Source organism: Coregonus lavaretus (genome assembly GCF_964263955.1).
Source record: "Coregonus lavaretus genome assembly, chromosome: 13".
NCBI lineage: Eukaryota > Metazoa > Chordata > Actinopteri > Salmoniformes > Salmonidae > Coregonus > Coregonus lavaretus.
Window position 1 is genome coordinate 5,122,680 of NC_140000.1, and position 61,897 is coordinate 5,184,576.

Here is a 61,897-nt window from a genome sequence, read left to right on the forward strand (position 1 = left end):
CCAGACTATGAAATGTCGCCATGTCTCTTTTCACCCTATTTCCAAACCTAGATTCAGATTTATCTGTGTCCGGTGCCACCCCTCTTTTAATGGTAAAAGCCTCATATGGAAGCTTCAACGTTGACATGTAACAACATCCTGTCCATCCATAGGGTAAGAATATATACGCTTTATCACCACAAACCCTCCAAATATCTCTAAAATTCCCAATAGTCACATTGTCAGGCAAAATCTGATCTTCCACCATCAAAGTCTTGCTGTTCTTACTACTGTTGTTATAATAGACTGAAGTGTTGATGTCATTGTCGTTGTTTCATCTAGTTTCCCCAAAGCTTTGAACTCTTTACTTGTGCTTCCATCTATCACCACTAGTGTCACTACATCAACTCTCAGTCCTAACTGTAATCCCTCAATTTCAAACTTTTGATTATTAAAAAGAATACACCTCCAATTACCTTGATCTTCCTGCTGGGAACTATAAATATAGATACTCAATCACCCTCAATCTTCTCTTATCATTCAGCAACGCATACTTTCTCAATGCATCTGCTCCAACAGATCTAAACTCCTACCATATCTATCTTCCCACTAAACTCTAAAATGTCCTTCACCACTGTTCTCTCTCTTACTACTAACTTTGAAACTTAGCTTACTGTCTTAGAGTTCCTTCAACCCTAGTTCTCCTAACTTTTTTATTAATCTAATCTTCTCTCCTAACTTTTAAAAACCTTTTCCACTGATTTATTCACAAAAGCCTTTACCACCAATTTTTAGAATATGTGATTGGGAAGTCCCCACCTGCTTCTGACTTCTTCACACACAGACTTGGCAAACGACTAAACATATTTTAGCCTAGTCTGAAATCTCTTGGTGTAGGAATGTAACCAAGAATAACAGTCACCCCTTTTAACTTTATTTTTCAGACATATTGTCTAATAGGCAGTCTAATAGATTCCCAAAAACCCTACTCATTTAAAATCTTCTACCAGACAGCCGTCTAGTGTACATCTTATTGTACAGTTCAATTTACACAATGCATCTCTTCCCAACAATGCAATAGGTATATGTTCTAATATTAGTATGTCTATTTTAATTTCTCTTTGATTTTTATAGCAGAGCTCAATTGGTTCCTTAAGAGTAATCAGCGGTTTTACTCCCTCAAATCCTATCCCAATTAGTTAATTTTACATAGTGAGATGTTTAACCTCTTTAGGCTGAACACAGATAAAAGCTTTTCCACTATTCACCTCTCCTAGTCCTTTGTTTTTACTTCAATTGTTAGATATTTTCTCTTCTTCTCTAATCGGTGCTATCAGCTGACACCCCCCTTCGTATCTTCTAGGCACTCTAGAATCATTGCTCCTTTAAGGGTTCACCTAGAGAACAGGTGATCTTCACTTGCTCCTTTATCTTCCTCAGAAATTTCCTCTGTTGTTTCCTCCTGGCGCATTGCACTCACAGGTAAAGTGACCAACCTGTCCACAATTATAACACTCTTCTGAAAGTTGCTGGAAGTGTGGCTGAAATCTTCCTCCTCCTTCTAAGCCTTCTCGTCCTCTTCCTCTCCAATTCTGTGTCTGTCCAGAAACTGGCTGTGGATATGAAACAACTGGTACCGCCCTTGGTGGCTGGTACAATTGCATTTGACCTTGTTCAGTTGAAGCTGTAGCAGTGATTGTTGATTTGGTTCACTCTGATTCTTCATAACCAAAGCTTGTTTCTTCTCCTTCTTCTTCTCCACCAGTTGTATTTGATTGAGTTTTCTGAGAGTTTCTTGGTCCTGTTCTTTCTTGTTGTTGACATATCAGTATTCTTCAACAGCTTATATTCTAAGTTTTGTCCTCGAAATATCATCTTCCATCATCTTCTTACTAGTGGCCTTTTTCCTTGGCCTCAATGTATTCTTCTCCTCCAATTCTTGGGATTCTTTTCTCAGCAGTTTTTCTTCTCTTCTGTATCTTCATCTTTATCTTCATCTTTCCGAACCTCATTCTTCTCTTAGTTTCCAGACATCTCGGTTTTTTCTTACTTCTGGAGGTTTGGATTCATTTTTATTGTCGTTTCTGCTTGTCCTCTATCTATTATTCAATCACTTTCATCATGTTGATGACGTCAGGGTTAAGATTCCCTCTACTAGCTATGGTTTGTTCAATGTCAGGCCAACTTTTGTTTTATTTGCCGGATAACCTAGCAATACTTTAGTTAAAGGATTACTATTTTGTACTATATCAACAGGTGTACTTACCTTCATAGTCCTGATATCTTTTTCCCCATTGTAACAACTCTTTTATATTCCTTTATTGTGAATTATTTTATTTTAGACTATATAGCCTATGGCTTCCCCCCTTTAATTATTAATATAAACTAAACAACAACAAACAACTCATCCAGAATGCCGCAGCCCGTCTGGTGTTCAACCTTCCCAAGTTCTCTCACGTCACCCCCCTCCTCCACACACTCCACTGGCTTCCAGTTGAAGCTCGCATCCGCTACAAGACCATGGTGCTTGCCTATGGAGCAGTGAGGGGAACGGCACCTCTGTACCTTCGGGCTCTGATCAGTCCCTACACCCAAACGAGGGCATTGCGTTCATCCACCTCTGGCCTGCTGGCTCCCCTTCCTCTGCGGAAGCATAGTTCCCGCTCAGCCCAGTCAAAACTGTTCGCTGCTCTGGCACCCCAATGGTGGAACAAGCTCCCTCACGACGCCAGGACAGCGGAGTCACTCACCACCTTCCGGAGGCATTTGAAACCCCACCTCTAAGGAATACCTGGGATAGGATAAAGTAATCCTTCTACCCCCCCCCCCCCCCCCCCAAAATTGTAAAGTGGTCATCCCACTGGCTATAGGGTGTACGCACCAATTGGTGAGTCGCTCTGGATAAGAGCGTCTGCTAAATGACGTAAATGTGCCCTTGAGCAAGGCACTTAACCCTAATTGCTCCTGTAAGTCGCTCTGGATAAGAGCGTCTGCTAAATGACTAAAATGTAATGTAAATGTAAAAAAACATTTTTTTTTTTAATCAATCAACAAAAATATGAATATCAAAAAAATCTATAAAAAAATTTATTCAATTTATTTTTATTTTATTAAAATAAATCAATTAAAAAATCAATTAAAAAATTATGAATAATCAAAAACAATTTTTTATTTCTATATCCTATTTTACCAATTTATCAATTAGTGGCTATCTTTCCACAACCCATCCGGAAAGTAAATGCAAGTAGTCAACCTCAGAGCAATCCAAAAATAAAGACTTCCAATATTACAACACTACAATACCCATAAACCCCCTTGCTTTATAAGCACCCAATTATCTTAATTTTACAGAATAATGTCAGTACTCGATTTCCCAACACAACTGTAATCAAACCCAAGTGATGCACAGAAACTCCAAAATGCAAATTTTATTAAATCAGTGTTTTGCCAAGCCTCTGTGAAATTGTCATAACATCAAATATCCTGTAGGGGAAGATTTTGTAAACAGAACAGCACCAAAACCTTTTCACGTGATGTAAACGTCAGCACCTCTCTTTCTTTCTCTCTCTCTCCTCTCGTCCCATCGTTCCTATTTCCTCTCATATGACAAAAGAGCATAGAAACAGAAAAAGAATTTAGCAGTTTATGCAATCACTGAGTCACTTCAACCATTCAATATTCCTCCGTTCACATTCGCTCTAAGAATTAACTCAGGAATAATTATAGATAGCTCAAAAACATTTTGATTTTATTTATTTATTTAATTATTTTTATTTTTAATCCGTCAACATCTCTCTCTCATTTATCAATTCAATAGGTCACAAAAACAGTTTCATCTTTAACCAACAGCCGATGTAACAACTAGAAGATTCCATTCGTGTTCAAATCTCTCCTCTTTGTTCCTTCGTCTGTGTCAGAAGCATATGCTCCCTACGTCACTCTAGTGTCGTAAAATCACACGCGCTGTAGTTTAGTAAAATCCAACGTGTTGTAGTCTAGTGCCGTAAAATCAAACGCATGCGCAGTACATTCATCACCACGATTTCACCGTGGACGGCAGCTTCTCAGCTGTCTCCCCAACCCAAACAGCCAGTTAACAGTCCTGCTGTAACTCCGTTTTCTCCACATTTAACAGAGCTCACAGAGCATAGAACCGAAATTCTACACACACAAACATAATTTAAGAGGCTTTATTCCATCGCAGTGGACCTCTAAGGTCACATGTTAGCATGCAGCAGATAGCATTTAGCATTAGCATTTAGCATTAGCCTGTATGCACCATGTGGCATGAAAACAATGTACCCGACATTGCGCCTTAAATTATTTTTTCCTTGTTCCTAACTTTAGGCTGCCGTGAGTTATGGATATTCTATGAGAGGTTACATCAGACAAATGCTTCGTCAACCACCAGCTCAGCGGTAACATGCAATAAAATGTATATTCCAAACCCCAGTCCCAGACTGACCTAATCACACCGAATGCGTTATCAGGATTTATGGCCCACCCTAGGGGTCGCCTCGCTGAGGGCTTATCAAATCCACAATGTCCTAACTTGTATACATATCTTGGCCTTATTCACTTCCATCAATTGTTCTTGACTTCCTATTCAAGCAACACATCTCTATAGCCAATCTATAGACTCTCCCCCCTTTTGCGCTGTTTACCAGTGCAAACATTTTTTATAATGATTAGCCAGACCCCCAGTTCTCAGCAATAACGCAACACGAGCCACACATTGGTCCTAACGGTACATCTCTCCAGTGCACACCCAAATAGCATCCAAACTAACAAAACTCCCAAAGCGGTGAGAAAAAACTCACCCTTATCTGGTCATGACTTCAGAACGAGTCAGCTTGGCACTTGAATGGAACAAAGAAGAGATGCAGACCCTCCCTTTTCGTGACGCCATTTGTAGTATCGGGTCAATGCTGGCAATTATTGCTGATAAACAAAGGAGTCCGCTCATACTGAACCTTTGATCATAAGTTTTATTCATATCACAAGATTTCAGCATGAGGTTACAGGTGTCAAGATCACCCGGAGAACGGCGTCCCAGATTGCAATGGCCGCTCTAACCTCTTCGTCGTTTTTACCCAGTATATATAATCTTCCCAAGATATGGGTGGCTCCCTCTACTGTCCAATCCCCTGTCTACAACACACAGACTTCTCTGTCCTATCCGGGGTGTCAGACTAAAACCATTCCCTCTGACACTAAAATAAACATCCTCTCCGGTTCCACTTAAAAACATTAACAACATTAACATTAACTTAAATACACTACACTGACTTTAGCGGGCAAATGCACACCTTCGATGGCCACTGGCACGCTGGAGAAGTGTGCTCTTCACGGATGAATCTCAGTTTCAACTGTACTGGGCAGATGGCAGACAGCGAGATGGCAGACAGTGTGTATGGCGTCGTGTCGGCGAGCGGTTTGTTGATGTCAACGTTTTGAACAGAGTGGCTGCATATTCACCAGACATGTCACCCATTGAGCATGTTTGGGATGATCTGGGCCGACGTGTACGACAGCGTGTTCCAGTTCCCGCCAATATCCAGCAACTTCACACAGCCATTGAAGAGGAGTGGGACAACATTCCACAGGCCACAATCAACTCTATGCGAAGGAGATGTGATGCACTGCATGAGGCAAATGGTGGTCACACCAGATACTGACTGCTTTTCTGATCCACACCCGTACCTTTCTTTTGCATATCTGCATGTCTGTATTCTCAGTCATGTGAAATCCATAGATTAGGCCCTAATTAATTTATTTCAATTTACTGATTTCCTTATATGAACTGTAACTCAGTAAAATCTTTGAAATTGTTGCATGTTGCATTTATATTTTTATTTTTGTTCAGTGTCGCTGACTCCTATTAGTAAAAGATATTACTCGTATATGATTCTTTTTTTGAATAATCAAAAAGATAATTAACTGTAATGTCCTTCATAAGCCCTGTTTCTCAGCCTTGTATCTTAGCACCATCTAGTGTGGTACAACATTACTGTCCAATCCATTTTAATATTGGAGTTAAAGCTTTGATCTCCAGCTTCAGAACAATAGAATAGCCACTTTATTAGCTTCAGTCATTTTCATCCAAATGTTTAAAAAAACATTTGAGTTCATAAGAAGTACAAACATCCCTGGGGTTCAGGCTCTGTCATTCCAACAGATGAAACACACCACAATTCCAAAAGAACAGAAATAGAACAGAAATTAAATCAAAGAGAAATGTATTCCAAAGGGAAGGAGTGGTTGTTGCACTTAACCATCTGTACTTTTCAAGATCCTGTACCATAACGGATATACTTTAGATGTTCTTTGTGATTGGTTATTGTTCCTCATCCCTCGATCGCCACAATTGAAAACTTATATACGTACTTCCTGCATAGCAGAGCGTGACCAGGAAGGCAAAGAACTGAAAAACAGACAGATGAAAACATTGAAATTCAGTACAATAGTAGGTGTGAGTAGAGCAGGCTTAAATGGACCAAATAGATATCATTGGGATGGTACACAGTGGCATCATACCTCTCTTATCTGACTTGTAGGCATATATTTGCATTTTAGTATTGTATATTTTAATATCGCTTTGATCATAAACACTCAGTCATATTTGTGGTATATTTTCACAGTTGGCGTGATTTAAATGTATGTCTGGGTGGTCTGAGGTGGTTTTCTTACCGTGGATGCTACCCAGCAGTTGTAGTTATGGCGCCCTTTAACAGCATGGCTGATTGAGGCTGCATCCACTGCTGCTGCCACCACATACATCACTGTAGCACTACTGTTGAAGAACAGGCCCTGTAGAACACCACATACATCACTGTAGCAATACTGTTGAAGAACAGGCCCTGTAGAACACCACATACATCACTGTAGCACTACTGTTGAAGAACAGGCCCTGTAGAACACCACATACATCACTGTAGCACTACTGTTGAAGAACAGGCCCTGTAGAACACCACATACATCACTGTAGCACTACTGTTGAAGAACAGGCCCTGTAGAACACCACATACATCACTGTAGCACTCCTGTTGAAGAACAGGTCCTGTAGAACACCACATACATCACTGTAGCACTACTGTTGAAGAACAGGCCCTGTAGAACACCACATACATCACTGTAGCACTACTGTTGAAGAACAGGCCCTGTAGAACACCACATACATCACTGTAGCACTACTGTTGAAGAACAGGCCCTGTAGAACACCACATACATCACTGTAGCACTACTGTTGAAGAACAGGCCCTGTGGAACACCACATACATCACTGTAGCACTACTGTTGAAGAACAGGCCCTGTATAACACCACATACATCACTATAGCACTACTGTTGAAGAACAGGCCCTGTAGAACACCACATACATCACTGTAGCACTACTGTTGAAGAACAGGTCCTGTAGAACACCACATACATCACTGTAGCACTACTGTTGAAGAACAGGCCCTGTGGAACACCACATACATCACTGTAGCACTACTGTTGAAGAACAGGTCCTGTAGAATGACAACAACAGGATTCCTGGCTGGCTGGCTCAGATACTGTAGGCTAGTACACATTATAGAATGGCTTCATTTGATCACATTCATAAAGACATGGTCAGGAGCACACAAAAATCCTCTCTTCCCCAAAACCATCCAGGCAGTTCACTCCATTGCTTTTGAGTTACGTAAATATTCCACAATTATTTACTAGCTATATAATAAACAACCCCAATCACTCAAGTTTCAAGTTGGTCAGATAATGTGCTGTTGTATTATGTGTCGTAGTATGTGTCGTACCACAGCTGTCCAGGGGACCTGAGGGATCCTGTTGTAAGCCATGGTCAGGTAGATGATGAGGAAGATGACTGTCAGGACCCAGTACAAGATGGCCACAAACATGACCCACCCAAAGGCAGACACACGGAAGTAGTTTGTCCCCGCTATCAGCGTCCATACCAGCAGACCAAACACCTGAGGGGACAGGGAAGCACATAGCCAGCATTCCAAATGGCACCCTATTCCCTTTATAGTGCACTACTTTTGAACAGGGCTCATATAGCTCTGGTAAAAAGTAGTGCACTACATAGGGAATAGGGTGCCTGTCACGGTTTCGGCCGAGGCTGCTCCTCCTCCTGGTTCGGGCAGGCTTTGGCGGTCGTCATCCCCGGAGTACTAGCTGCCACCGATCGATGTTTCATGTTCGTTTGGTTTTGTCTTTATGTTGTACACCTGTGTCTTGTTAGTCCTCGTTAGTGTCCTATTTAGTTCTCGTTGGTGGTGTTTGTCTTTGTGTGTGATTGCTCATCTGTTTTCGTGTTGGAGCTACGTACTTCCCTCCAGTGTTTTGGAGAGGGTTTTCACACATGTTAGTGCGCCGTTTGTTTGACGCCTGTGTGCGGCGTGATTTCGCCTTCGGGCTTATTGTGCTTATTTTCTACGTGATTATTGCACTAAAGTATTTTGGACTGAGCTTCTGCGTCCTGCGCTTGATTCATGCACCACACCCACCTTCAGCACCCCTTGACAGAATCACACACCAGAATGGAATCAGCAGGATCTGCAGTTACGCCTGAGTCGCTCGAGGAGCATGTCCGCGGCCAAGATGACCAGATACGACAACTGGGGACCGCTCTACAGGACGTCATCAACACCTTGCACCGATGGGAGGCCAGCGGGGTACCCAAGCCTCCACCTACTCTGCCAACCCCATCGGCCGGTCCACCAGTCCCAGGTCCGGAACCCAGGGGGATTCGGCTCTCGCTCCCGAGGGCGTATGACGGAACAGCTGCCGGGTGTCAGGGGTTTCTCCTGCAGGTGGAGCTCTACCTGACCACTGTACACCCGGTGCCCTCGGGACACGAGAGCGTTTCCGCCCTCATCTCCTGTCTCACGGGCAAGGCGTTAGAGTGGGCTAACGCAGAGTGGAGGAAGATGGACGCCAACACCATCTCCTACGCCGAGTTCTCCCGTCGCTTTAAGGCCGTGTTCGACCATCCACCTGAGGGCAAAGCGGCGGGGGAGCGTCTAGTCCACTTGAGACAGGGGAGGAGGAGCGCACAGGCGTTTGCTCTAGAGTTCCGGACTCTAGCGGCGGACGCAGGGTGGAATGAACGGGCCCTCATTGACCATTTTCGATGTAGCCTACGGGAGGACGTTCAACGTGAGTTGGCCTGCAGGGATACCCATCTTACCTTCGACCAGTTGGTCGATATGTCCATCCGTCTGGACACCCTGCTGGCCACCCGTGGACGTCCCGAGGAGGGTCCGTCCATTCCGCCCTCCGGCACCTCCGAGCCGAGCCCTATGGAGCTCGGGGGTGCCGGCGCTAGAGAAAGGAGGAGGAGGAGCCCGAGGGGGCCTGTCTCCTGCACCAAGTGCGGTCGTGGAGGGCACACTGCGGCCAGGTGCTGGGGAGGGTTCTCCGGGGGAGAAGGCAACAGGCCACGCACTGGGGGGGCCTCCCAGGTGAGTAGACGTCCCACTTACCCAGAGCTTTCTGTTGCGCACTTTTGTATACCTGTTTGTTTTCCACAGGTTGGTCATTCCCAGCATAAGGCGCTAGTAGATTCAGGCGCAGCTGGGAATTTTGTTGATCGGAAGTTTTGTGTAGATTTAGGGATCCCTCTCCTACCTGTTTACAAACCTTTTCCCGTTAATGCCTTAGATAGCCGCCCGTTGGGGTCGGGGTTGATTAGGGAGATCACAGCGCCACTTAGGATGTGTGCGCAGGGGGGTCATGAAGAGACTATACAGCTGTATCTGATCGACTCTCCTGCGTACCCAGTGGTGCTGGGAATTCCCTGGTTAAGCACCCATAACCCTGCTATTTCGTGGCAACAGAGGGCTCTCGATGGGTGGTCTGCTCAGTGCGAGGGGCGATGTCTGGGTGTTTCCGTGGGGGCGACTTCGGTGGAAAGTCCAAACCAAGTGCCCGCACTGCACATTCTGCCTGAATATGGGGATTTAGCTCTCGTGTTTAGCAAGACTAGGGCGACGCAGTTGCCTCCTCATAGACAGGGGGATTGTGCAATTGATCTCCAGGCAGGAGCAGCGCTCCCACGGAGCCATGTGTATCCTTTGTCTCAAGAGGAGAGAAAAGCTATGGAGACTTACATAGCCGAATCTTTGAGACAGGGATACATTCGGCCCTCCACTTCTCCCGCCTCCTCGAGCTTCTTTTTTGTGAAAAAGAAAGATGGAGGGTTGCGCCCGTGCATTGATTACCGTGGTCTCAATCAGATTACTGTGAAATACAGTTATCCACTCATTTGGGGGGTGCCACATAGTCAGTGATAGCTGTGCTCTGGTGGTGTCTACTTTATCGTGTATTTAAATGCATTTGCTGTGCTTATCTTGATGGCATACTGTAGAAAGAGATTACAATGAAAGGAAATAATACAGCCTAAGGCAAATCAAATAACAGTTTATTGGCATATGCACAGGATCCAGTGAAGGGTAGAGTGATCTGTTTACCTGCAAGCTCTCATCTAAAACAGTACAACAGCTATATAAAACATAATTGCCAAGTGGTTTTTCATAGTTTGTATTTCTGGAACAGAAACTAACCCCACAGCTGACTGACACCTATCTGATCTGACAGCATTCTGAAAGAATGTCGTAACACATTGATTATGATAAATCTATAGATGCAGTTTGTTATAATGCGTGCTACTGTAAATAATGGGAAGTTTTGTCCTCTGTTGCACTCCAAACCTCCCTTCCTGTTATTAAAATAATAAAGTTTCATTGGTTGCTTTGTGTCACAGGAAAAAAGACTGTCTAGCCTACGTGGAAGAGGAGACTTTTGGTCACATTCTCCCCTGATGCTGGAAGGAAAAGGGACAATGAAACTGACCTTGTTTTTAAACAACTTCCCTTTCCAGAGAAAATAAAACACTGTACTGAGACCATTGTCTGTCTACACAGAAAGTAGCCTATGTTACAGAAAGTAGTCTAAATTACAGACAGTAGTCTTATTACAGAAAGTCACCTATATTACTAGCATATATTAGAAGAAGTAGCTTATTTTATAGGAAGTAGCCTATATTACAGGAAGTAGCCTATTTTACAGGAAGTAGGTTGACATTATGTTCATTTTCTCCAGTTATATTCCTTGAACATTTTGAAATAATTGAACCTTCAGTTCAGTGCAGTGTTCAATACGATGTCATGTCACCGTCTGTGAAAAACAGTCATACAGGTCACACAGCATATCTAAAATGTATATAAAATGCATATAAAATATACAGGTTGAATAATTTGCAAATCTGTAAAAAAGTACTGGAAATCAGCAAATGGCAAACTCTTCCCTTTATCAGAACTAATTGTGCCCCTATCATAAGGGTACAATTAGCCATGTGATACAAGGTATGAACAATACAAACTGTCTGATCATCATAATGTGTTTAATTTGTTTAATCAACAAAGCAGTACTGATTCCCTCCATTAATTCTGATGGCAGCTATTGTGTGAAAGATGGTGAAAGCCACTGACATACTGATTTCAATAAATTATTGTATCAAACGTGGACACCAATATGTTTGTGTCGCAATTAGGACATCACCCTCTGCAACTGGATCCTGGACTTCCTGAGGGGCAGACAACAGGCTGTGAGGATTGGCAACAACGCCTCCTCCACACTGACTCTTAACTCAGGGGCCCCCCAGGGGTGAGTCCTCCGTCCTCTGCTGTACTCCCTGTTCACCCACAACTGCGTGGCTTTGCACGACACCAACTCCCTCATCAACTTTGCTGACGACAACACGGTTGTAGGCCTGATTACCAACAACAACGAGTCAGCCTATAGGGAGGAGGTAAGTAAACTGGCATTGTGTTTTCATGACAACAACCTCTCCCTCAAAGTCAGCAAAACAAAGGAGTTGATTTTTAACTTCAGGAAGCAGAGGTGGGAACATGCCCCGATCCACATCAACCGGACTGCAGCAGAGAGAGTCACTAGTTTTAAGTTCCTCAGCATCCACATCACCGAGGACGTGTCATGAACCAACAACACCACCACTCTTGTCAAGAGGACACAACAGCATGCCGCCCCAGGTCCTCTCCAAATACTAGCCCTGCACCATCAAGAACGTCCTGACCGGTTGCATCACGGCCTGGTACGGGAATTGCTCCGTCTACGACCGCAAGGCCCTCCAGCAGGTGGTGAAGACAGCACCCACCCCGCCCGGCCATCTAGATGTATGAAAGTTAGTATATAAGAAAATGATCCATCATGTATGGATTGTGGAGTGTGTAAACTTACATTTTGTATTACCATATCATTTTTGTATGTTCTGTATAGTTATGTACTTGAAAATGTGTCAATTGACCAATTCGGCACATTTGGGCAGACTTCATACAAAATAGTCCAGTATTGCAATGCTTCACTGGATAAATCTGAAACTTTGCACACACACTGCTACCATCAAGTGGCCAAAATCTAAATTGCGCCTAAACTGCAATATTATATTGTGGCCTTTCTCTTGCATTTCAAAGATGATGGAACTGTTTGTATTATCTTTTACCAGATCGAATGTGTTATATTCTCCTACATTAATTGCACATTTCCACAAACTTCAAAGTGTTTCCTTTCAAATAGAATCAAGAATATGCATATCCTTGCTTCAGGTCCTGAACTACAGGCAGTTAGATTTGGGCCATCAGACTGCTGAACAATTGAACTGGACTGACCACCTGCTCTGATTCTCCTCACCTTAGCACACATGCACTCTCTCATGCACACACCCACACAGACACACACACAAACATACACACACACACATTTACATTCATGCTACACACACATCACAACTGCTGCTACCAGACTCTTATAATACTGCTCAGTTTATACACTGACCCCCATTCCCCCCTTCTCCAATACACGTGTAAATATTGGACAATAAAATGTGCCTTCTTGAATAATACTTATGCTACTATAAAATGTTTATTCAGTTCTACTGAGCCATTTAATTTATGTTCGTATTCTTATATTTTATTATGTGTCATTGTTATTGCATTGTCGAGAAGGAACCTGCAAGTAAGCATTTCTTTGGACGACATATACCATGCGTATCCCGTAGCCTAGAGCTTGAAACTTGAAACTTGACTACTTACTATTTCTGCGAAAACGAGGAGCCCCGAAGCAGTACGAAAAAAGTGCCTGTCGTAAGCCAGAGTAGAGGTGTAAAAGTTTTCCGCGATGCTGCTGGTAGACGTTATCACAGTGGGCGTCGCTGCGCCTTCCATCTTCAATATCGATCTACCGCTTTTGGATCCTGCCCCTCTGAATTAAGGAAGGTTGGAAAGAGGGCCATGACGCGTCTTTCCTGAGTAGGCGACAAGACTTCTGCGGAACTCTGTACATTTGTTGTGAAACAACTCGTTTTTGTTTATTTTAGATAATAATATCTGTGACCTGTATGAATGTTATTCTGTCGTCGTATAACAAAGCCTACTGTATGTTCAACAGAATTTGGTCAGTTAGCCCAATACCATTCCCAAAATGTCACTGTTGAGAGTGGTTGCATAAAGAGGAACTTATTTATGATGATAGGCAAATCGGTGTGCCAGAAACGATTGCCTTTTCATGCTCGTATGGTTGGTTATGTTTTGCATAGGTGCTGTTTTTCCGATGACACGAGCAGGAGCAATCTACAGCCAAAGACTGAAGAGAGACCTAGCCAGTAGACTGCAGATTGCAGATTTGAAACTGCAGTAAAAGTGCAGTAACTGCTGTCGGCTGTGTTATTTTAGACGCAGTAATTGCTGCATTCTGCAGTTATACTGCACTCGAACTGCTGCACTCTGACTGCAATCTTTTTTTCGTAAGGGTTATGACAGCAGGTGGGATCTCACTTCAAAAGGAGTGCATAATGCAGACTAGCTGTGGATTATTAATTTACTAAACTGTAGGGCGGCAGGTAGCTTAGTGGGTAAGAGCGTTGTGCCATTAACCGAAAGGTTGCTGGTTCTAATCTGGATTGCGCAGTCAGATCTGTCGATGTGCCCTTAAGCAAGGCACTTAACCCTAATTGCTCATGTAAGTCGCTCTGGATAAGAGCGTCTGCTAAATGACTGAAATGTAATGTAAATGTAGTCGCACCCTTTTCTCAAACAGATACAATACATTGTGCCTTTTGGTCAAACAGCACAGTGTGTGTTCAGTTAACCACTGTCTGGACCTGCTGGGGCATGTCCAATAAGAACCGTAGTCCTACCACTGTCTGGACCTGCTGGTAAATGTCCAATAAGGACCGTAGTCCTACCACTGTCTGGACCTGCTGGGGCATGTCCAATAAGGACCGTAGTCCTACCACTGTCTGGACCTGCTGGTAAATGTCCAATAAGGACCATAATTCTGGCCTAATGTACCTTTGCTAAATCAGACAGTTGTTGATGTCGTTTTCAATCATTGATTAGTTACTACTCTCTCCAGTTGGAAACTCGATATCCATCATCATGTCCTCAGTGTGACAGCAATAAATGTGTTCTGTGGTGGTGTCTAAACTATACCAGCAGATGGCAGCATATAGACAGACAAAGATCATGGGGAAAGGCAAAGGAAAATGTGAAAACAGCTTGAAACTTAACTACAACTTTTGTATAGTCTTAACAACCAACTTAACAATACTCAAAATAGGCTATGTAATTACATCAAAACAAAAGTACATATTATACATGTGTTAATATTGCTAAGAAATGTAAGTATTCACACTTAAGTTCACCCTGTAACAAACTGAAGGCCAGGGACAGGGATAGAGAGCAGTGGGGAGAGGCATTGTGTGTGAATACTAGGCTCCTATCTAAGAACCCTCCTCATCACGAATAAATAAATGCAAAACAGGACTTCATCAATTAATTCATAAGTGGCTTGTGTTTGACTGTGCTGCATTTTGTGACGTTATTTTTTTGTTTTAAGTCCGCTATACACCCACAGGGTATGGAGGCCACAATATCACCGTGACACTCCATAGTAACCTTCATCAAACTCACATCCACTTTCTTGTTTGCATTGTTTATTTATGATTATACAACGGGTGGGTGTAATCCTGAATGCTGATTGGTCAAAACTGCATTGTAGCCGATGTCTATTCCACAAGTTACCACCGGCTAAATCTGTGACGTTAAAATGCCTATTTACTCTGTTCCATCTGACTGCGCAATCCACTGTCTCATCAGCCCAGCCAGGCAATTTATGAACTTGATCTCCACTATAAAAGGCATCTAGACATTATCTGACATTTCTTTTAGACTAACATTTAGTTTTCAACAGTGGAGATTTGTATAAACCTTGCGGTCTGTCTCTCCGACATTTGCAACGTTGTTTCAATATTCAAATTCGATCTCCACATGTCCCATAGTAATAAACATGTTGGGAGGAGATAGGCAGCGTTTTTCAGCCAGTCTAAATCATGAATCAGCCGGCATTATTTTTATGGATATATACAAAGAAATGTCAATAGAAAGCAGGTAAAACGAAACGAAGTGCAGATAGTTTGAAGTCTTTCCAGCTTCAGTTTGAAGTGATTGTGTTAGCTGTGTTGTTGGCTAGCTCCTCTGAACAACAGTGTCCTGACGAGAGAGCACATTTCCTATGCCAGCTGAAATCATGGCTTATTAGCTCATTGTTATGGATGTATCCAAATAAATGTCACTAGAAAACAGCGTAAACAAATGCAAATGCAGCTACTTTGTTGTTTTCTGGCTGCATTGTTTGATGTGACTGTAAGTTAGCCATAGTTGGCTAGCTAGCACGCAAGGGATCCAGCCAGTATGGCAATACAACATTTAGAACGAACGACGTCAATAGATACAGAACAAAAAGACTGAACGACTGGGTCGCGTATCTGGCAAAGGAACCGATAGAACGAAAGACCAGCCGGCTTGGGTAGCAACCCTAGATTTGTGTCGGGACTATATCTTGTGGAAGGATGAAATAGTATGAATAAAGTAATAGAAAATAACTTTTTTTAATGAAAATATGTCAATCATTATTTGAATATGTTGGTAACCTGTTGTATAAAAGTGATAATGCCCTTGAAGCCGGTGTTTGGAGGATATATTGACACGGTTTGCCGGCCCTCGACTTCGACTCGGGCCTAACAACACCCTTGACAATATATCCTCCAAACACTGGCTTCTCAGACATTGTCACTTAACTAAATAAAGGTGCAAACGTTAATAAAGCATTTTATTGTTGGCAGCCATTCTGTTGCCATTAGTAGGCCTATCTTTTCCAGACAGGTGGGAAAGGAACACACAGTCCATCTATCTCTCCTCAGATATACAGCAACATGAGATTCCCTGATTCATTTGAGGAGTAAACATTGATTTTCTCTTTTAACATTTTTTATGGTGGTTTCTAGACAATTAGCAGGAAGAGTAATGTTATCATTCAGTGTGGTAGTGAATAAAAATAATGGACCATTAATTATTTATTTGTCTGCAATCCATTGCTTCATCAAGTGATATTACCCCCTTTCTCTTAAATTACTGATATTACCCCCTTTCCCTTAATTTACTGATATTACCACCTATTCCTTAAATGACATACTTACTTTTTATTTTATTTTTTTATTTCACCTTTATTTAACCAGGTAAGCCAGTTGAGAACAAGTTCTCATTTACAACTGCGACCTGGCCAAGATGAAGCAAAGCAGTGCGATAAAAACAACAACAACACAGAGTTACATATGGAATAAACTAAATGTACAGTCAAAAGCACAATAGAAAATCTATATACAGTGTGTGCAAATGTAGTAAGTTATGGAGGTAAGGCAATAAATAGGCCATAGTGCAAAATAATTGCAATATAGTATTAACACTGGAGTGATAGATGTGCAGAAGATGATGTGCAAATAGAGATACTGGGGTGCAAATGAGCAAAATAAATAACAATGTAAATAACAGTATGGGGATGAGGTAGTTGGGTGGGCTAATTACAGATGGGCTGTGTATAATAGAATTGGAGGTATATATTTAAGTTAAAACAAGCAGTTACAATATCCTAAGTAATGCACCTTTTAAGAGGTATTATGATTTATAGATGTACAGTAAAGTGATGCGTCAGGGATGCAGCCTGATAAATAAACTCATAGTAATTTTGTGAATTCAACAGAGACACATTGATCTCATAGTAATTACCTGCAGTAAACAGGCTTTGCATTAGTCAATACTTAATCCTGCCTGAGAATCCATTCTAGATTTAACACAATAATTATTAGGTATTTCGTCCATTGTCTGGCTGTTGTTATAAGTCTCTATTTTTCAGATGAATACTATAAAGCCTTGGTAGAATCACAGAGGTCCAGAGGAACTTAAAGGTTTTAAAAGCATTTTTTAAGCATTCTCCTGATTTCCTATTTGCCCAGCAAGAGACATATTGATGATGCCTGGATTAGTTGCTACAACTGCATTATAATGGTGCATTGTAGAAGAGGTTTTAGTTATAATATGTAATGTACAGTGTTTTATGTAATTATACTAAAACAATAGCAATAGCAACGCTATAGTACAGACAACACCTCTGTTTCCCTAGAACTTCAGTTTGGATTATTATTGGTTATTAATTATTCACAATATAATTGTTTAGCTATTCAGTACATCCATCACTCACTATATAACTATATGTAAAATATGAATTACCCTTCTCCACAATTAAACAATGATATGTTACATGATGCGTGCATTGCTTTACATTAGATATTACTTTACATGTGTTGGTGTAAGGCTATACTTGTATGTAAGGCAATGAACTTGATTTCTAGTGACGTGTGATTTGCGTCAACGGAAAGAAGGGGCTGGCACAGAGTACATGTACGTGCTCCTCTTGCACTTCTCAACCATGTAATTTATAATAATAGAACAATAAAGTATTTGGAGAGGAACAATAACGTTTTTGGAGTATAATTGAAAAATAAAATAAAATTAGCAGAATTATATTTTGTATCACGAGCAGAAGGTATTTTATGGTCTCTGGAGCGGCTGATTTAGAAGAGAGGATGGAGAGAAAGGATGGGTCTGGAATCGCTTTTATTTCCGCTTTCTTGCTCCGCGTCCGGTTCTCGATCAGAACAAGTAAGCCGTTAGGAAGAAGCATTGAAGGGCTGAAAAAGCAGCCAACACCAAGGGAATTAATTATTATGGAACAGACGAATATAGGATGAAAGACTCTAGAAGTCTATGGACGAATATAGCTACCTTGACCTGAACTCAAGAAACTCAATTACCACACAAGAAACGACACACAAAAACATCTACATGGTTTCATAGTTCTAAAAAATTCTGCGTCGGAAACAACTAAAGATGTGGAGACTGACTGATTCTAAAATATAATAATTTAAATTCTAATAACATTTTTCCTGTGTACCTACATTCTCCAGGAGACAAATGAAAACTATTGCATACAATCACATGACTGTATCTTGCTCTTTGTGCCTAATGCCTGTACAGAGCTGGGTAAAACAGTGTCCAGTTGTCTGGCCCTTCCACTTGGAATTAGCTACAATAGGACTTTAAATTACAGGACCTCGACTCTTTGAATTACTTTAAAACTAGGGTAAAAACTATGGTGAACAATGAAGTGGGGGGGGGGGGGGGGGGCTGTCAATGTGTTGAATTTCGAATTACTCTGATTTTGGTATATTCATGAAAGTTGTTTAGTGTATATCTTTTTTTAATTCCTATCAGTGGCGTATATTCATGAATGGCAAGGGAAGCCAGGCTTCCCCAAAAAATTCACCAATAAAAAGATAAATAAATATATAACATAATGTATCTTTCGTCTCTCTGTGTTTCATAGTTGTGATAGTTTCTCTGATAGTGTATCATCATCAAGCCTAAACCAATTTTCTTTGTAGGGAAGACTTGGTGCTTTTGAAATACTTTAATTAGTCTCTTTTCATTTCTCTCTTTTCATTTGTCTCTGCTGTGCATTGTTCTTGTATGGGTATGGTATTCCTGTTAACATGTTGTGAATCAGTGTACTGCTCTCTTAGTCTGCACTGTGGGCAGAGAAGCCTGATAGCCTAGACTGGAGACACTTCAGAACACTTGCGGTTCTTTTCTTCTTGGACAACTTTGAAACCCTGTGTAGATAATGTTACGCATATTATTTGCCTCTATAGTGGATTGCTGTTCATTGTTTTGTGTGGCAGAGTTTTTAGCATATCCTCATTCCTTTGTGTGTGTGTGGAGTGTACTGTATTTTAAATCATTATGTTTAAGGCAAGGTTTCTAAGTGTGTCTCACCACACTTTAATATTTAATAGAGATAAAGAATGTATGTCTTATACCCCTCCTAGATTAGGATTAATTTGCAGCATCTATTGGGGCCTTTGTTGAACTTTGTGTCAATGACAAAAGTACTGTAGCTTTTTTGTGCTGATCAAAATATTCCCCCTAAAAGCAATGCCAAGCATTTTTTCTGCTCCATAAAGCAGTCCAACAGGCTGGAGACTGCGGTGACTTCATGAACTTAGGCAACACTTTCTGCCTCTGGGGTGGACTTTCCTATTGTTATGATGTTGAAGTTCAGTGACAGACAGATATATCCACATTCCATTCTATTCCGCAGGCAAGCAGGCTGTGGGAAACCATTCTGATCATCAGTTTCTGTTTCTCTTGCCAGACAGGATATATTTATATTGCCGCACACAGGTGTGTTTTAGAGTTATGAAACATTCACATTAAATGTTAGAGAATAGCAGAAACCTGCTGTCATCTGTCAATTATTCAACCGGTATTGTGACCCAGTCAATTGTGGACCTATGGTCATTTATAACAGTGTTTGACTGTTTCTGTCTGCCTCTTGTACACCTGTCTTTAGAAGAAAACATGTGAGACATCATTTGCTCATCAGGAAAGGATTGAGGAAGTAATGGCAGTGCCTCAGGTGAAATTCCATTATCTGTCTTCTTGATTGATGACTAGATAATGTGTTGTCAGACACTGAAATGTTTTTCTTTGCACTAGTTGGCCAACAAGTTTAACTGAGGATGGCTAAAATAATCCTGGCAAAAGAGGTCAAACCAGTACATGGTTTAAGTAAGACAGTTAAAAATATTGTTTTGGGAATCTTGTAGGCACTATACATCTACAGATAGGAGAGCTTACGAGGCAGGCTACAATAGTACGCAGGATTCCTTTAAGAATATACATAAGTGGAGTATAATCATAACTCACTATCATCTCAAATGGAAGAGCGGCTACAGACTTACCATCAGAGTCGACTCACAAGACTTAAGGTGACTATTTTATTTTTCATATTCTAACATTACACACATACACTCACCCGTTCATGAAAATGGATCGCTCCTACAGACAGCAAGTCACGTGGCCATGGCTTGCTATATCAAGCAGGCAGACAGGCATCGAGGCATTCAGTTACTGTTCGATTGAACATTAGAATGGGCGAAACAAGTGACCTAAGCGACTTTGAGCTTGGTATGATCGTCGGTGCCAGGCACGCCGGATCCAGGGCTTTTCATGCACGACAGTGTCTAGGGTTTACCAAGAATGGTGCAACAAACAAAAAACATCCAGTCAGCGGCTGTCCTGTGGGCGAAAACAGCTTGTTGATGAGAGAGGTCGAAGGAGAATGGCAAGAATCTTGCAAGCTAACAGGCGGGCTACAAACAGACAAATAATGGCGCAGTACAACAGGGTGAGCAGAAGGGATCTCGGAACACGCAACTCGTTGATTCTTGTCATGTATGGGCTATTGCATCAGACGACCACATTGGGTTCCACTCCTATCAGCTAAAAACAAGAAGAAACTGCTCCAGTGGGCACACAATCACCATCACTGGACAATTGAGGAGTGGAAAATTATTGGCAGCTCCGAAAAATCCAGATTCCTGTTGTGTCATGCTGATGGCAGAGTCAGGGTATGGCGTAAGCAGCATGAGTCCATGGACCCATCCTGCATTTTGTCAATGGTACAGGCTGGTAGTGGTGGTGTACCGCCATCCAATCTGCAGAAACTGTGTGACGCCATCGCGTCATCATGGACCAACATCCCTCACAAACATTTACAACTTGTAGAATCCATGCCCCAAATAATTCAGTCTGTTGTGGAGGCAAATGGGGGTCCAACCTGGGAGGAGATGGGGGTACCTAATAAACTGTCCGAGGAGTTTATAATTAGTTAATAATATGCATAATGGTATGCATTGATGCTGTTTTCTTGTTATGACAACATATCTGTCCTATATTGGAATGCAGAATTGTATCCGAACACATTAACTCTTTTCCAGAACAAAGCATTCAGCGACAGAAAGATCTCGCTTGTGATTCTCTGCATGCAGTTGGCCACATTATGGGCTCAATTGTCCTGCTAGCAGAGCTGATTCATCAAACCTATCAACACACAACTAAATGTCTATATTCTCCATAAAATAATGCACCATACATAGTCTTATTAGAAGAGGGCTCTCCAACCCTGTTCCTGGAGAGCTACCATCCTATAGGTTTTTATTCTAACCCTAATCTAGCACACCGGATTCTAACAGTTCACTGGTTTATAAGATAGATCAGGTTAGTTACAACTGGGACGCGGAGCAGGGCGAGTCAGATGACGACGATGGAAATCCCTTGACAAGGAGGGGTCGAGGATGTCCCTCCTGGGAACCCAGCTTCGTTCCGTACCCCTCCCACTCCACGAGATACTGCAGGCCTCCCACCCGACGCCTCAAATCCAGAATGGAATGGACCGAGTACGCCGGTGCCCCCTCGATGTCCAAAGGGGGCGGAGGAACCTCCCACACCTCAGACTCCTGGAGCGGACCAGCTACCACCGGCCTGAGGAGAGACACATGGAACGAGGGGTTAATACGGTAATCAGGGGGGAGTTGTAACCTATAACAAACCTTGTTCAACCTCCTCAGGACTTTAAAGGGCCCCACAAACCGCTGACCCAGCTTCCGGCAGGGCAGGCGAAGGGGCAGGTTTCGGGTCGTGAGCCAGACCCGGTCACCCGGTGCAAACACCTGAGCCTCACTGTGGTGGCGGTCTGCACTCGCCTTCTGTCTCCTGATAGCCCTTTGCAGGCGTACATGGGCAGCGTTCCATGTCTCCTCCGAGTGCCAAAACCATTCATCCACCGCAGGTGCCTCGATCTGGCTCTGATGCCATGGTGCCAGGACCGGCTTGTAACCTAGTACACACTGAAAGGGAGACAGGTCAGTGGAGGAGTGGCAGAGGGAATTTTGTGCCATCTCTGCCCAGGGGATGTAAACTGACCAATCCCCCTGCCGGTCCTGGCAATATGACCTCAGAAACCTACCCACATCCTAGTTTACTCTTTCCACCTGCCCATTACTTTCGGGGTGAAACCCTGAGGTCAGGCTGACCGAGACCCCCAGATGGTCCATGAATGCCTTCCAGACCCTTGATGTAAACTGGGGACCCCGATCAGACACTATATCCTCAGGTACCCCGTAGTGCCGGAAGACGTGTGTAAACAGGGCCTCCACGGTCTGTAGGGCAGTAGGGAGACCGGTCAAAGGAATGAGACAGGACTTAGAAAACCGATCCACAACGACCAGGATCGTGGCGTTACCTTGTGACGGAGGAAGATCCGTAACAAAGTCCACCGATAGGTGTGACCACGGCCGTTGCGGAACGGGGAGAGGTTGTAATTTCCCTCTGGGCAGGTGTTTAGGTGCCTTGCACTGGGCGCACACCGAACAGGAAGAAACATAAACCCTCACGTCCTGAGCTAAGGTAGGCCACCAGTACTTCCCACTAAGACAGCACACTGTCCGACCGATGCCAGGATGGCCAGAAGAGGGTGACGTGTGAGCCCAATTGATCAAACAATCGCGAACCTCAGACGGAACGTACACACGACCCACTGGACACTGGGGGGGAGTGGGCTCCGTGCATAACGCCCGCTCGATGTCCGCGTCAACCTCCCATACCACCGGTGCCACCAGACAAGAAGCCGGAAGTATGGGAGTGGGCTCCCTGGTCCGCTCCTCTGAGTCATACAGCCGGGACAGAGCGTCTGCCTTAGCATTCTGGGAACCTGGTCTGTACGATAGGGTGAACACAAAATGCGTGAAAAACATGGCCCACCTTGCCTGACGAGGGTTCAGTCTCATCGCTGCCCGTATGTACTCCAGATTGCGGTGGTCAGTCAAAATGAGAAAAGGGTGTTTTGCCCCCTCAAGCCAATGTCTCCACACCTTAAGAGCTTTCACAACAGCTAACAGCTCCCGGTCCCCCACATCATAGTTTTGCTCCGCCGGGCTGAGCTTCTTCGAAAAGAAAGCACAGGGGCGGAGTTTGGGAGGCGTACCCGAGCGCTGAGACAGTACAGCTCCTATCCCAGCCTCGGACGCGTCCACCTCGACTGTGAATTGCAAGGAAGGCTCCGGATGAGCCAGCACGGGAGGTGAACTGCGCCTTCAGCTGACTAAAAGCCCTGTCCGCCTCAGCTGACCACTGCAGGCGCACCGGTCCGCCCTTCAGCAAAGAGGTTATGGGAGCTGCTACCTGACCAAAGCCCCGGATAAATCTCCGGTAGTAGTTGGCAAACCCCAAAAATCGCTGAACCTCCTTTACCGTGGTAGGAGTCGGCCAATTACGCACGGCTGAAATGCGGTCACACTCCATCTCGACCCCTGACTCTGACAGGCGGTATCCTAAGAAGGAGACGGACTGTTTGAAGAACAGACATTTCTCAGCCTTAACGTACAGGTCATGCTCCAACAGTCTACCAAGCACCTTGCGCACCAGGGACACATGCTCATCGTGTGTAGGGGAGTAGATGAGAATATCATCTATAAACACCACTACATCCTGTCCGTGCAGATCCCTGAAAATCTCAATGACAAAGGATTGAAAGACTGAGGGAGCATTCATCAACCCGTACGGCATGACGAGGTACTCATAGTGACCAGAGGTGGTACTAAATGCCGTCTTCCACTCGTCCCCTTCCCGGATACGAACCAGATTGTACACGCTCCTGAGGTCCAATTTTGTGAAGAAGCGTGCCCCGTGCAATGACTCCGTCATACTAGCTATGAGAGGTAGAGCATAGCTGTATTTTACGGTTATCTGATTTAGACCTCGATAGTCAATGCACGGGCGTAAACCTCCATCCTTCTTCACAAAAAAGAAACTTGAGGAGGCAGGGGAAGTGGAGGGCCGAACATGGTTTGGACTCTCCACCGTAGTTGCCCCTACGGAAACACCTACACACCTTCCCGAGCACTGAGTTGACCATCCCTTAAGAGCCCTCTGTTGCCACGAAATCCTGGGGTCATGGTTGGCTAGCCAGGGAAGCCCCAGCACCACGGGAAACGCAGGAGAATCGATAAGGAAGAGACTCATTCTCTCCTCATGACCCCCCTGCGTCTCCATCCGGAGTGGAACTGTGACCTCCCTAACCATACCCTACCCTAAAGGGCGACTATCTAGGGCACGTATGGGGAAGGGCACATCTACAGGCAATATAGGAATCCCTAATTTATGCGCAACCAGCCTATCCATAAAATTCCCAGCTGCGCCGGAATCTACGAGTGCCTTATGCTGGGAATGTGGGGAAAACCCAGGGAAATGTACATTGACCGTCATGTGAGCAACAGGGAGCTCTGGGTGAGGTGAGTGCCTACTCACCTGGGATGGTCCACCAGGGCCCTGCCTGCTGCCTCGATTCCATGAGGGTCCTCTCCTGCACCGGCCCGCAGTGTGTCCTCTGCGGCCACAGTTGGTGCAGGAGACCACCCCCTTGCCGGGTCTCTCCACATCAGCACCTCCAAGCTCCATAGGAGTGGAGTCGGAAGTGCTGGGGGATGGACTGGACGGACCCTGATCCGGACGTCCGCGGGTGGCCAACAGGTTATCCAGCCAGATCGATAAATCTACCAGCTGGTCCAGGTTTAGATTTGTGTCCCTGCTGGCCAGCTCCCTACGAACGTCCTCCCGTAGACTGCATCGGTAGTGGTCAATCAGGGCCCTCTCATTCCATCCCGCGCTGGCTGCCAGTGTCCTGAAATCCAGGGCGAAGTCCTGTGCGCTCCTCCTCCCCTGTCTGAGGTGAAACAGATGCTCCCCCGCCGCTCTCCCCTCCGGCGGATGATCAAAAACTGGTAAAATCCTCGTAACGTACGGACTCAGCATCTATTCCACCCCACTCCGTGTTGGCCCATTCCAGCGCTCTGCCCGACAGACAGGAGATGAGGGCGGACACGCGCTCGTATCCCGAGGGAGCCGGGTGGATGGTTGCCAGGTAGAGCTCCACCTGGAGCAGGAAACCCTTAAACCCGACAGCTGTCCCATAATATTCCCTCGGGAGCGAGAGCCGAATTCCACTGGATCCAGGGTTTGATGGTCTTGATGGAAATCGGAGGAGGAGGAAGTGTAGGAAACCCACTTCTCTCCCGTCGATCCATGGTGTTCACCACTCGATCCATAGCCGAACCTAAAGCCTGCAGCATGGTCGAGTGCAGCTGGATGCGTTCCTCCACCGAGGCGCTGGGATCGGACGTGCCTGCTGACTCCATAAGTGATGCGTGATTCTGTCAACGTCTGGGTGAAGTGGTGAAACGGAATCAGGCGCAGGACACAGAACTGAGAAAATTAATGGATTTACTAAACAAAAGTCAACCATAACAAACCCTCCACGCAGGGAAGAACAACAGCTCACCAAACGACGTAAAGCAACGGTAGCTCTGGTTAACAAGGTAATTATAGGGACACAAATAAGCATAATGGGTAACAGATGTGAATAATAAATTCAAGACTAGTGTAACACAGAAACATCGATCGGTGGAGCTAGTACTCCGGTGACGACGAACGCCGAAGCCTGCCCGAGCAAGGAGGAGGGGCAGCCTCGGCTGTATTCGTGACACTTGTGGAATAGACACCAGCTACAATGCAGTTTTAACCAATCAGCATTCAAGATTACACCCACCCGTTGTATAATCATAAATAAACAATGCAAACAACAAAGTAGATGTGCGTTTGATTAAGGTTACTATGGAGTGTCCCAGTGATATTTTGGCCTCCATACCATGTGGGTGTATAGCGGAATTAAAACAACAACAAAAAACGTCACAAGATGTAGCACAGTCAAACACAATTCACTTGTGAATTAATTGATGAAGTCCTGTTTCGCATTTATTTATTCGTGATGAGGAGGGTTCTCAGATAGGAGCCTAGAATTAACACACAATGCCTCTCTCCTCTGCTCTCTCACCCTGTCCCTGGCCTTCAGTTTGTTACAGGGTGAACTTAAGTGTCAATACTTACTTTTCTTAGCAATATTAACACATGTATAATATGTATAATATTGTTTTGATGTAATTACATAGCCTATTTCGAGTATTGTTAAGTTGGTTGTTAAGACTATACAAAAGTTGTAGTTAAGTTTCAAGCTGTTTTCACATTTTCCTTTGCCTTTCCCCATGATCTTTGACTGTTTATATGCTGCCATCTGCTGGTATAGTTTAGACACCACCACAGAACACATTTATTGCTGTCACACTGAGGACATGATGATGGATATCGAGTTTCCAACTGGAGAGAGTGGTAACTAATCAATGATTGAAAACGACATCAACAACTGTCTGATTTAGCAAAGGTACATTAGGCCAGAATTATGGTCCTTATTGGACATTTACCAGCAGGTCCAGACAGTGGTAGGACTACGGTCCTTATTTACATTTACATTTACGTCATTTAGCAGACGCTCTTATCCAGAGCGACTTACAAATTGGTGCATTCACCTTATAGCCAGTGGGATAACCACTTTACAATGTTATTTTTTTTTTTTTTTTTTTTTTTTTTTTAAATTGGGGGGGTGTGGGTTGGGGTAAGGGGGGGGTAGAAGGATTACTTTATCCTATCCCAGGTATTCCTTAAAAAGGTGGGGTTTCAAATGTCTCCGGAAGGTGGTGAGTGACTCTGCTGTCCTGGCGTCGTGAGGGAGCTTGTTCCACCATTGGGGTGCCAGAGCAGCGAACAGTTTTGACTGGGCTGAGCGGGAAATATGCTTCCGCAGAGGTAGGGAAGCCAGCAAGCCAGAGGTGGATGAACGCAATGCCCTCGTTTGGGTGTAGGGACTGATCAGAGCCTGAAGGTACGGAGGTGCCGTTCCCCTCACAGCTCCGTAGGCAAGCACCATGGTCTTGTAGCAAATGTGAACTTCAACTGGAAGCCAGTGGAGTGTGCGGAGGAGCGGGGTGACGTGAGAGAACTTGGGAAGGTTGAACACCAGACGGGCTGCAGCATTCTAGATGAGTTGTAGGGGTTTCATGGCACAGGCAGGGAGCCCAGCCAACAGCGAGTTGCAGTAATCCAGACGGGAGATGACATGTGCCTGGATTAGGACCTGTGCCGCTTCCTGTGTAAGGCAGGGTCGTACTCTCCGAATGTTGTAGAGCATGAACCTACAGGATCGGGTCACCACCTTGATGTTAGCGGAGAACGACAGGGTGTTGTCCAGGGTCACGCCAAGGCTCTTCGCACTCTGGGAGGAGGACACAACGGAGTTGTCTACCGTGATGGCGAGATCATGGAACAGGCAGTCCTTCCCCGGGAGGAAGAGCAGCTCCGTCTTGCCAAGGTTCAGCTTGAGGTGGGGATCCGTCATCCATACTGATATGTCTGCCAGACATGCAGAGATGCGATTCGCCACCTGGTTATCAGAAGGGGTAAAGGAGAAGATTAGTTGTGTGTCGTCTGCGTAGCAATGATAGGAGAGGCCATGTGAGGATATGACAGAGCCAAGTGACTTGGTGTATAGCGAGAATAGGAGAGGGCCTAGAACTGAGCCCTGGGGGACACCAGTGGTGAGAGCACGTGGTGCGGAGACAGCTTCTCGCCACGCCAGTTGGTAGGAGCGTCCGGTCAGGTAGGACGTAATCCAAGAGTGAGCCGCGCCGGAGATGCCCAGCTCGGAGAGGGTGGAGAGGAGGATCTGATGGTTCACAGTATCAAAGGCAGCAGACAGGTCTAGAAGGACAAGAGCAGAGGAGAGAGAGTTAGCTTTAGCAATGCGGAGAGCCTCCGTGACACAGAGAAGAGCAGTCTCAGTTGAATGACCAGTCTTGAAACCTGACTGGTTTGGATCAAGAAGGTCATTCTGAGAGAGATAGCTAGAGAGTTGGCTAAAGACGGCACACTCAATAGTTTTGGAGAGAAAAGAAAGAAGGGATACTGGTCTGTAGTTGTTGACATCAGAGGGGTCGAGTGTTATTTTTTTGAGAAGGGGTGCAACTCTCGCTCTCTTGAAGACGGAAGGGACATAGCCAGCGGTCAAGGATGAGTTGATCAGCGAGGTGAGGTAAGGGAGAAGGTCACCGGAGATGGTCTGGAGAAGAGAGGAGGGGATAGGGTCAAGCGGGCAGGTTGTTGGGCGGCCTGCCGTCACAAGTCGCAAGATTTTATCTGGAGAGAGAGGGGAGAAAGAAGTCAAAGCATAGGGTAGGGCAGTGTGAGCAGGACCAGCAGTGTCATTTGACTTAACAAACGAGGATCGGATGTCGTCAACCTTCTTTTCAAAATGGTTGACGAAGTCATCCACAGAGAGGGAGGAGGAGGGGGGGGGGATTCAGCAGGGAGGAGAATGTGGCAAAGAGCTTCCTAGGGTTAGAGGCAGATGCTTGGAATTTAGAGTGGTAGAAAGTGGCCTTAGCAGCAGAAACAGATGAAGAAAATGTAGAGAGGAGGGAGTGTAAAGATGCCAGGTCCGCAGGGAGTCTAGTTGTCTTCCATTTCCGCTCAGCTGCCCGGAGCTCTGTTCTTATTGGACATGCTCCAGCAGGTCCAGACAGTGGTTAACTGAACACACACTGTGCTGTTTGACCAAATGGCACAATGTATTGTATCTGTTTGAGAAAAGAGTGTGACTACAGTTTAGTAAATTAATAATTCACAGCTAGTCTGCATTGTGCACTCCTTTTGAAGTGAGATCCCACCTGCTGTCATAGCCCTTACGAAAAAAATATTGCAGTCAGAGTGCAGCAGTTCGAGTGCAGTATAACTGCAGAATGCAGCAATTACTGCATCTAAAATAACACAGCCGACAGCAGTTACTGCACTTTTACTGCAGTTTCAAAACTGCAATCTGCAGTCTACTGGCTAGGTCTCTCTTCAGTCTTTGGCTGTAGATTGCTCCTGCTCGGGTCATCGGAAAAACAGCACATATGCAAAACATAACCATCTATTCGAGCATGAAATGGCAATAGTTTCTGGCACACCGATTTGACTATCATTATAAATAAGTTCCTATTTATGCAACCACTCTCAACAGTGACATTTTGGGAATGGTATAGGGCTAACTGACCAAATTCTGTTGAACATACAGTAGGCTTTGTTATATGACGACAGAATAACATTCATACAGGTCACAGATATTATTATCTACAATAAACAAAAACAAGTTGTTTCACAACAAATGTACAGAGTTCCGCAGAAGTCTTGTTGCCTACACAGGAAAGACGCGTCATGGCCCTCTTTCCAACCTTCCTTAATTCAGAGGGGCAGGATCCAAAAGCGGTAGATCGATATTGAAGATGGAAGGCGCAGCGACGCCCACTGTGATAACGTCTACCAGCAGCATCGCGGAAAACTTTTACACCTCTACTCTGGCTTACGACAGGCACTTTTTTCGCACTGCTTCGGGACTCCTCGTTTTCGCAGAAATAGTAAGTAGTCAAGTTTCAAGTTTCAAGCTGTAGGCTACGGGATACGCATGGTATACGTCGTCCAAAGAAATGCTTACTTGCAGGTTTCTTCTCGACAATGCAACATCAATAAGACATAATAAAATATAAGAAAACGCACATAAATTAAATGGCTCAGTAGAACAGAATAAACATTTTATAGTAGCATAAGTATTATTTAAGAAGGCATCATTTATAGTCCAATATTTACACGTGTATTGGAGAAGGAGGGGATGGGGGTCAGTGTATAAACTGAACAGTATAATAAGAGTCTGGTAGCAGCAGTTGTGATGTGTGTGTAGCATGAATGTAAATGTGTGTGTGTGTGTGTGTGTGTGTATGAGAGAGTGCGTGTGTGCTAAAGTGAGGAGAATCAGAGCAGGTGGTCAGTCCAGTTCAATTGTTCAGCAGTCTGATGGCCCAAATCTAACTGCCTGTAGCTCAGGACATGAAGCAAGGATATGCATATTCTTGATACCATTTGAAAGGAAACACTTTGAAGTTTGTGGAAATGTGAAATTAATGTAGGAGAATATAACACATTAGATGTGGTAAAATAAAATACAAACATAAAAACATGCGTTTTCTATTTTCTTTTTGTTCCATCATCTTTGAAATGCAAGAGAAAGGCCACAATATAATATTGCAGTTTAGGCGCAATTTAGATTTTGGCCACTTGATGGTAGCAGTGTGTGTGCAAAGTTTCAGATTTATCCAGTGAAGCATTGCAATACTGGACTATTTTGTATGAAGTCTGCCCAAATGGTCAATTGACACATTTTCAAGTACATAACTATAGAGAACATACAAAAATGATATGGTAATACAACATTTAAGTTTACACACTCCACAATCCATACATGATGGATCATTATCTTATATACTAACTTTCATACATCTAGATGGCCGGGCGGGGTGGGTGCTGTCTTCACCACCCGCTGGAGGGCCTTGCGTTCGTAGACGGAGCAATTCCCGTACCAGGCCGTGATGCAACCGGTCAGGACGTTCTTGATGGTGCAGGGCTAGTATTTGGAGAGGACCTGGGGCGGCATGCTGTTGTGTCCTCTTGACAAGAGTGGTGGTGTTGTTGGTCCATGACACGTCCTCGGTGATGTGGATGCTGAGGAACTTAAAACTAGTGACTCTCTCTGCTGCAATCCGGTTGATGTGGATCGGGGCATGTTCCCACCTCTGCTTCCTGAAGTTAAAAATCAACTCCTTTGTTTTGCTGACTTTGAGGGAGAGGTTGTTGTCATGACACCACAATGCCAGTTTACTTACCTCCTCCCAATAGGCTGACTCGTTGTTGTTGGTAATCAGGCCTACAACCTTGGGGTCGTCAGCAAAGTTGATGAGGGAGTTGGTGTCGTGCAAAGCCACGCAGTTGTGGGTGAACAGGTAGTACAGCAGAGGACGGAGGACTCACCCCTGGGGGGCCCCTGAGTTAAGAGTCAGTGTGGAGGAGGCGTTGTTGCCAATCCTCACAGCCTGTGGTCTGCCCCTCAGGAAGTCCAGGATCCAGTTGCAGAGGGTGATGTCCTAACTGCGACACAAACATATTTGTGTCCAAGTTTGATATAATAATTGATTGAAATCACAATGTCAGTGGCTTTTACCATCTTTCTCACAATAGCTGCCATCAGAATTCATGGAGTGAATCAATCTGCTTTGTTGATTAAACAAATTAAACACATTATAATGATCAGACATTTTGTATTGTTCATACCTTGTATCACATGGCTAATTGTACCCTTATCATAGGGGCACATTAGTTCTGATAAAGGGAAGAATTTGCCATTTGCTGAATCCAAGTACTTTTAAACAGATTTGCATACTGTTCAACCTGTATATTTTATGTGCATTTTATACACATTTTAGATATGCTGTGTGACCTGTATGACCGTTTTTCACAGACGGTGACATGACATCGTATTGAACACTGCACTGAACTGAAGGTTCAATTATTTCAAAATGTTCAAGGAAATATAACTGGAGAAAATGAACATAATGTCAACCTACTTCCTGTAATATAGGCTACTTCCTGTAAAATAGGCTACTTCCTGTAATATAGAAAACTTCCTGTAATACAGGCTACTTTCTGTAATATAGGCTACTTCCTGTAATATAGGCTGATTCCTGTAATACAGGCTACTTTCTGTAATATAGGCTACTTCCTGTAATATAGGCTGATTCCTGTAATATAGGCTACTTCCTGTAATATAGGCTACTTCCTGTAAAATAGGCTACTTCCTGTAATATAGAAAACTTCCTTTAATACAGGCTACTTTCTGTAATATAGGCTACTTCCTGTAATATAGGCTGATTCCTGTAATATAGGCTGATTCCTGTAATATAGGCTACTTCCTGTAATATAGGCGACTTTCTGTAACATAGGCTTCTTTCTGTAATTTAGACTACTTTCTGTAACATAGGCTACTTTCTGTGTAGACAGACAATGGTCTCATTACAGTGTTTTGTTTTCTCTGGAAAGGGAAGTTGTTTAAAAACAAGGTCAGTTTCATTGTCCCTTTTCCTTCCAGCATCAGGGGAGAATGTGACCAAAATTATCCTCTTCCACTTAGGCTAGACAGTCTTTTTTCCTGTGATACGAAGCAACCAATGAAACATTATTTTATTTTAATGACAGGAAGGGAGGTTTGGAGTGCAACAGTGGACAAACCTTCCCATTATTTACAGTAGCACGCAGTATAACAAACTGCATCTATGAGGTCTCCTGAGTGGCGCAGTGGTCTAAGGCACTGCGATAGCTGTGCCACTAGAGATCCTGGTTCGAATCCAGGCTCTGTCGTAGCCGGCCGCGACTGGGAGACCCATGGGGCGGCGCACAATTGGTCCAGAGTAGGGGAGGGAATGGCTGGCAGGGATGTAGCTCAGTTGGTAGAGCATGGCGTTTGCAACGCCAGGGTTATGGGTTCGATTCCCACGGGGGGCCAATATAAAAAATGATGTATGCACTCACTAACTGTAAGACTCTCTCCAGATAAAATCTTGCGACTTGTGACGGCCGGCCGGCCGCCCAACAACCTGCCCGCTTGACCCTATCCCCTCCTCTCATCTCCGGTGACCTTCTCCCTTACCTCACCTCGCTGATCAACTCATCCTTGACCGCTGGTTATGTCCCTTCCATCTTCAAGCGAGAGTTGCACCCCTTCTCAAAAAACCAACACTCGATCCCTCTGATGTCAACAACTACAGACCAGTATCCCTTCTCTGTGTCACGGAGGCTCCCCGCACTGCTAAAGCTAACTCTCTCTCCTCTGCTCTTGTCCTTCTAGACCTGTCTGCTGCCTTTGATACTGTGAACCATCAGATCCTCCTCTCCACCCTCTCCGAGCTGGGCATCTCCGGCACGGCTCACTCTTGGATTGCGTCCTACCTGACCGGTCGCTCCTACCAAGTGGCGTGGCGAGAAGCTGTCTCCGCACCACGTGCTCTCACCACTAGTGTCCCCCAGGGCTCAGTTCTAGGCCCTCTCCTATTCTCGCTATACACCAAGTCACTTGGCTCTGTCATATCCTCACATGGCCTCTCCTATCATCGTTACGCAGACACACAACTAATCTTCTCCTTTCCCCCTTCTGATAACCAGGTGGCGAATCGCATCTCTGCATGTCTGGCAGACATATCAGTATTGGGATGACGGATCACCACCTCAAGCTGAACCTTGGCAAGACGGAGCTGCTCTTCCTCCCGGGGAAGGACTTCCCGTTCCATGATCTCGCCATCACGGTTGACAACTCCGTTGTGTCCTCCTCCCAGAGTGTGAAGAGCCTTGGCGTGACCCTGGACAACACCCTGTCGTTCTCCGCTAACATCAAGGCGGTGACCCGATCCTGTAGGTTCATGCTCTACAACATTCGGAGAGTACGACCCTGCCTTACACAGGAAGCGGCACAGGTCCTAATCCAGGCACTTGTCATCTCCCGTTTGGATTACTGCAACTCGCTGTTGGCTGGGCTCCCTGCCTGTGCCATGAAACCCCTACAACTCATCCAGAATGCCGCAGCCCGTCTGGTATTCAACCTTCCCAAGTTCTCTCACGTCACCCTGCTCCTCCGCACACTCCACTGGCTTCCAGTTGAAGCTCGCATCTTCTGCTTTGTTGATTAAACAAATTAAACACATTATGATGATCAGACATTTTGTATTGTTCATACCTTGTATCACATGGCTAATTGTACCCTTATCATAGGGGCACATTAGTTCTGATAAAGGGAAGAATTTGGCATTTGCTGAATCCAAGTACTTTTAAACAGATTTGCATACTGTTCAACCTGTATATTTTATGTGCATTTTATACACATTTTAGATATGCTGTGTGACCTGTATGACCGTTTTTCACAGACGGTGACGTGACATCGTATTGAACACTGCACTGAACTGAAGGTTCAATTATTTCAAAATGTTCATGGAAATATAACTGGAGAAAATGAACATAATGTCAACCTACTTCCTGTAATATATGCTAGTAATATAGGTGACTTTCTGTAATAAGACTACTTTCTGTAATTTAGACTACTTTCTGTAACATAGGCTACTTTCTGTGTAGACAGACAATGGTCTCAGTACAGTGTTTTGTTTTCTCTGGAAAGGGAAGTTGTTTAAAAACAAGGTCAGTTTCATTGTCCCTTTTCCTTCCAGCATCAGGGGAGAATGTGACCAAAAGTCTCCTCTTCCACGTAGGCTAGACAGTCTTTTTTCCTGTGACACGAAGCAACCAATGAAACATTATTTTATTTTAATAACAGGAAGGGAGGTTTGGAGTGCAACAGAGGACAAAACTTCCCATTATTTACAGTAGCACGCATTATAACAAACTGCATCTATAGATTTATCATAATCAATGTGTTACGACATTCTTTCAGAATGCTGTCAGATCAGATAGGTGTCAGTCAGCTGTGGGGTTAGTTTCTGTTCCAGAAATACAAACTATGAAAAACCACTTGGCAATTATGTTTTATATAGCTGTTGTACTGTTTTAGATGAGAGCTTGCAGGTAAACAGATCACTCTACCCTTCACTGGATCCTGTGCATATGCCAATAAACTGTTATTTGATTTGCCTTAGGCTGTATTATTTCCTTTCATTGTAATCTCTTTCTACAGTATGCCATCAAGATAAGCACAGCAAATGCATTTAAATACACGATAAAGTAGACACCACCAGAGCACAGCTATCACTGACTATGGGTACGTCCCAAATGGCACCCTATTCCCTATATAGTGCACTACTTTTTACCAGAGCTATATGAGCCCTGTTCAAAAGTAGTGCACTATAAAGGGAATAGGGTGCCATTTGGAATGCTGGCTATGTGCTTCTCTGTCCCCTCGGGTGTTTGGTCTGCTGGTATGGATGCTGATAGCGGGGACAAACTACTTCCGTGTGTCTTGTCGTAGAAATATTTGACTAATAATTAATCAACTTAAAAATATCTCTCAAGACACCAGAGCTTGTGAATCCAAGAATAAGACTTTATTGCATAACAAAGCCACGCTTGCTCCATGGAACAACTGTCTCTCTCTGGCTTAGAGATCTCTTATATACACACAAATGAACAAACATGCGTACATTCCTAACTTATTTTAGTTCTGCACCACCCTTCTTTTTCAACGTCCAGCTGTCACACAATGTCCACTCTAAAAGGTCATGAATGCTTTTTTCTATATGAAGCCTCTCATTCTATCATTCTATTGGCTGCATGGCTTAGGCCCCTTCTTAAAAAAGAACTAATGTAATGCACACTGTTGAGAGCCTCTGTGAAAGAACACATGCATTCATTTAAAACACAGCATATACTACATGTCTATATTCCTTATTTAAGCATGTATCTGGATTATAAAATATCAAACATGTTTATTATATTTTACCTTTGGCATCTCCCTACATGTGCCTTAATGATACATAAAATAATACCATAGTCTGCCTTTGGGTGGGTCATGTTTGTGGCCATCTTGTACTGGGTCCTGACAGTCATCTTCCTTATCATCTACCTGACCATGGCTTACAACAGGATCCCTCAGGTCCCCTGGACAGTTGTGGTACGACACATACTACGACACATAATACAACAGCACATTATCTGACCAACTTGAAACTTTAGTGATTGGGGTTGTTTATTATATATCTAGTGATTGAATAATTGTGGAATATTTATGTAACTCAAAAGCAATGGAGTGAACTTCCTGGATGGTTTTGGGGAAGAGAGGATTTTTGTGTGCTCCTGACCATGTCTTTATGAATGTGATCAAATGAAGCCATTCTATAATGTGTACTAGCCTACAGTATCTGAGCCAGCCAGCCAGGAATCCTGTTATTGTCATTCTACAGGGCCTGTTCTTCAACAGTAGTGCTACAGTGATGTATGTGGTGTTCTACAGGATCTGTTCTTCAACAGTAGTGCTACAGTGATGTATGTGGTGTTCTACAGTGCCTGTTCTTCAACAGTAGTGCTACAGTGATGTATGTGGTGTTCTACAGGGCCTGTTCTTCAACAGTAGTGCTACAGTGATGTATGTGGTGTTCTGCAGGGCCTGTTCTTCAACAGTACTGCTACAGTGATGTATGTGGTGTTCTGCAGGGCCTGTTCTTCAACAGTAGTGCTACAGTGATGTATGTGGTGTTCAACAGGGCCTGTTCTTCAACAGTAGTGCTACAGTGATGTATGTGGTGTCCTACAGGTCCTGTTCTTCAACAATAGTGCTACAGTGATGTATGTGATGTTCTACAGGGCCTGTTCTTCAACAGTAGTGCTACAGTGATGTATGTGGTGTTCTACAGGGCCTGTTCTTCAACAGTAGAGCTACAGTGATGTATGTGGTGTTCTACAGGGCCTGTTCTTCAACAGTAGTGCTACAGTGATGTATGTGGTGTTCTACAGGGCCTGTTCTTCAACAGTAGTGCTACAGTGATGTATGTGGTGTTCTGCAGGGCCTGTTCTTCAACAGTACTGCTACAGTGATGTATGTGGTGTTCTACAGGGCCTGTTCTTCAACAGTAGTGCTACAGTGATGTATGTGGTGTTCAACAGGGCCTGTTCTTCAACAGTAGTGCTACAGTGATGTATGTGGTGTCCTACAGGGCCTGTTCTTCAACTATAGTGCTACAGTGATGTATGTGATGTTCTACAGGGCCTGTTCTTCAACAGTAGTGCTACAGTGATGTATGTGGTGTTCTACAGGGCCTGTTCTTCAACAGTAGTGCTACAGTGATGTATGTGGTGTTCTACAGGGCCTGTTCTTCAACAGTAGTGCTACAGTGATGTATGTGGTGTTCTAAAGGGCCTGTTCTTCAACAGTAGTGCTACAGTGATGTATGTGGTGTTCTACAGGGCCTGTTATTCAACAGTAGTGCTACAGTGATGTATGTGGTGTTCTACAGGGCCTGTTTTTCAACAGTAGTGCTACAGTGATGTATGTGGTGTTCTACAGGGCCTGTTCTTCAACAGTAGTGCTACAGTGATGTATGTGGTGTTCTACAGGGCCTGTTTTTCAACAGTAGTGCTACAGTGATGTATGTGGTGTTCTACAGGGCCTGTTCTTCAACAGTAGTGCTACAGTGATGTATGTGGTGTTCTACAGGGTCTGTTCTTCAACAGTAGTGATACAGTGATGTATGTGGTGTTCTACAGGGCCTGTTCTTCATCAGTAGTGCTACAGTGATGTATGTGGTGTTCCACAGGGCCTGTTTTTCAACAGTAGTGCTACAGTGATGTATGTGGTGTTCTACAGGGCCTGTTCTTCAACAGTAGTGCTACAGTGATGTATGTGGTGTTCTACAGGGCCTGTTTTTCAACAGTAGTGCTACAGTGATGTATGTGGTGTTCTACAGGGCCTGTTCTTCAACAGTAGTGCTACAGTGATGTATGTGGTGTTCTACAGGGTCTGTTCTTCAACAGTAGTGATACAGTGATGTATGTGGTGTTCTACAGGGCCTGTTCTTCATCAGTAGTGCTACAGTGATGTATGTGGTGTTCCACAGGGCCTGTTTTTCAACAGTAGTGCTACAGTGATGTATGTGGTGTTCTACAGGGCCTGTTCTTCAACAGTAGTGCTACAGTGATGTATGTGGTGTTCTACAGGGTCTGTTCTTCAACAGTAGTGCTACAGTGATGTACGTGGTGTTCTACGGGGCCTGTTCTTCAACAGTAGTGCTACAGTGATGTATGTGGTGTTCTACGGGGCCTGTTCTTCAACAGTAGTGCTACAGTGATGTATGTGGTGTTCTACAGGGCCTGTTCTTCAACAGTAGTGCTACAGTGATGTATGTGGTGTTCTACAGGGCCTGTTCTTCAACAGTAGTGCTACAGTGATGTATGTGGTGTTCTACAGGGCCTGTTCTTCAACAGTAGTGCTACAGTGATGTATGTGGTGGCAGCAGCAGTGGATGCAGCCTCAATCAGCCATGCTGTTAAAGGGCGCCATAACTACAACTGCTGGGTAGCATCCACGGTAAGAAAACCACCTCAGACCACCCAGACATACATTTAAATCAAGCCAACTGTGAAAATATACCACAAATATGACTGAGTATTTATGATCAAAGCGATATTAAAATATACAATATTAAAATGCAAATATATGCCTACAAGTCAGATAAGAGAGGTATGATGCCACTGTGTACCATCCCAATGATATCTATTTGGTCCATTTAAGCCTGCTCTACTCACACCTACTATTGTACTGAATTTCAATGTTTTCATCTGTCTGTTTTTCAGTTCTTTGCCTTCCTGGTCACGCTCTGCTATGCAGGAAGTACGTATATAAGTTTTAAATCGTGGCAATCGAGGGATGAGGAACAATAACCAATCACAAAGGAAAGCTAAAGTATATCCGTTATGGTTCACATGAAGGATCTTGAAAAGTACCGATGGTTAAGTGCAACAACCACTCCTTCCCTTTGGAATACATTTCTCTTTAATTTTATTTCTGTTCTATTTCTGTTATTTATGAGTTGTGGTGTGTTTCATCTGTTGGAATGACAGAGCCTGAACCCCAGGGATGTTTGTACTTCTTTTGAACTCAAATGTTTTTTTTAAACATTTGGATGAAAATGACTGAAGCTAATAAAGTGGCTATTCTATTGTTCTGAAGCTGGAGATCAAAGCTTTAACTCCAATATTAAAATGGATTGGACAGTAATGTTGTACCACACTAGATGGTGCTAAGATACAAGGCTGAGAAACAGGGCTTATGAAGGACATTACAGTCAATTATCTTTTTGATTATTCAAAAAAAAAATGATATACGAATAATATATTTTACTAATAGGATAGAATGAAAACTTGTCAAAAACACCTACTGTACATCATTTGAAATGCTGCCCAAGTTTTGCTTTGTGATGCCTTGAGGGTCCAATACAGGGGGATACATTGTTGCAGATTATTTAGTGAGTCTGGCCTGAATATGCAGTATTCAAGCAAACACTCTAGGCTCAATGATTAAGGTATAATGTAGAGCTGTTCATGGTTCAACAACTGTATATATATTCAAAAAATCACACATAATATCTTAAAATTTGCAACCATCCCATTGCAGTATCATCCACATTACCCTGAATGCAAATAGAAAAAATCCATAGAATTCTTGCCCCATTTAAATCGTTTTTTCCTAAAAGTAGCTCGGATTTACTGGGACTAAGACAAGGAACTACAGCTGAACATTGAACAGCTTCCCAAATCCCAGACTGTAGCTTTAACTGAAACACTATGCAGCTTGTCATGCAATGCCAGGCTAGAAGGAGAGCAGACTTCATAGACAACATGTTTGATGTTATGAATGGGTATGGCAGATATACATTCCAGACATTATGGGTGTGTTGGATAATAGCGCTGGGAATTGCCAGGGACCTCATGATACGATATTAACACAATACTTAGGTGCTGATATGATATATATTACGATTCTCACGATTCTACATGTATTGCGATTCTATACTGTGATTTTATTGTGATTCGATGTTCCAAACATGTTGCCACACTATATGTCTGAGGCAGAGAGACGAGAGAGCATGAGAAAAGTAATGGAAATACAAATGTGCTTCCTATTTAAAATGAAAATGGAGAACAGTCTATGAAGGAAAAATAGAGTTTTGGAGCAGGGACAGCCAACTAGTGCAAAAATATTAGTGCGATATTGTCAATACGATGGGATACGATATCGTTGAAAATAATATCCCGATATGTAACTATCGATTCCCCCCCCCCCTTCATCACTACTGTATAGGTGTTGTAACGGTCTTGCAGTTATACATTTAGTTGCTTATTGCACCATTGAGGTAGAGTTTGTTAAGATGACAGATTAGTTTATTGTAGCTTCTGGTAACTACTGTATGTATTTTCTTATCAAAAGGAATACAATGAAATATAATGATTAAATATATGCTTTTTATTAAAATGTCCGTAAGCAGATGTAGCAGAAAAGGAACACACTCAAAAAATACAGTGTGTATAAAATAGTGAAGGTGAAGTACCCTGAAATGCAATTATCTCCCGATAATATTTTATTGTTCAATTAATCAAAGATATAATTAATCCTTTAAATCCCATATGATTCTTTCATTTATTGTGATAAATACAACCTCAAATGATGAGTAACAACGCATGTGGTCCGTGACCCACTCACTCAAACGGGAACTCCTCACTTGAAGCTGTACAGAAATACTCCCCAAATATTCTAAACATTCAAATTCATTCAGTTTATATTCTCATGAAGCACCCATATGATCGTGATATTAAAACAGTCCTGTCAGCGTCTATGTCAAACATCCGTCCAAAACATATAGGGTCAGTTTCCTGGACCCAGATTAAGTTTACTCCTGGACTAAAAAGCATGCTGAATGGAGAATCTCCATTGAAAGTAACTAATCCAGCACTAGGCTTAATCTGTATCCGGGAAACCATCCCAAAGAGAAAGACATACTTAAACATTTTTTCAATTAAGAGGAGGTACTGTTTCCAGCCTCTTCCATGTACACCAATCCCCAGTGGGCTCCGATGGAAGTGATCCCGGCACCGTTGAAGCGACCGCTGAGCATCCTCAGCTCATTGCCCATGTTGGCTGGGTAGAAGTTGAAGGAGACTTGGTTAGGCTGGCCGGCCGCCAGAGTGCGCCCCATGTTGGTTGTGAACACCAAGGTGTAGATGTAGTCTCCTGGGTTGTACTTCCCAGACACCTCGACGATGGCCTCATCCTTAAAAAGCTCCATCTCCTGCTTTGTACCCACTTCGCGACCGAATACAGGAGACCAGGTGTTGCTGTATCTCAGCTGGAACCTAAAACAGAGGAAGCTTTTCACGTTGGTTGTGTTTTGATAAGGCACATTCAGACCGAGAGAGCAGGTAGCGTCAGAGAATATCAAGGACTGACGTTTTCCATTGTACTCTGGGTTAGATACGATAACACTATTGTTTTGTCATGTACTGAATATGTAATAAACACAATAAATAAATACAGAAAGAAAGAAAGAAAGAAAGAAAGAAAGAAAGAAAGAAAGAAAGAAAGAAAGAAAGAAAGAAAGAAAGAAAGAAAGAAAGAAAGAAAGAAAGAAAGAAAGAAAGAAAGAAAGAAAGAAAGAAAGAAAGAAAGAAAGAAAGAAAGAAAGAAAGAAAAAAAATTAAGAGTGTGTCTGTTGGGTAGTGTAGTTGGACTGATTCGGTGGTGTCTGTTGGGTAGTGTAGTTGGACTAAGTCAGTGGTGTCTGTTCATGGGTCAGGGTCTGCTCACCCGTTGATGTAGGCGTTGTTGTTCTCCCACACTCTGACCGCTGTGATGCGTCCCTCACCGGAGGAAGCAAATGGGGTGCCACCTCCCTGACCCACCGCAGAGGAATACGAGTACAGGTCTTTGATGGCTAAAATAACATGGGCAATATGTTTTCTATATTTACTATATTAATAATACATATTTATATATACATAATTTTAATTTTACCAACACTTTCTGAAAGATCTTTACATTATGAATAAAGTGCAGATTAATTAACTAAAGTACATTCTGCAATGCTTTAATACATCAGCTTTTGTCTCAAAGAAGAACTCCTAAGTCTAACTGAAAAAGACAAGATGGTGAAAGCACGAAAGCTATTATTGAATAATTATAATTCAGAATTGTATTTGTATTACTCACGCATTGCCAAGCAGCTGGCCAAGAAGACTGTAACTAACAGGCTTGAGAACATTCTGCAAAAGGGAGGCATCAATACTTAAGACCTTTCATTTCAGTACATTTCACTCTCACTCCATTTCACTTGAAATGGTAAAACTTGAAATAATTTTGTTAATAACGTTTTTCATAGTAGTTCACAAAAAGAACTAAGGCATTTTACCTGTCAGGTCAACCAATGTTTCCTAGAAGGGGGAAAAAAATAACCTTTTGAATTGTGAAATGTGACTTAACAACAAACCATTCTTGAATGTGAAATGTTACAAAACAGCTTTCAAAAGTGGAACTCGTATTTACTACAATCTCTCTTGTAGTGCTAAGCTACTGTCAAATAAAAAAATGTCAGATAAATTAAATTTACATTTAGAGGCAATAGGGCCAAAGTGTTTGTGCCCATGTACCAAGAGATGATGAGTATTAACTTCATAACATTTCCCTCACCAGTATCATGCATTAAATACAAGTGCACATTTTATATTTAGCTAGTTGTGTACATACCCACAGTGATATCTTGAAATTTGTTTGAAAACCTGTGAAAGGTTTGTATCTCTCTGTCTCTGCCAGGTCCTTCTAGTCTACTGCTTCCTCTTAGAACTGCATTTATACATGCTGAACATTCCATCAGATCTAGATGGAAGGAGCATGCCAAAGAACACCTATAGTCAGTCACCCACTATAGAGAAGTCAGACATTGTTTGCTAATTGATCGAGGCTACTTTGGGAGGGAGTGTCAAGGAAATATTATAAGGAAATAATTGTATTCAGAGGATGTGCTTTCTTTTGAATTGTAACAAATAAATGATCTGAAATAGGGATTAAAAAAAGATACAATCTAACAACCGAACAATCAAAAGAATATACCAAAATCATATGAATGTGTACGAAAATCGCTCAAAATCAGTCTCCCAATCTTCAGTTGTTTTATTACCCCAAGAGGAACTTCTTCCCTTCAAACATTAACAGGCTGAAATAGACATGTGGATCTGGTCATTAATAGGGTAGTTAGTTCATTGGTTTGTTCAAATACCAATTATATTGTAGAAGATTTGTTTAAGTACATGTATTTAAATTTTATTCTAGCGGGGCAGATGAGATTCTCAATTTTTCATCTCCATTATCGTCTGACGTTTTCTGCAGTCTGTTACAATACACACATCTTGTCACGTCTCCTCCCGTTGCTCTCCTCCGGCGCTCTGATTCGCCGGTCTACTGAGCCTCCGGTCTGAGCGCACCACCTCGGCAGCACCGGAATGGAAACCCAATGCACCCTATTCACCTCCAGCGCACCTGCACCTCATCATCTCATCACCACCCCTATTAAGCCCTGGAATGTTCTGTAATATGTTGTGGGTGATTGTTTAGCTTTGTGTTCGGGCCGTTATCGTGGTTATTTCGCTTTGTCATTGTTTAAGTAAACCTTGACGTTGTTAATTCCTGCGACTGCGTCCTGCCTCTTCGTATACTCAGTACTCATCTTCATTAAATCACTGGCAACCTGTACATGTTTCTACAGGAAAACCATCTGATTTCATTTTCTGCTGATTAATCAGATACATATCAGTAAGGAGCTACAAAGTGAGAAAATAAAATAAAAGTTTGTATACACATAACAAAGTGAAATACCCTGAGGCACTTGTTACTATCTATCCATAATATTTGATAGTGCAATTAACATATTAATACAAATATATAACGTAGGACCTAATTGATCAACAAAAAATATATAAAAAGATAAGTTAAAAGGTCAATATAAATCAAAAATGCTATATTAACAACTTTTGTATATATACATTGAGTTATCTATTTTCTTTTAGTTGGGGAAGAATGTGAATTTATCTCAATAACCACCAATTGGGCACACACTGGTTCAATCAACATTGTTTCCACGTCATTTCAATGAAATTATGTTGAACCAATGTGGAATAGACGTTGAATTGACGTCTCTGTCCAGTGGGTAGCTTCCCTTACAAAACATTTGTTTGCTGTATAAAGCTAAGATAACATGCTGAACTATTGTATATTAAATGTATTCTGATAAACTCATACATACTCATCTTTTCATTTGATATGGTAAATACAACCTCCAATAATGCATGTGACCCGTATGTGACCCTCCTCCTTCATCGGCGTAAACTCACAAAGGACAGTGTGCATATTTAGAAAATACTCTGTAATATTCTAAACATTCAAATTCATTAACCTTCAAACGGTTCAGTTAATATATCTCATATACCAAAACAGTCCTGTCAGCGTCTATGTCAAACATCCAAAACATAAAGGGTCAGTTTCCCAGACCCAGATTAATTGTACTCTTTGACTAAAAAGCATGCTCAATGGAGAATCTCATCCCAAAGAGCAAAACATACTTTTTTCCCCCAATTAAGAGGTACTGTTTACAGCCTCTTCCATGTATACCAATCCCCAGTGGGTTCAGATGGAGGTGATGCTGGCACCGTTGAATTGGCCGTTGAGCAGCCTCAGCTCACTGCCCATGTGTGTTGTGTAGAAGTTGAAGGAGACGTGGTACGGCTGGCCGGCCGACAGAGAGCGCCCCCTGTTGGTGGTGAACACCAGGTAGCAGATGTAGTCTCCAGGGTTGTACTTCCCAGACACCTCGACGATGGCCTCATTCTTAAACAGCTCCATCTCCTGCTTTTCACCCACTTCGCCACCAAACACAGGAGACCAGGTGTTGCTGTATCTCAGCTGGAACCTAAGAAACAGAGCAGACTTTTCACTATAAATATAGAAAGAAAAAAATAAAGACAGAGTGTGTCTGTTGGGTAGTGTAGTTGGACTGAGTCAGCGGTGGGTGTTGGGTAGTGTAGTTGGACTGAGTCAGTGGTGTCTGTTGGGTAGTGTAGTTGGACTGAGTCAGTGGTGTCTGTTGGGTAGTGTAGTTGGACTGAGTAAGTGGTGTCTGATGGGTAGTGTAGTTGGATTGAGTCAGTGGTGTCTGTTGGGTAGTGTAGTTGGACTGAGTCGGTGGTGTCTGTTGGGTAGTGTAGTTGTACTGAGTCAGTGGTGTCTGTTGGGTAGTGTAGTTGGATTGAGTCAGTGGTGTCTGTTGGGTAGTGTAGTTGGATTGAGTCAGTGGTGTCTGTTGGGTAGTGTAGTTGGATTGAGTCGGTGGTGTCTGTTGGGTAGTGTAGTTGGACTGAGTCAGTGGTGTCTGTTCATGGGTCAGGGTCTGCTCACCCGTTGATGTAGGCGTTGTTGTTATAGTAGTAGTAGTAGTAGTAGTAGTAGTAGTTGTTGTTTTCCCACACTCTGACCGCTGTGATGCGTCCCTCACCGGAGGAGGCAAATGGGGTGCCAGTGCCCAGACCCACCGCAGAGGAATACGAGTACGGGTCTTTGATGGCTAAAATAACATGGGCAATATGTTTTCTATATTTACTATATTAATATTACATATTTATATTTACATCATTTTAATTTTACCAACACATTTCTCAAAGATCTTTACATGATGAATAAAGTGCAGATTAATTTACTAAAGTACATTCTGCAATGCATCAGAGGTTGTCTCAAAGAAGAACTCCTAAGTCTAACTGAAAAAGACAAGTTGGTGAAAGCACAAAAGCTATTATTTAATGATTGAATTATTATTCTAATTTTTTTTTTTTTTACTCACGCATTGCCAAGCAGCTGGCCAAGAACACTGACAAACAGTGGAGGCTGCTGAGGGGAGGACAGCTCACAATAATGGCTGGAATGGAGCAACTGGAATGGCATCTAACACATGGAAATCATGTGTTTGTTGTATTTGATACCATTCCACTAATTCGGCTCCAGACATTACCACGAGCCCATCCTCCCCAATTAAGGTGCCACCAACCTCCTGTGGTGACAAACAGGATTGAGAATATTCTGCCAAAGATAGGAATCATTACATATGACCTTTCATTTCACTCAGTTTCACTTTCACTCCATTTCACTTCAAATGGTTAAACTTGAAATAAGTTTGTTAATAATGTTTTTCATACAAGTTAGGCATTTTACCTGTCAAGAAAATACACTTTTTTGAATTGTGAAATGTGACTTAACAAACAAACCATTCTTGAACGTGAAATGTTATAAAACATCTTTAAAAAGTTGAACCTACTCTTGTTTACTACAATCTCTCTTGCAGTGCTAAGCTACTGTCAAATAAAAATGATGTCAGATCAATTAAATTTACATTTAGAGGCAATAGGGCCAAAGTGTTTGTGCCCATGTACCAAGAGATGATGAGTATTAACGTCATAACATTTCCCACACCAGTATCATGAGTTAAAGTGAACGTTTTCTATTTAGTTAGTTGTGTACACACCCACAGTGATATCTTGAGATCTGTGTGAAAACCTGTGAGAGCTTCTTATCTCTCTGTCTCTGCCAGGTCCTTTTAGTCTACTGCTTCCTCTTAGAACTGCATTTATACATGCTGAACATTCCATCAGCTATAAACGGAAGGAGCATGGCAAAGAACACCTTTAGTATCTCACTATAAAATGCATCATGCAACAATTACAAAGATTTTACTGAGTTACAGTTCACATAAAGAAATCAGTCAATTGAAATAAATAAATGAGGCCCTAATCTATGGATTTCACATGACTGGGAATACAGATATGCATCTGTTGGTCACGGATACCTTTAAAAGAGAGTAGGGGTGTGGATCAGAAAACCAGTCAGTATCTGATGTGACAGAGTTTATCAGGCTGTTGATTGTGGGCTGTGGAATGTTGTCCCACTCCTTTGCAATGGCTGTGCGGAGTTGCTGAATTTTGGCGGGAACTGGAACACGCTGTGGTACACGTTGATCCGGAGCATCCCAAACATAATCAGTGGGTGACATGTCTGGTGAGTATGCAGGCCATGGAAGAACTGGGGCATTTCCAGCTTCCAGGAATTGTGTACAGATCCTTGCGACATGGGGCAGTGCATTATCATGCTGAAACATGAGGTGAAGGCGGCGGATGAACGGCATGACAATGGGCCTCAGGATCTCATCACGGTCTCTCTGCACATTCAAATTGCCATTGATAAAATGCAATTGTGTTCGTTGTCCATAGCTTATGCCTGCCCATACCATAACCCCACCGCCACCATGTGCACTCTGTTCACAACGTTTAAATCAGCAAAGTGGTCTGTGGTTGTGAGACCGGTTGGACGTACTGCCAAATTATCTAGAGAAATGAACATTCAATTATCTGGCAACAGCTCTGGTGGACATTCCTGCATTTAGCATGCCAATTGCACGCTCCCTCAAAACTTCAGACATCAGTGACATTGTGTTGTGTGACAAAACTTCACATTTTAGAGTGGCCTTTTATTGTCCCCAGCGCAAGGTGCACCTGTATAATGATCATGCTGTTTAATCAGCTTCTTGATATGCCATACCTGTTGCATGGATTGATTATCTTGGCAAAGGAGAAATGCTCACTAACAGGGATGGAAACAAATTTGTGCACAACATTTTAGAGAAATACACTTTTTGTGCATATGGAACATTTCTGGGATCTTTTCAGCTCATGAAACATGGGACCAACACTTTACATGTTGTGTTTATATTTTTTGTTTAGTGTACAGTAGTTAGTTCACATAAAGATGTATGTAATTCATCTCTATTGAACAAACCAACAAAATCTGGACATTCTGGAGTCCTATTTTGACAGTAAAATATAAGAACTATAGTCTATTTTCAACCCAAAATTCATGATTAGGTTGCACATCAAAATATCTGGAATCATGCATTCCTGCTTGGACATGTTAGATGAACAACTTATTTCTTGAAACCTCAGTAGTGTATTATTTATACTTCTTAATAAAGCACTAAGAATGACTTCATAAGATGATTACACGGGGCTTGTGTCCCCAACTGTAAAATGTTGTACCACAAGTGACACCAGAGGAGAATGTTAGTCTGGAGCTCTGCAATAGTAACACTTAGGGTAGATGTTCATTCAGGGGAACACGTGATTTACAATATAGCCGAAGTCGTTAGCTTGGCTTTTATAATGTATAAGGCTTAAGCAGACAGACAGACAGAAAGACAGAGAACAAGAAGAAGTACTGAGTGACAGCAGAGAAGATGCTGAGACAGACAGACAGACAGCACAACAGGGAGGCTAACCAAATGGCTAGAGCAGAGGCCCAGTTATAGTGGTGAGTTGTATCTCCAGTGGGGTTTTCATATTGTATTTGTTTTAATCATCAGATGGTTAAGAAAGAGGAGGAGGACCATGTCTTGTAAGTCACTGGCACAGAAATGGTTAAGAAACACTATATTGTACTGCCAGTGTTACATGTCAGCACCAGTGCCTGTGTGTAAGTACGGTGTGTAGGGTCAGGGTGTATGTGTGGGGAGGGGGTGTGTGTGTATGGAGTTGGCGGCACTCACAGTGATGTGGCCTATTGTAGATAAAATGCCAGGGCCAAATTCTTGTCCCAGTCCGCCCCTGTTGTTTTCTAATTGGTCAAGGCTACTTTGGGAGGAAGTGTCAAGGAAATATTACAAGGAAATACAATGCCTTCAGAAAGTATTCACACCCCTTGACTTTTCCCCCATTTTGGTGTGTTACAGCCTAAATTTAAAATGGATTACGTTGAGATTTTTGTCACTGGCCTACACACAATACCTCATAATATCAAAGTGGAATGATGTTTTTAGAAATGTTTACAAATGAATTAAAAATGAAAACCTGAAATGTCTTGAGTCAATAAGTTATGGCAAGCCTAAATAAGTTTGCTTAACAAGTAATATAGTAAGTTGCATGGACTGACTCTGTGTGCAATAATAGTGTTTAACATGATTTTTGAATGACTACCTCATCTCTGTACCCCATGTAGTATCGAGTGAGTGGTGGCAATTATTGCTGATAAACAAAGGAGTCCGCTCATACTGAATCCTTGATCATAAGTTTATTCAGATCACAAGCTTCAGCATAAGTGACAGGTGACATGACACCCGGAGAGCGACGCCTCAGAATGGCTGCTCTGCCTTCTCCTTCGTTTTTCCCCCTATTTATAAACAATGCAAAAAGATGCTCCCTCTTCTGGCCAATCACCAGTCTCCCCTGTCTACAACACACTTCCTGTCTGTTGTATGTGGCGTTACACTAAAACATTCCCTCTTGATACTAAAATCAACATTCTCTCTGGTTCCACTTAAAACATTAACAACGTCATAATCTCAATACACTACACCCACACATACAATTATCTCTAAGGTCCCTCAGTCGAGCAGTGAATTGCAAGCACAGATTCAACCACAAAGACCAGGGAGGTTTTCCAATGCCTCGCAAAGAAGAGCACCTATTGGTAGATGAGTAAAAAAAAACATCCTGAAAATCGTTTTTCTCACAAAATCGTGTGTAGCGTCCGAACGGTTTGGCCTACAAACTATTTAAATATGTGTAAAAAGATGTACATGTATTTCCCGAGCTTTCTTATATCTCGTAGATATAGGACAGACACTTCAAAACCTTATTTCTTATGATTCATTTTTTGACTGTATTTTTTGCCATTTATGAATGTGTCATTCAAAGCGTTTCTATGGGCTATAGGAGTAAAGGCCAAATTCAATATTTTATATAGACTGGCTAGGCCCCTCCAGGACCTTAATGTGCTTCTTCTTGAGCCACTCCTTTGTTGCCTTGGCCGTGTGATGGTCTTGTAGCCCATTCTAGCCTTGTGTAGGTCTACAATATTGTCCCTGACATCCTTGGAGAGCTCTTTGGTCTTGGCCATGGTGGAGAGTTTGGAATCTGATTGATTGATTGTTTCTGTTGACAGGTGTCTTTTATACAGGTAACAAGCTGAGATTAGGAGCACTCCCTTTAAGAGTGTGCTCCTAATCTCAGCTCGTTACCTGTATATAAGACACCTGGGAGCCAGAAATCTTTCTGATTGAGAGGGGGGCAAATACTTATTTCCCTCATTAAAATGCAAATCAATTTATAACATTTTTGTCATGTGTTTTTCTGGATTTTTTTTGTTGTTGTTATTATGTCTCTCACTGTTCAAATAAACCTACCATTAAAATTATAGACTGATAATTTCTTTGTCAGTGGGCAAACGTACAAAATCAGCAGGGGATCAAATACTTTTTTCCCTCACTGTAATGGCAAGTCTTACAAGACTTGATACATATTAATCAAACAGGGTTTATGAAAAATAGGCACTTACAAACAAATATAAGTAGATGTTTCAGTTTAATACAATACGCTAAAAAACAAGATATAGATTTATCAATAAAGGCTGTTGATTCCGAAAAGGCTTTTGACCGCCTTAAATGGCTTTGTTTATTCAAAACTTTGGAAGCTTTCAACTTTCCAGCTGAGCTAATAAATGTAAAAAAAAATATGATGTACAGTATAATTAAGCAATAAGGCCCGAGGGGGTGTGGTATATGGTCCAGGGAATTCGCATTGCATCGTGCATAAAAACAGCCCTTAGCCGTGGTCTATGGCCAAAATACCACGGCTAAGGGCTGTTTCTATGCACGACGCAACGCGAATTCCCTGGACACAGCCCTTAGCCGTGGTATAGTGGCCATATATCACAAACCCCCAAGGTGCCTTATTGCTATTATGAACTGGCTACCAAAGTAATTAGAGCAGTCAAAATCTATGTTTTGTCATACCCCTGGTATATGGTCTGATATACCACAGCTGTCAGCCAATCAGATTAAATCCGTATAGCAGAAGTTCTGCGTATTAGAGCGTTTGAAATTGAAAGATTTGATTTGATTTGATTTATTCGGATACCCATTAGCCGACGGCAATGGCGACAGCTAGTCTTACTGGGGTCCGATATATAACAAAAAAGACATTACAGACAAAATACTTAACATACATTTAAAAACATTAACACGTAGTGTGTGTGTGCATCTATCAGTTACACATACATGTCAGTACATATACACAACAAGTAGGTCACATGGGGGAGAGGCGTTGTGCCGTGAGGTGTTGCTATATTTGTTTTTTTAAACCAGGTTTGCTGTTTACTTGCGCTATATTAGATGGAAGGGACTTCCATGCACTGTATAATACTGTATGTTTCCTTGAATTTGTTCTGGACCTGGGGACTGTGAAAAGACCCCTGGTGGATTGTCTGGTAGGGTAAGTGTGTGTGTCGGTGCTGTGTGTAAGTTGACTATGCAAACAATTTGGAATTTCCAACACATTAATGTTTCTTATAAAAACAAGAAGTCAGTCTTTCCTCAACTCTTAGCCAAGAGAGACTGGCATGCATATTATTAATATTAGCCCTCTGATTACAATGAAGAGCAAGATAAAAATAATAATAAAATAATATGCCATTTAGCAGACGCTTTTATCCAAAGCGACTTACAGTCATGCGTGCATACATTTGTGTATGGGTGGTCCCGAGGATCGAACCCACTACCTTGGCGTTACAAGCGCCGTGCTCTACCAGCTGAGCTACAGAGGACCACAAGATGTGCTGCTCTGTTCTGGACCAGCTGCAGCTTAACTAGGTCTTTCCTTGGAATACTTGACAATATGACTAGACAATAATCAAGATAAGATAAAACTAGAGCCTGCAGGACTTGCTTTGTGGAGTGTGGTGTCAAAAAAGCAGAGCATCTCTTTATTACGGACAGACCTCTCCCCATCTTTACAACCAATAAATCTACATATTTTGACCATGACAATTTACAATCTAAGGTAACACCAAGTAATTTAGTTTCCTCAACTTGTTCAACAGCCACACCTATAACGTTTTAGAGAAGACCCAGATGCAGACAGTGTCGAAGTAACAACATTTTATTACTAGAACAGAGGGCAGGCAAAACGACAGGTCAAGGGCAGGCAGAGGTCAGTAATCCAGTGTGGTGGGACAAGGTACAGAACGGCAGGCAGGCTCAGGGTCAGGGCAGGCAGAATGGTCAAAACCGTGAAAACTAGAAAACAGGAACTTTAGAAAAGACAGGAGCAAGGGGGAAAACGCTGGTAGGCTTGACAAACAAAACAAACTGGCAACAGACAAACAGAGAACACAGGTATAAATAGACTGGGGATAATGGGGAAGATGGGCGACACCTGGAGGGGGTGGAGATAATCACAAAGACAGGTGAAACAGATCAGGGTGTGACAATACAATTCATTACCAGATTCAGCTGAGGTCTAGAATTTAGGGAATGATTTGTACCAAATACAATAAGTTTTAGAAATGTTCAAGACCAGTTTATTACTGGCCACCCATTCCAAAACAGACTGCAACTCTTTGTTAAGGGTTTCAGTGACTTCATTAGCTGTGGTTGCTGATGCGTATATGGTTGAATCATCAGCATACATGGACACACATGCTTTGTTTAATGCCAGTGGCAGGTCATTGGTAAAAATAGAAAAGAGTAGAGGGCCTAGAGAGCTGCCCTGTGGTACACACCACTTTACATGTTTGACATAAGAGAAGCTTCCTTTAAAGAAAACCCTCTGAGTTCTATTAGATAGATAGCTCTGACTCCACGATATGGCAGAGGTTGAAAAGCCATAACACATAAGTTTCTTCAACAACAGGTTATGGTTAATAATATCAAAGGTTGCACTGAAATCTAACAGTACAGTACCCAAAATATTCTTATCATCAATTTCTTTAAACCAATCATCAGTCATTTGTGTCAGTGCAGTACATGTTGAGTGCCCTTCTCTATAAGCATGCTGGAAGTCTGTTGATAATTTGTTTACAGAGAAGTAGCATTGTATTTGGTCAAATACAATGTTTTCCAAAAGTTTGCTAAGAGCTGGCAGCAAGCTGATAGGTCTGCTTTTAGAGCCAGTAAAGGCCGCTTTACCACTCTTGGGTAGGGGAATGACTGTGGCTTCCCTCCAGGCCTGAGGACAAAGACTTTCCTCTAGGCTCTCTAAAGATATGACAGATAGGATTGGCTAGAGTCAGCTACCATTCTCAGTAGCTTTCCATCTAAGTTGTCAATGCCAGGAGGTTTGTCATTATTTATCGATAACAATACTTTTCCCACCTCTCCCACACTAACTTGACAAAATTCAAACTTGCAATGCTTTTCTTTCATTACATGTTTTTTTTTATACATTAGTACGATGGCTCACTGTTTGTTGTTGGCATTTCCTGCCTAAATTTGCCCACTTTGCCAATAAAGTAATCATTTGTCAATAAAGTCATCAATTGGCAACATCAAATGGTTTTGTGATGAATAAGCCATCTGATTCGATGAAAGAAGGAGTTGAATTTGTGTTTCTGCCCACAATTTCATTTAAAGTACTCCAAAGTTTTTTTTACATCATTCTTTATATCATTGATCTTGACTTCATAATACAGTTTCTTCTTCTTTTTGTTAAGTTTAGTCACATCATTTCTCAATTTGCAGTACAGTGCCTTGCAAATGTATTCATCCCCCTTGGCATTTTTTCCATTTTGTTGCATTACAACCTGTAATTTAAATTGATTTTTATTTGGATTTCATGTAATGGACATACACAAAATAGTCCAAATTGGGGAAGTGAAATGAAAAAAAGAACTTGTTTCAAAAAATGCAAAAAAATTAATAACGGAAAAGTGGTGCGTGCATATGTATTCACCACCTTTGCTATGAAGACCCTAAATAAGATCTGGTGCAACCAATTACCTTCAGAAGACACATAATTAGTTAAATAATGTCCACCTGTGTGCAATCTAAGTGTCACATGATCTGTCACATGATCTCAGTATATATACACCTGTTCTGAAAGGCCCCAGAGTCTGCAACACCACTAAGCAAGGCGCACCACCAAGCAAGCAGCACCATGAAGACCAAGGAGCTCTCCAAACAGGTCAGCGACAAAGTTGAAGTACAAATCAGGGTTGGGTTATAAAAAAATATCAGAAACTTTGAACATTACATTTTACATTTACATTTTAGTCATTTAGCAGACGCTCTTATCCAGAGCAACTTACAGGAGCAATTAGGGTTAAGTGCCTTGCTTAAGGGCACATCAACAGATTTTTCACCTAGTCGGCTCGGGGATTAGAACCAGCGACCTTTCGGTTACTGGCACAACGCTCTTACCCACTAAGCTACCTGCCGCCCGAACATCCCACGGAGCACCATTAAATACATTATTTAAAAATTAAAAGAATATGGCTCCACAACAAACTTGTCAAGAGAGGGCCGCCCACCAAAACTCACGGACCAGGCAAGGAGGGCATTAATCAGAGAGGTAACAAGAGACCAAAGATAACCCTGAAGGAGCTGCAAAGCTCCACAGTATCTGTCCATAGGACCACTTTAAACCGTACACTCCACAGAGCTGGGCTTCACGGAAGAGTGGCCAGAAAAAAAGCCATTGCTTAAAGAAAAAAATAAGCAAACACGTTTGGTGTTCGCCAAAAGGCATGTGGGAGACTCCCCAAACATATGGAAGAAGGTACTCTGGTCAGATGAGACTAAAATTGAGCTTTTTGGCCATCAAGGAAAACGCTATGTCTGACACAAACCCAACACCTCTCATCACCCTGAGAACACCATCCCCACAGTGAAGCATGGTAGTGGCAGCATCATGCTGTGGGGATGTTGGATGGTGCTAAATACAGGGAAATTCTTGAGGGAAACCTGTTTCAGTCTTCCAGAGATTTGAGACTGGGACGGAGGTTCACCTTCCAGCAGCACAATGACCATAAGCATACTGCAAAAGCAACACTCGAGTGGTTTAAGGGGAAACATTTAAATGTCTTGGAATGGCCTAGTCAAAGCCCAGACTTCAATCCAATTGAAAAGCTATGGTATGACTTAAAGATTGCTGTACACCAGTGGAACCCATCCAACTTGAAGGAGCTGGAGCAGTTTTGCCTTGAAGAATGGGAAAAAATCCCAGTGGCTAGATGTGCCAAGTTTATAGAGACCTACCCCAAGAGACTTGCAGCTGTAATTACTGCAAAAGGTGTATCTACAAAGTATTGACTTTGGGGGGTGGGGGGGTGGGGGGGCTGAATAGTTATGCACGCTCAAGTTTTCAGTTTTTGGTCTTATTTCTTGGTCGTTTCACCCCCAAAAATATTTTGCATCTTCAAAGTGGTAGGCATGTTGTGTAAATCAAATGATACAAACCCCAAAAAAATCCATTTTAATTCCAGGATAGGAAAAATGCCAAGGGGGATGAATACTTTCGCAAGCCACTGTAGATGATATATCCTTGTATTGCTACTGCTGTATCATAAAATGAATTATCTAAGTGAGTCTCAGAAATGGCTAATATATTAATCTTTTCTGATGTTAGCAAGTTATTGATTTCATGAATCTTATTTCTAAGGCTACATATATTAATATAGCCTATTTTCAGCCCTTTCCTGGGTAGTTTATCAGAGATAGACATAATATAGAAAAGATCAAACAAAGCAAGAGAAAAAAATACATTAATCAGTTGGTGTGTGTAAGTGTGTGTGTAAGTGTGTGTGCTGCGGGGTTGAAGATAATTTCCTATTGAGCCGACTTATGCAGTTCTTCCCTTGAATGCCAATGCAAGAACATTGCCTTTACATTTCAATCGCGCTGTAAAGCGGAACTTCCACTATACAGATTGAATCGAGCCCTAACTGAAAAAGACAAGTTGAAGTAGAAAAACAAAATGTATTTATTCATTATTATAATTCAGAATTGTATTTTTATTACTCACGCATTGCCAAGCAGCTGGCCAAGAACACTTTGACAAACAGGATTTAGAACATTCTGCAAAATGGAGGCATCAATACTTAAGACCTTTCATTTCACTCCATTTAACTCTCACTCCATTTCACTTCAAATGGTAAAACTTTATTATTTTTACCTGGTGTTTATAGTATTTCACAAAAACAACTAAGGCATTTTACCTGTCAGGTCAACCCCTGTTTCCTGTGGGGAATAAAATAAAATAAACATTTGAATTGTAAAATGTGACTTTACAAACTACAAACCGCACTTGAACGTGAAATGTTATAAAACATCTTTAAAAAGTTTAACCTACTCTTGTTTCCTACAATCACTCCTGCAGTGCTAAGCTACTGAAAAATTGATGTCCGATCATTGAATGTAAATTTAGAGGCAGTAGGGCCAAAATGTTTATTTCTTTACAGTCTAAGACGATGGGTGGGGGGTGCTAAGCTGACTTATGGAATTGTTTAAAGATGGTCATACTATGGATCTTTTAGATATTTGATTTAGAATTTTAGGACCCCTTTAGGTATCCCCCCAAAATATTTGTACATTATTTGATAGAATATTGATGTTGGCTGCTAAAGCCCATAGAAATGCATTGAATAACACATAAAAAAATGGCAAAAAGGACAGTCAAAAAATAAATAATAAGAATCAAGGTTTTGAAGTGTCTGTCCTAAATCTAGGAGATATAAAAAATCGTAGGAAATAAATATATACACATATTTAACCCCTTTTCTGGGTAGGCACAAATCTTCCTTCATACTGTACTTTTTTTAAAACCGGAACCGGTTACCTTCAGATGAGTCCCGTGACAGTTGTGGTGTTATAGAGCAAAACAGAGAACACCACCGTGTTCGTGAGAATCTCCCTTTTCCACAAGCGGGTCCCATTAGTTTGTAGACCAAACGGTTCGGACTCTACCAAACAGAAGTTGGCACATCGATGGTACCGACTTCAGACGAGTCTCATGCCACTTGTGGGGGCCGTAGAGAAAAACGGAGACCACCATCGTGTTCATGAGTCTCATCTTTCAATAGAGTGGTCATAATTATTTTGCGAGAAGACCGATGTTTGGGATGTCTCATGGTCTGACAAACACAACTCTGCCACTTTTCACCGCAGATGCAGAAGTGCTATATCAGCGGAAGTGGTGGATTGAGACGCATCCAATGCAAATAATATCTCTATCTTAAACTGACAGATTTTGATGTTTTATTTATTTATTTTGCTACTTAGATGGATGCACCGGTGCATCAATCGACTCTAGGGGGATATTATACGGCCAATTACCAAGAGATGATGATATTAACATGTTATAATTTCTTACTATCCTGTGCTTTGTGACATACAACTACAATGGTCAAATGTCACTATTTTGACATATTCTAATGCAGGGCTCCCAGACCAGTATCACGCGTTACAATTGCACATTTTCTATTTAGTTAGTTGTGTACTTACCCACAGCTTGAGATCTGTGTGAAAACATGTGAGAGCTTCTCATCTCTCTGTCAGGTCCTTCTAGTGTACTGCTTCCTCTTAGAACTCCTGCATTTCTATATGCTGAACATATCATTAGCTTGTTTTCTAATTGGTCAACGCTACTTTGAGAAGGGGTGTCAAGGAAATACATGTATTTAGAGGATGTTCTTTCCTCTTAATTGTTACAATATAACTATTTGAAATATTAATTTAAAAAGGTTACACTCTAAACAAAAGAACAATTACATAAATATACCAAAATCAGATGAATTTGAAATATATTGTTTAAATATTATTATTTGTTATGACGAGTTTCTCTGGTTTCGAGTACTTCAGGATGTAAGAGAATAGTTGAACACTTAGATGGAGAGTTGATTCATAGTTATTTAATATTTACAGTACAGATTCGTATGACAAGCGGTACGGGCATAGCCTATTGTCATCCGAATGACTTACATAGAAAACCTCTCAGTTTATATAATGCTTTCCGAGCTACTTCCATCCAACAGTTGCCAACCATTATTGAGTGTCACTCATCTCCTACAATAGGATCCCCCTACATGGTATCGTGTGGCACCCTAGCCAGGATATTCCATCACGTACTCCTTCTAAGATTAGCACAAGTGGCCCCCAAGCTATCTTGACACGCAGACCTTCTGGCACCCACCAGTGACATAAATAACACATGGTGTGTCCTTATCATCTCTCCCACATACAGCTCATGAGTTTAAAGACATTAACAAATACTGTATAAAAAGACGTTATATCATTATTTTTACCTGTATTTGACCAAATTAGATAAAATATATTTTTTTTAATAAAATAAAAACGTTCAAAACAGACCTGGCCAAAATAGCAGCACATAAAGTGTCATAAAAAATACACACTGACAACATTAAAACACAAAACACAACAATATAAAAACATAAATGTCGAGATCGTTACAGGAAGACTCGTGGAACCAAGGCGCAGCGTGATAAGCGTACATCTTTATTGATACACAACACACGAACAAAACAACAAAACGAAACGATACGTGAAGTCCTGAGGTTACACACACCAAACCTTCACGGATCAAGATCCCACAAACTAACTGGTGCCAACAGGCTGCCTAAGTATGGTCCCCAATCAGAGACAACGAGCTACAGCTGCCTCTGATTGGGAACCACCCTGGTCAACATAGATCTAAACGATCTAGAACAAAAAAAAATCCACACCCTGGCTCAACATTTAAGAGTCCCCAGAGCCAGGGCGTGACAATCAATATACACATTGAGCAGACAAGATGCTTTGGAGGGGTGTAGTGCATCTACAGGTAGGGGTCATCCCCCCCCACTTCATTGTTCACCATAGTTTTTACCCTAGTTTTAAAGTAATTCAAAGAGACGAGGTCCTGTAATTTAAAGTCCTATTGTAGCTAATTCCAGGTGGAAGGGCCAGACAACTGGACACTGTTTTACCCAGCTCTGTACAGGCATTAGGCACAGAGAGCAAGATACAGTCATGTGATTGTATGCAATAGTTTTCATTTGTCTGCTGGACAATGTAGGTACACAGGAAAAATGTTATTAGAATTTTTATTATTATATTTTAGAATCAGTCAGTCTTGCCATCTTTAGTTGTGACTACATGTGGATCGGGTCATTAATAGGGTAGTTAGTTCATTGGCTCAAATACCTATTTTATTGTAGAAGATGTGTTTCAGTACAGGTATTTCAGTTTCATTCTAGAGGGCTACATGAGATTCTAAATGTTCTGTCTCCATTATTGTCTGAAGTTTTCTGCAGTCTGTTACAACACAAACATAGTCTTATCCAGAGCGACTAACAGTTAGTGCATTCATCTTAAGGTAGCTAGGTGAGACAACCAAATATCACACAACTATAGTAAGTAAAACTGCTCCTCGGTAAAGCAGCTATCAGCTGTTTAATCATAGGGAAACAAGCTGATTTGAGGTTTTAGCCCAACCCATCTACTGTACCAGTGAAGTTTCCTCTAAAAAACAGACATTTCCATTGACGTGGAAGATGGAGAAATGCAGTAGTTCCTGATGCTCTCATGACAACAGAGAAGTATTTGAATACTTAGACTTTGCCATTGGTAATACTTTATTTGAAGGGGTCTTACATATTATTAGGCATTCAATACACCTTTATGAAACCAGCCATCACATAATGTATGAGTATTGCAGCATAATTCATAAAAACCTTCATAACATTTATTCAACATCATTGAACCAAAAGGTTAAGAAGTAGTGTTGTTTCCGTGGCCCTGCATGGTTTGGTATGGATCCTGCACCATTCCCCAGTGGGCCTCCATGGAGGTGATGCCGTTGCCATCGAAGCATCCGCTGAGCAGCAGCAGCTCACTGTCACTGTGGGTGGGGTAGAAGTTGAAGGACTTTCAGTGTGGGGTTCCAGCCTGGAGGAAGCGCCCTCTACTGGTAGCAAAGAACACCTGGCGGACGTAGTTGCTGCTATGGAACTTTCCAGACATCTGGAAGATGGCCTCTCCATCAAACAGCTCCATCTCTTCCTCCCCGTTGGCATATTTGCGGCCATAAACACGGTTCCAGGCGTAACCATACATGAACTGGAAACTGAGGAGGACCAGGTGGAGGAGGAAGGAGAAGGAAGGAGGAGGGTGAAGAGGAAGAGGAAGAGGAGGAGGGGGAATTAGTTTATTTCTGAACATCTTAGTAAGACCCATTGTAACATGTATCTACAGTATGGCATGTTTGTGATGAACACTGATATTCATTACCCAGTGATGTAGCAGTTCTAGATCTCTTTATTTCTGAACATCTTACTACGACCCATTTAAACATGTATCTACAGTATGGCATCTTTGTGATAAACACTGATAATCATTACCCAGTGATGTAGCTGTTCTAGATCTCCCACACCCTGACAGCCATGAAACGCTTCTGTCCCTCAGACCAGTAAGGATTTCCACTCTCCCGGCCTGCAGCAGCCAAGTAAGAGTTGTACTGGCTTTGGGCTGTGAAGATAATTTCTTACTATCATCATTATCAGTGATATATTCCTGTGCTTTGTGACATACAACTGCATTGTCACTATTTTGACATATTCTAATGCAGGGCTCTCCATCCCTGTTCCTTTAGAGGTATCCTCCTGTTTACACCAGGGCTCTCCAGTCCTGTTCCTGGAGAGATACCCTCCTGTAGGTTTTCACTCCAACCCTGTTCCTGGAGAGCTACCCTCCTGTAGGTTTTAACTCCAACCCTGTTTCTGGAGAGCTTTGAGGTATATATTTAAGTTAAAACTGATTCTAAAATGTAATAATTTAAATTCTAAAATGGTCATGTTAACCTACATTGTCCAGCAGACAAATGAGAACTGTCGCGTAATCTCACATGATTGTATCTTGTTGACCCGTACAGGGCTGGGTAAAATAAAAGTATTCCAGTTTTCTGCTCCTTCCACTTGGAACTTGTGTCTCTTTCAATGACTTTAAAATGAGGGTAAAAACTATGGTGACCAATGAAGTGGAGGGGGGGGGGGGGGTCAATGTAATGACCCCTACCTGTAGATGCACTACACCCCTCCAAAGCATCTTGTCTGCTCAATGTGTATATTGATGTTTTTATATTGTTGTGTTTTGTGTTTTTATGTTGTCAGTGTGTCTTTTTTATGAAACTTTATGTGCTGCTATTTTGGCCAGGTCTCAATAAGACTAATTTGGTAAAATACAAAATATTAACAATGGGAATTTCGAATTAATCTGATTTTGGTATATTCATGTAATTGGTATTCTGTTTAGTGTATATCTTTTTTTAAATTTAAAATTCCTATCAGTGGCGTGTATTCATGGATGGCAAGGAAAGCCAGGCTTCCCCAAAAAATTCACCAATAAAAAGAGAAAGAAAGAAATAACATAATGTATCTTTCGTCTCTCTGTGTTTCATAGTTTTGATAGTTTCTCTGATAGTGTATCATCATCAAGCCTAAACCAATTTTCTTTGTAGGGAAGACGGTGCTTTTGAAATACTTTAATTAGTCACTTTTCATTAGTCTCTTTTCATTTGTCTCTGCTGTGCATTGTTCTTGTATGGGTATGGTATTCCTGTTAACACGTTGTGAATCAGTGTACTGCTCTCTTAGTCTGCACTGTGGGCAGAGAAGCCTGATAGCCTAGACTGGAGACACTTCAGAACACTTGCGGTTATTTTCTTCTTGGACAACTTTGAAACCCTGTGTAGAAAATGTTACGCATATTATTTGCCTCTATAGTGGATTGCTGTTCATAGTTTTGTGTGGCAGAGTTTTTAGCATATCCTCATTCCTTTGTGTGTGTGTGTGTGGAGTGTACTGTGTTTTAAATCATTATGTTTAAGGCAAGGTTTCTAAGTGTGTCTCACCACACTTTAATATTTAATAGAGATAAATAATTTATGTCTTATACCCCTCCTAGATTTGGATTAATTTGCAGCATCTATTGGGGGCCTTTGTTGAACTTTGTGTCAATGACAAAAGTACTGTAGCTTTTTTGTGCTGATCAAAATATTCCCCCTAAAAACAATGCCAAGCATTTTTTCTGCTCCATACAGCAGTCCAACAGGCTGGAGACTGCAGTGACTTCATGAACTTAGGCGTCACTTTCTGCCTCTGGGGTGGACTTTCCTATTGTTATGAAATTGAAGTTCAGTGACAGACAGATACAGTTGAAGTCGGAAGGTTACATACACTTAGGTTGGAGTCATTAAAACTCGTTTTTCAACCACTCCACACATTTCTTGTTAACAAACTATAGTTTTGGCAAGTCGGTTAGGATATCTACTTTGTGCATGACACAAGTAATTTTTCCAACAATTGTTTACAGACAAATTATTTCACTTATAATTCACTGTATCACAATTCCAGTGGGTCAGAAGCTGACTGTGCATTTAAACAGCTTGGAAAATTCCAGAAAATGA

The 61,897-nt window shown here is 42.3% G+C and overlaps 2 protein-coding genes and 1 pseudogene across 3 annotated transcripts; 1 reads left to right on the top strand and 2 right to left on the bottom strand.

Moving 5' to 3' along the window:
• Positions 1-6,316: 6,316 nt before the first annotated feature.
• LOC311139633 (CKLF-like MARVEL transmembrane domain-containing protein 8) lies at positions 6,317-13,222 on the bottom strand (the record flags this gene model as incomplete). Its single annotated transcript, XM_084174544.1, has 4 exons — positions 6,317-6,403; positions 6,670-6,789; positions 7,775-7,948; positions 13,091-13,222. The coding sequence occupies 4 exons, from the start codon at positions 13,220-13,222 to the stop codon at positions 6,317-6,319; spliced, it is 513 nt and encodes a 170-aa protein (XP_084030670.1).
• A 16,277-nt stretch (positions 13,223-29,499) lies between these two features.
• Positions 29,500-38,470, top strand: LOC311139305 (CKLF-like MARVEL transmembrane domain-containing protein 8; the record flags this gene model as incomplete). Its single annotated transcript, XM_084174186.1, has 5 exons — positions 29,500-29,631; positions 35,002-35,052; positions 35,589-35,708; positions 37,998-38,117; positions 38,384-38,470. 5 exons carry the CDS (start codon positions 29,500-29,502, stop codon positions 38,468-38,470), a joined length of 510 nt encoding a protein of 169 aa, XP_084030312.1.
• Positions 38,471-40,035: 1,565 nt separating this feature from the next.
• LOC311139306 lies at positions 40,036-56,976 on the bottom strand (annotated as a pseudogene). The gene is made up of 6 exons: positions 56,941-56,976; positions 45,027-45,192; positions 44,219-44,541; positions 41,793-41,867; positions 41,391-41,517; positions 40,036-40,939 (listed from the first exon to the last, which is right to left on the bottom strand). The product of its transcript is annotated as an uncharacterized misc_RNA (transcript).
• Between the last annotated feature and the right edge of the window lie 4,921 nt (positions 56,977-61,897).